General features: G+C 42.3%; 1 protein-coding gene across 4 annotated transcripts; it reads left to right on the plus strand.

The window, feature by feature from the left end:
* Positions 1 to 12,261: 12,261 nt before the first annotated feature.
* On the plus strand, positions 12,262 to 53,078 carry ccdc14 (coiled-coil domain containing 14). 4 transcript variants are annotated; one of them, XM_080199065.1, is made up of 13 exons: positions 12,262 to 12,618; positions 21,092 to 21,147; positions 21,811 to 21,886; positions 21,985 to 22,057; positions 22,681 to 22,821; positions 25,932 to 26,165; positions 26,340 to 26,434; positions 28,903 to 29,446; positions 34,570 to 34,711; positions 41,012 to 41,094; positions 43,766 to 43,984; positions 44,077 to 44,209; positions 51,863 to 53,078. In XM_080199065.1, exons 1-13 carry the CDS (start codon positions 12,562 to 12,564, stop codon positions 52,830 to 52,832), a joined length of 2,823 nt encoding a protein of 940 aa, XP_080055191.1. In that variant the 5' UTR covers positions 12,262 to 12,561; the 3' UTR covers positions 52,833 to 53,078. The 4 variants fall into 4 exon arrangements, with proteins under 4 accessions (XP_080055191.1, XP_080055192.1, XP_080055193.1 ...); XM_080199066.1 differs by having other exon boundaries at positions 28,906 to 29,446; XM_080199067.1 differs by lacking the exon at positions 21,811 to 21,886.
* The last annotated feature ends 17,708 nt before the right edge of the window (positions 53,079 to 70,786 follow it).

Genomic DNA, 70,786 nt, shown 5'->3' on the forward strand with positions numbered 1-70,786 from the left:
TCTTCAGAGGCAGTATGTAAAACATACTGTGGGGGCTCAGAAAATTCCACCTATCATCCGTATAAAATAGATCTCATGATTTTTTGCTTAACAAAATATGTCTCAAAAGTTTGACGATTGATTGTTTGCATAAATGATTCTTTAGATATGATTAGGTGGAAATAGGAGGTTTTTGCAGGGAAGGATGAATAAGGCTATTCACAGCTTAAGCAAGATTTATAAAGTGGTAGGTAGGTCTCATTAGAAGTATCTGAAAAGTCTGGGGGCGGAATTTTCCCAAAGAATGGCACTGTCAGATTCAGACAGAAAACTGGCGCAGAGAAACAGGCAGGTTTTCAAAAAACAAAGAAAATTAAAGCACAGGAACAGGCCCTTTGGCCTTCCAATCCTGCATCGACAATGCTGCTTAATGGAACTAAAACCCCCTACCCTACCGGGGACTGTGTTCCTCCATTCCCATCCTATTCATGTATTTGTCCAGATGGCCTTTAAAAGTCACTACTGTATCTGTTTCCACTACCTCCCCCAGCAAAGAGTTCCAAGCATCCACCACCCTCTGTGTAAAAAAACTTGCCTTGTACATCTTCTTTAAACTTTGCCCCTCGCATCTTAAAAACTTATACTCCCGGTTATTGACTCTTCCACCCTGAGAAAAACTTCCGACTATCCATTCTGCCCATGCCCCTCAATCTTGTAGCCTTCTATCAGGTTGCCACCTCAACCTCCGTCGTTCCAGTAAGAACAAACCAAGTTTCTCCAACCTATCCTCATAGCTAATGCCCTCCATGCCAGGCAACATTCTGGTAAATCTTTTCTGTACCCTCTCCAAAGCCTCCACATCCTTCTGGTAGTATGGTGACCAGAACTGAACACTATTCCAATTGTGGCCTAACTAAAGTTCTATAAAGCTGCAACATGACTTGCCGATTTTTAAACTTAATACCCCAGCCGATGAAGGCAAGCATGCCGTATACCTTGCTGACTACCTTTTCCACTTGCATTGCCACTTTCAGTGACCTGTGTATCTGTGCATCCAGCTCCCTCTGCCTATCAATACTCTTGAGGGTTCTGCCATTTACTGTATATATCCTATCTTTATTACACCTTCCAAAATGCATTACCTCACATTTATCTGGATTAAACTCCATCTGCCATCTTTCCACCCAAGTCTGCAACCAATCTATATCCTGCTGTACCCTTTGACGGTCCACATCGCTATCCGCAAATCCACCAATCCACCAATCCACCAACCTTTGTGTCGTCCGCAAACTTACTGATTAAACCAGTTACATTTTCCTCCAAATCATTTATTAAGCAAAGGTTCCAGCACTGATCCCTGAGGTACACCACTTGTCACAGCCCTCCATTCAGAAATGCACTCTTCCACTGCTACCTTCTGTCTTTTATGACCAAGCTAGTTCTGTATGCACCTTGCCAGCTCACTTCTGATCCCATATGACTTTACCTTCTGTATCAGTCTGCCATGAGGGACCTTGTCAAAGGCCTTAATGAAGTCCATGTAGAAAACATCCACTGGCCTACCTTCATTAATTATCTTCGTCACTTCCTCAAAAAACTCAATCAAGTTAGTGAAACATGACCTTCCCTTCACAAAACCATGTTGCCTTTCACTGATACATTCACTTATTTCCAGGAGTAAATCCTGACTCAAAGAATCCGCTCCAATCATTTCCCTACTATTGATGTAAGGCTTGCCAGCCTGTAATTACCTGGAATATCTTTGCTATCATTCTTAAACAAAGGAACAATAGTGGCTATTCTCCAATCCTCTGCGGCCTCCCCTGTAGCCGGTGAGGATACAAAGATATCTCTCAAGGCTCCAGCAATTTCCTCCTTTGCCTCTCTCAGTATTCTAGGATATATCCCATCAGTCCCTAGGGACTCGTCTGCCTTAATGTTTCTCAAAACCCCCAATATCTCCTTCTTTTAGATCTCAACATGACAAATTATCTGCACACCCTTCCCCAGACTCATCATCCACCAAGTCCTTCTCTTTGGTGAATACTGAAAGAAAGTACTCATTTAATACCTCACCCATTTCCACGCATAGATTCCCTCCCCCGTCCTTGAGTGGGCCAACCCTCTCCCTGGCTACCCTCTTGCTCTTTATATCTTATAAGAAGAAGATAAAAAGCCCTGGGGTTTTTCTTAATCCTGCTGGTCAATTACTTTTCATGACCTCTTTTAGCCCTCCTTACTCAAGGTTCTTTTTACTTCCCTTGTATTCCGCACTTGCTTCCTGTGTTCCCAACCTCCTAGCCATGACAAATGCTTCCTTTTGCTCTTTGATTAGGCTGACAATATCTCTTGTTATCCAAGATTCCTGAAACTTGCCATACTTACCCTTCATCCTTACAGGAATGTGCCAGTCCTGAATTCCTATCAATTTACACTTGAAACTCTCCTACATGCCAGATGTTGATATGCCCTCAAACATCTGCTCCCAATATACATTCTTCAGTTCCTGCCCAATATTGTTGTAATTAGCCTTCCACCAATTTAGACCTTCACTTGAGGATTACACTTATCTTTATCCATTAGTACCTTAAAGCTTACTGAGTTGTGATCACTGGTCCCGAACTGCTCCCCTAATGAAACATCGACCACCTGGCTGGGCTCATTCCCCAATACCTGGTCTAGTACAGCTGCTTCCCTAGTTGGACTATCCACATAGTTTCTAGAAGCCCTCCTGGATGCTCCTGACAAACTCTGCCCCATTCGTGCCCCCAGCACTAAGTGAGTCCCAGTCAATATAGGGGAAGTTAAAATCTCTTACCACAACAACCTTGTTACTTTTACATCTGGCCAAAATCTGCCCACCTACATATCTGTTCCTTTATCTCCTGCTGGCTCTTAGGCGGCTTATAGTAAACCCTCAACATTGTGGCTACACCCTTCCTATTCTTGAACTCTATCCATAATGCCTCACAGTATGAGCCCTCTGAAGTGCCTGCCCGCAGTATAGCTGTAATAGTCTCCTTAACCAGTAGTGCAACTCCCCCACCTCTTTTACATTCCGCTTCTCCCACCTGAAACATCTGTATTCCATCAAGATCTTCCCACACTTTGTCATTTCAAAGCAGGGAGCATGATTTGCCATTTCAAAGCAGGGAGCATGATTTAAAGGACAGGGCCTAAAGATGCCAGCAAGCCCAGCTCCAGAGGTCAGAGAGCACTTATTAAATGGCATCTCGGTTTCAAATCACCAAAGGGGAACTCCCCCTCCCTGACTATCCAGGAGCTACACTGCCCTCCCAGCCCCTAGAGTGGTCAATGTGTCTGGTCCCCATTTTAGGAGACCAGTAGTGATTCTTGCCGGTAGGTGGGAACATATGATATTCCCGGAGGATACGGCATTAAGCTGGTTTTGAATTTTTAAATACATTTAAGTGAATGGTAATCAGGGTCACACCCTCGCTGAACATGGACTTGATTATATTGCTAGCAGTGGATGGGGAAGATCTCATTCTAAGATCTCGCTGGCACAAATCACAATGTGGCCCTCCAGAGAGTTTCTGCCCATGATGGGAGTTCCACCTGCGTCAAATGGGGCCAGAAACAGTGCACCAGGGGCTTGAGGATGAGTACAGCAATTGCAGAGCAGCTCCACATAATAAGGGAGCTAACTAAGGCAGCTCTGACTGACTGGGAGGGGTGACCAGCCTTTGATATGCACAGGGGTGGTGGTGGGGGGGATCTGCTCTGATTGGGGTTGGCCAGCTTTTGACTAGGGCCGACGAGGCTCTGACTCAGGACTACCAGACTTTTTGACTTGGGCCAATGAGGCTCTGGCTCGAGGTGACCAGTCTTTGAAATGGGCGGTGCTGGTCCTGACTTAGGCAACCAGCGTTTGACTTGGGGGTATTGGCTCCGACTGGAGTGACCAGCCTTTGACTCAGGGTGTCAGGTCTGACTGGAGTTGACCAGCCTTTGAGTTGGCGTGACCAGGTACTAACTTGGGGCGACTAGCCTTTGATTTGGGCAACAGGACTTTGACTTGGAGGGCCTGCTCTTTCTGGAGCCGTCCAGCCTTTGATTCAGGGGTGCTGGCACTGACTGGGATGCAGACTTTGACTCGGGGGTGGAGACCGGAGAAGATGGGGGTGAGGTCAGGGCGGGGGGGGAAGATCCCCTAGTACTGGTGATCTAGTCAGGGAGACCAGGGATTGACTGCAGGGTACAGGGGGAAGACTTAGAGGAGAAGATTCTAGGTTACAGAGGCCTGGTTGGGGGAGACCGTGGTGAAGATTCAGGGGAGATCAGAGAGTTGGCTCAGGGGAATGATTCGGAGAGGTCTGGGGATGACTTGGGGAAGACCGGGGTGCTGAGGTGCATATTGACGAATGCCCCCCATATTGACCAGGTTGCTCCTTGGAGTGAGGCTTGCAACAATGCCTACGCCTGAGATGAGTGCTCAGGATGCAAAAGAGTGGTGAAAGCTGTGGCTACTTGGTCATATGGTGTAGAGTCTTATCTAACTGGCATCTGAATGAAGGATTGACATTTATGTGATGCCTAGGACATGAATCAGTGGGGTTTGACAGGCAGATTCAGATGAACGGGAAATATGTTTTTTTAGGACACAGAAGGCAACTGTCTAGTCTCTCTCTTTGAAACTTCAATAAAGAGACCTTACGAAACATAAAGCCTGGTGAACTCGCTGTCATTCTTCTCGCTCATTGACAGGGAAGAAGAAGACATCAACAGAGTGGCCTGGCTCACCAAAGGCAGGAGCAGAATTGTGAAGAGGAATGAGTGGCAGGAGCTGCTGTGCACACAGAGAATAAATCCCAGAGAGTTGCCACTCGGAGGCATCTCACTAGGCCCAGGGTATACAGATGACACCAAAATACCTGCAGATGTCTGAGAACTAGTGTCACTGAAGATATGCATGTCCACGGAAATGGTTGGTCACATCTGCTATCTTCTGCATGATTTGGTGCCATGAGGACTTGGAGGCATCCACTGCCAGTGTTGCTAAAAGTTAGTGACGCTTAAATTTTACACCAGTGGCTCCCTCCAGGGCTCCACAGTTGACCTCAAGTGCAGTGATTTGAAACATTAGTTCTGCGCTGTTGCTATCAGACCTGTTGAAATTTTCTAGCATTTTCTGTTTTTATTTCAGATTCCATATTATGGAGAATGCTTACTTATTTATATATTAATAGAACTATCAACAACTTCAAATGATAAAACCAAAATAAATATTTGCACTTTGCCATAGAGGGAATGCAGCATGCACCTCACTTTACTTGCCCTTGTTTTACATGCATATTGCTTCAATCATAGTGGTAGGAAAGAAAAAACTATGCAGATGGAAATCAGCAGAATGTGGCAACTTGTACGTGGGCAACAATCAATAAGATGTCTTATGGACTGCACTCAAGAGTCCAGATGGGGCTGGATTTGGCCCCTGGGCCACAAGTTGCCCGTCACCATAGTAAGAGCTGCTTATAGCAATCTATGATGCAGATTCAAGATCAGTGGGGCAAGGAAATGTGTTGCTGAGGGAAGAGGATAAACATTTCAGTTTGCAAGTCTGCACTGAAATTTTGGAGTTTCACTCAATTCACTTTTGGGATGAATCAGAAGTACCTACGGAATTTTGTCTTGTAAGATTAAGTTGATTAAGATTGACGATTATGGATAATATATTTTTGGGGTTTTTACAGTGAAAACATTTTATGGTCAGCAGCAACTCCAATAAGTGAATATCACTTCACTTATGAACTGAAGAGTATCTTTAGTTGCCAAATGTCTAGATAAGTGTTGTGATCTAGGATCAAGAAGATAGCCCTTCCCACCACCTTTCAGTTTTCTAGAATATGTCATGTGCTGCTGCTTGACCTCATCTTCATAGATGAATGAAAATATGCTATTTGACTGCAACTCAGACTATAAAATCAACATACATTTATTTCACATTAAACAAGTCCATGAACAGTTCTCAATCAAACAGTATATTTACAATAATTATAAACTATCCTTTTCAAAATGTCAAAATAACAGACACTTTCTTTACTGGATCTTAATATAAGATTGATCTTTGAAGCATAATCACTTACTTCTTGTTTCAAAATGCTAACAGAGAGCCTGATCTAATTTAGTCTGTCTGATGGCCTCAGACTCCCTGGCTGATATAAAATGAGACATAGACATATTCAAAGTCCCTTGAAGATTACAAAAACAAAGAGCATTAGAAATTTATTTCTCATGTAATTACCTTCGGGTAACAGCTTTTCATGAGCTGTCAGTTAGAGAATAGATGTCCTAATCCACTTTTTGTTTGCTGTCAAGAACAGTACTTGACAGATTGACACTAATCACTATATTCAACAGCCACATTTCTGTTTGAAAGGAATCAAACGTTAGATGTATATTAATATCTTTGGCTCAAAGCCATGTTATATGTAGGCCCAATGGCCTGATGGATAAGGCACCAGCCTCCTAAAACTAGGGATTGTGGGTTTGAGTCCCATCTGGGGTGAAGCTAATTTTAGAGGGGAATGGTAGCACAGTGGTTAACACTCGGTCTCACAACTCCAGGAACATGGGTTCGACTCTGGCCTTGGGTGACTTTGTAGAATTTGCATGTTCTCTCAGTGTCTGAATAGGTTTCCTCCCACAATCCAACAATGTGCAGATTAGGATGGTTGGCCATGCTAAATTGCCCCATAATGTCCCAAGATGTTTAGGTTAGGGGGATTAGCAGGGTAAATACGTGGGGATAGAGTCTGGGCGGGTTGTTCCATTAGAGAGTTGGTGTAGACCTGATGGGCCAAATGGCTGCTTCTGTACTGTAGGGTTTCTGTGATTCTATATTCTATACACACACACAGATAACAGACAGACACACACAGGTGGTGACTTAATACAGGTTTATAAGATGATGAGAGGGATTGATAGTGGACGTGCAGAGACTATTTCCTCGGGTGGATGTAGCTGTTACTAGGGGGCATAACTATAAGGTTCATGGTGGGAAATATAGGAGGGATGTCCAAGGCAAGCTCTTTATTCAGAGAGTGGTTGGGGTGTGGAATGCACTGCCTGCTGTGAGAGTGGAGTCGGATGCTTTAGGAACTTTCAAGCAGTTATTGGATAGGCACATGGAGCACACCAGAATTATAGGAAGTGGCATAGCTTGCTCTTGGGTTCAGACACAGCTCGGCACAACATTGAGGGCTGAAGGGCCTGTACTGTGGTCTAATGTTCTATGTTCTATAGCTTGCTGACAACAATATTAGCCGTGTGTGCTGTGACCATCAATAAAGAATCAAAAAACTGTTCTAGACAAATCAGCTAATTTGGTTTTACTATTAAATAATGCACATATTTCTGTAGAGACAAGCTGACTTGTGCCAAACATGAATTATATTACTGATTTAAAAATATGTTGCAGTTGTTTCCTTTTCATAAGTATCCTTTCAGAACAAGCACTTAAATAATATGGATAGATTTCTTGCACATGTTAGACAAAAAAAGCTGGATAAGATCATTGGTGTTCCCTCATGGCGCCTTATAATACATCCATTAAGGTTATTCTGTTTTGCAAGTTATGTCAATATTTCAAAACTTGATGCATTAATTGGTCATATTAACCCTAATGCAACTGGGATTTTTATAACATCGATATTGTCCATGTTTTGAAATATCAGTATACGTAGTATCTATATTAATTTGTTTCATCTTTGTAATGGGCACTGTTGATATTTTGATTTACTGTTAACTATTTACTGTTGTGTATAAGTTGTTTTTATTTTTATGAACTAAGATTTATAAGGTCCTCTTGCTCACATAAGGTTAAGTCTCTAGAACCTCACATAAGGTTCTACAGACTTAACCATGTGGCAAGAAAGAGCACCTAAAATGAATTCAGGAAGTTTATTAATCATTAAAAAGTTAACAAGTCAGAGAGATGAAAAGCAAAGTATCAATTAACAGCAATTAGCAGTAATTAACAGTAATAGGAGAAAGCTTATCTTTAACATTTTGAACAGACTTCTCACCACCCTTCTCAGACCAAGTTATGAAGTGAAACTCCAAAAAAAACAGCTCTCAGCACTCTGTTCCCAACTCTCTGTCTCTTGTAAACATCTGTCTCCTCCACATCTTTCCCTTCCCTCTCTCTGTGTATATCTGTCTGTTTCTGCCCTCTTTTCCTCTCTGCCCGTCCTTACCCAAAATGAGTTCTCAAGACCCCTTTTTTATACTTTAGAAATTGAAACCCACCTTAGCCAATTGGCCTATAACTTGTCAATAATAAAATAAGAATTAGCCCATTGGTTTTTAGTTAATTATGCACGTTGTCTCATTTTTAAGACTATGTTTCTTCTCAAACTATAACTCTCTTAGCTTGAGTTAGGCTTGAGTGTTGACCATTAATTGGTCAATATAGCTGTCTATCATTTGTTCACATCTGATCCAGAGTTGGATCGTTATGAAAATGAGTAGCTCATAATGAATTTGATGAATTCTTTGCATTTGATGTTGAAGACAATGGAAGCGATCTTCCGAAAAATTCTAAGGCAATCGTACAAAAAAAATGCAGAACAAGTGCGAAAATGGGATAGAATCATGGCTGTGTTTTTCAGTGAGCTGTGAGTTGCAATCTTATACCACTTAGGGCAAATAAAGTGCCAGGTTACCATTCTTGCCAGCAAAGGGAGTAGTGATGCTGGCTAGAGCTCTTGGGGTGCCATTGTGCAGGTGCCCTGATCTTTCACTGCACTGGGAAATCTCCTGCTGGTCTCCCACCCGAAAGAAAGGTCTCCCCACATACCCCTGATCACCCCCGTGCTGACACTCCCACCCACCAATGCCCCCTGTGCCAATCTAACCCCCTCACCACCAATCACCTGCTGTGCTGTTCTACCAACACCCTTGGGCGTTGCCATTCCCCCACAGATCACCACCCCTACAGAGATCCCCCTTTCTCCAATCATCATTCTGCAGACGATTCCCCTTCCCCAATCACCACCCCTGCAGAGTTCCCTCCCTTCATCAATTACCACCTCTGCAGAGTGCCCCCTTTCCAAATCACTTCCCCTGCAGAGTTCCCCCTTTCATCCTGCCGATCACTACCCCTGCAGAGTCCCCTCAATCATCACCCCTGCAGAGTCCCCTCCCTCCCTCCCTGATCACTACCCTAGCAGAGTTCTCTTCAATCCCCCCCCTCCCCGGTCACTACTACTGCAACCTTTCTTTTCCCGATCACACTGCTGCAGAGTTCCTTTTCCTTCCAGATCACCCACCCTTGTGGAGCTCCCTTTGCCTCCCCCTCCCCTCAGGCTGGTAATAGCTCCAATTCCAGCAAGACCCACCCCCTTGGCATTGTTCCTGGCACAATTATGGTGCCTGGCAGGTAGTGCCAGGGAGGCAATGCCAGGTGCATGGTGGGCAGTGACACAGTGTCTGTGCCAGGGTGCCAATTGGGTACGGTCAGGCTGGTACTGCTCCCTGGGCACTGCCAAGCCTTGCTCCCAGCCACTTGAGGGCTTCACTAGCCTCCGATCCCCCCAGCAAGGCCATCATATCTGCCAGTGAAGACCAGCTGTGATTCTGATCAGTGAGAACCTCGATTGGCAAGCAGCTAAATGCAAGTGAGAACAACATTAATAAGGAAATTAGCTTTGTGCCCTTTTTGGGCACCCCAAGTGCTGAATGAGCAGATGCATCTCTTCCAGTCCTGTTGTTGCTTGCCGCACAGTCTGTTTTAACCCTTATATAGTGGACAAATAACTTTGAATAGACGTCTTATTAGTATAACCAATATTTATTTAATTCCACACAATTAATAATCACCCACCCAACCAACAAAAAGTTATCTTATAGAAAATACTAGAATTCAAGTCCAATACAAGACCTTGACGTAACTCTGCGTGACTGGCAAGTACCCAAGCAGATATTGGCCTTTATTTGTGTGCTAGTCTTGGTAGTCGTCTGCGTAGTCTGGTCCTTTGGTCTGGTCTGGCATTCTGGCACTGGTCTTTCTTCCTTCCTTCTCGGGTGTGGTGGCTGTCCTCTTGCTGGCGATGTTCACCATTGTTGTAGCTTGCTCGTGGAGTCAGAGAGAGAGGGAGATTCCTGGTTGCGCAGCACCCTTTATACCCCATTTGGTTTCACGCCCCTTTTTGGCCATTGCCAATCAATTGATCAGAACTTGATCACCCTGATCGATAAGAGGCCAATCAGGTGCTACCACACCAATCTCTGGGTGTGTCCCCAGCGGCCATGTCTATAGGTGTTGGAGGCACATAGGTAACATACCTCCCTCCTAAATAAGGGTTCACACTGCCCCTATGTCTGGTACACAACCCAGTGTGATCATAAAAGTCTCTTTCATCCCGGAGATGAAACAAGCCAGTGTGACTGTAAAGTCCCTTTCATCCTGGAGATGACCCACATCCTGTGTATTCACTCGTCAGGGTTGCAGCCTGTCTGTCTCTGTCTTTAAACTGCAGCCTGTCGGTTTAGTTTCTTGCCCAATTGTCCCAGCGTGCTTTACTGAACGCCATTTTAGATGGCCCGTTTGGTTACACTGTGCCTTGTCAACTTTAAGTACTAACAGTCTGTTCAATACTTACTCCTTATCAATTTTATTAATCTTTTCTGGTAGTGTCATTTGAGGAATGGATGATCTTTACTTCTTTTGAGATGGTATTGAGAATTTAATCAAGATCAAAACAGGACTTCTCCTTAACATTATCATTGGAGTGAAAGGGTTGGGGCATAAGTGTTGATGACAATGGTATATTGGTTATGGCTGAGTTGTAGTTTGTGTCATGAGTCTTCCACTTAAGCAATTGGGGAGTTTTAGCAGCATGTCCACATTCCTATTCCAAATGGCAAAACAAGCTTCCTGGACATGACACCATTTTTCAAAAATGCACAACTTGAACAAACAAATTATATCGTACTCACAATGTGTAAAAAGCACTATAAGGGCAGGATTTTCCAGTTGCACTCACCCCAAGGCCAGAAATTCCCATCTGAGGTCAATGATTCCAGTGGCAGGCAGAACAGGAAAATTTCACCCCAAGTCTTTGAGAGACATCAAATTTTCCTATCATGTCAGATAAATAGATCATGGAAATACTAGAAAAACCTCAGCAGCATCTGTGGAGAGAGAATAGAGTCACACTTGAAACATTGCCTCGATTCTCTCTCCACAGTCGCTGTCAGACCTGCTGAGATTTTCCACAATAGTACAATGGTTAGCACTGCTGCTTCACAGCACCAGGGACCCAGGTTTGATTTCTGGCTTGGGTCACTGTTTGTGTGGAGTTTGCATGTTCTCCCTGTGTCTGCATGGCTTTCCTCCAGGTCCTCCGGTTCCCCTTCCCACACTCTGAAAGACATGCTGATTAGGTCCATTGACCTGAACAGGTGCCAGAGTGTGGTATGAGGGGAATTTCACAGTAACTTCATTGCAGTGTTAATGTAGTAAGCCTTACTTGTAACTAATAAATGAACTTTTAACATTTTTTTGGTATTGTTTCAGATTCCAGCATCCGGAGCATTTTGCTCTTAGAAATATATCAATGGACTTGGAGCGGTAGAGTTTACTTCAAGGATTGTTGTCATATTTGTAATCATTATTGACATATTTACAAAACAAGCCTTATCATGTCACAAAACACACGCTCAATGGGTTATTTCCAAGTGAATGCCAGTGCATACCCTTCATTTCCCTGGATTATTGCATGTTCAGTAAGAAGTCTTACAACACTGTTAAAGTCCAACAAGTTTATTTGGTAGCAAAAGTCACTAGCTTCCAGAGAGTGCTCCTTTCTCAGGTGAGTGGATCCCCATTGACCTGATGAAGGGGCACAGCCCCGAATGCGAGTGGCGTTTGCTACCAAATAAACCTGTTGGACTTTAACCTGGTGTTGTGAGACTTCTTACTGTGATTACCCCAGCCCAATGCCGGCATCTCCACATCATTATTGCATGTTGACAGTACCTTGGTGCGGGCTGGTTGCGAAGAGCGGGATTAGCGCCTCCTTCCCCCGCGAATCCGACTCGCCGGGCAGCGCCAGCTAACGGCCGGACTTGCGCCACCAACCGCCCTGCCTTCGAAATTCCCTCCCGCCTGATAGGGCGCCGAGACTCCGATTGACAGCACGGCTCGCCACTCACAGAGCAAAGCCTCCAAATGGGGGCGGGCCTATCCACCGCGGGGCCAATCAATCCTCTCCTCTAAGGCGGAAGTTCCGCTCAAGTGCCGCTGACAGTCGGAGCTGTTGATGGACGACCAAGCTGCCGTTGAAGCGAAGATCCAGGAGGCCGAATGTGGGGCTTTTATTTGGGAATTATGCTTGTTTGATCAGTTCATTCGCCACCAATACCATTTGGCTGGCGCTTTGTGGATTGAATTTGTTGCGTGCCTGTTTGTGCTCTTATGTTTCTTATGTGTAGGCGGGACGGTTTGATAAAATCGGGCGGCGTGTTTGAATCGTTTTGTTGTGAGATGTCGATCAGGAAAAACCTTATTAGCTTGATTGCATACCGTTCATCCCCGGCGTGTAAAGTGGCCTGAAAATGCCTGTCGGATGCAGTCGGGAAACAACAATGAGGAAAACAGCCAAGATTTCCAAGGTAAGAAGTGCTGAGAATCAATGCTGGTTAGTAGAGCTGTTTCTAAAATAGTGATTTTTTTTTGGATCTATTATACACGAGTTTTGCTATTTAAATTACGCGTAATTATTGCGAATGGCTGCTGAAAACATTATCTGGATCGTATTGAAAATTTTGAAGCTGGCTTTTTGTTTTGTTCCCTTCAAAATATCCACTTAACAAGAGTCCCTAATGTGGAAACTTTCGGACACCAGTTTCATGATTTGGACTCAGAAGCACTGTGCTTGCCATTCCACTTTTTCTCCCTACTGCCCTGTGAAACATTCATCTCTCAGTCAACGCGCCGAGGGTTAGCACTGTTGCCTCATAGCGGCAGGTACCTAGGTTGGATTCCTGGCTTGGGAAACTGCAAAGTTGGCACATTCTCCCTCTGTCTGTGTGGGTTTCCTTGGTTTCTTCCCACAATTCTAAAGATGTTCTGGTTAGTTGCGATGGCATTGCATTGCATTCTCACTGAGTGTGGCGAGTAGGGGCTTTTCGCAGTATTTTGATTTATTATCGTCACATATAGTATACTATAGTACATTAGTATACACTATTTCTTGCATGCTATACAGATCAAGCATACTGTTCATAGAGAAAGAAAGACGAGAGTGCAGAATGTAAAAGAGTTAGACTGAAGTTTTAGAAGCATAGGAAAAGGTAGAATTAGAAGGTATGTTGGACACAGCTCGCAAGAAGTTGCTTTGCTCTGGTGCCATCTTGAGAATAATTCATTGCAGTTTTAATATGTGTGACACAAATAAATAAACACTATCTTCTATGTTTTTCTGGTTGCTCATCATGTGTGCAAATTGCTGTCCTTTTTGCCTGTATAACAATATTAACCAAATTTTCAAAGTAATTTCTTAACTGAAATGCTTTGATGTTGTGAAAATTAATTTTCTTCCTATGTAATAGCTTGTGACTGATTTGTATCTCCCTCCTGACTCCCCAAAGCCTGTCCACCATGTACAAGACATAAGTGTAAATGGAATAATACTCTTCACTTGCTGGATGAGTGCAGCTCCAACAATACTCAAAGGTTGTCACATCCAGAAAAAAGCAGCCAACTTGATTGGTTCTCTTTCCAAAAACAGTCATTCCCTCCACCACCGGCAAACAGTGGCAGCCATGTGTATCATCTACAAGGGGCACTGCAGGAATTTACCAAGGTTTCTTAGTTCATACCTTCCAAACCCACACAATCTACCATCTAGGACAAGGGCAGCGCATAACTAGGAACCCACCACTTTGAAGTTCAGCTCCAAGTCACTCACCATCCTGATGTGGCAGTATATCACTATTCCTTCTCTATCACTGGATCAAAATCCTGGCATTCCCTCCCTCAGTATTGTCTGTATACTTACTGCAGAGGTTCAAGAAGGCAGCTTACACCACCTCGATGGAAACTAGGGTCGGACAATAAACACTTGTGATGGCCACATAGTGCAAAATTTAATTTAAAAATTTGGAAGTTTCCTTGTGTATTTGTGTGATTTTTTTTTTAATTTTAGGTTATTCATTGTAGTCAACAAACAGGTATTTCCAAATGTCTTTGAGATTAATTTTGAAATGAGTATGCAGTGTATGAACATACCAATTAGGAGAAGGGTATTTGGCCCCTTTAAAACTGCTCTGCTATTTACTAATATCTTGGCTAATCTAAATTGTCCCTTAACGTCAAGGGGACTAGCTAGGGTAAATGCAAGGGTTTATGGGATAGGGCCTGGGTGAGATTGAGTCTGCGCTGACCACAATGGGCTGAATGGCCTTCTGATCTGATTGTGACCTCAACTCCACTTTCCTTCATACCCTGGTGACTTTTGACTGCCTTGTTGGTCAAGAATTTATCTACCTCTGCCTTTAAAAATATTCAATTACCCTGCTTCCCATCTTCCCCTGAGAATAGAGCTCCAAAACCCTCGAAAGAAAAAAATTCTCAACTCTATCTTAGGTGGGTTTTTTCTAATTAATTTGTGGGAGGTGGGCGTTGCTGGCTGGCCAGCATTTATTGCCCATCCCTAGTTGCTCTTGAGAAAGTGGTGATGGTGAGCTGTCTTCTTGAATCGCTGCAGTCCATGTCCTGTGGGTTGACTCACAATGCCATTAGAGAGATAATTCCAGGATTTTGACCCAATGACTGTGAAGCAATGGTAATATATTTCCAAGTCAGGATAGTGGGTGGCTTGGAGGGGAACTTGCAGGTGGTGGTGTTCTCATTTATTTGCTGGGTGACTCCTTGTTTTTAAACTGCAATTCCCTAGTTCTAATGTCTCCCACAAAAGCATTCACTCTATCCCATCCAGATCTTGTGTGCTCCTGTTGATTCAAATTGGCCTATTAATCCAAAGAAAATTGATAATTCCCCATTTAATATAATACTGTAAATTAACCTTGACCAGTGAAATTTGCCACTTGTTGCAAATCAGGTTAGCCCAATTGAGTAAAATACTTAGAAATAGCATTTCATAATTGAGTGGTGATTGCAAGCAGTTTGAGAACACAAGATTGTCAGACATTCAAGACCTGCTTCATAGAAGAAAAAGCACGTTATTATAAAGTATTCTGAAAAGCCTTCTGGAAACTGGGGAGGAAATTGTTAACACATTTGATATCTTTCTCACCAAATATCAAATTAGTTAGCTCAGCTGGTCCAAGAAGATGAGACCAACTAATCTGAGGTCATTTGGCCTCATCTTGTCTGAAGAGAAATTCACAAAAATTGGAACTATCCCCATTTCTACATCATAGATGACCACTTCAGAATAATAATACAATCCAGTCCATTTCAAAATATGGGTCGTCAAGTGATTTTTCTCAGTGTTGACCATTAGATGTGTGAAATTTCTTAATTATTTATTCACTTACATGATCACATCTTGTAAGCTGGTACCTAGTGAGAGTGAAAAAGTAGGTAGTATAAGAAATGCTTTTTATTGAACAAAATTTAGATTTGAGCTTGTGCATCTTTTTGGGTTGATGAAGTGGTACAAATGTCACTAAGGCAAAAACCAGCAAAGAATTTAGTAAGTGTTTTCCCCCAAGACGTGGTTTCACAAATACAGGTGACACAACAAAACTAATTATAAAAACATAAGAAGTAGGTGCAGGAGTAGGCCATCTAGCCCTTCGAGCCTGCCCCGCCATTCAATAAGATCATGGCTGATCTGTCGTGGCTCAGTTCCACTTTCCCGCTTTCTCCCCATAACCCTTAATTCCCTTGTCTATCAAAAACCTATCTACCCGTGTCTTAAATATATTAAGCGAGGTAGCCTCCACCACTTCAATGGGCAGAGAATTCCAGAGATTCACCACCCTTTGAGTGAAGAAGTTCCTCCTCAACTCCGTTCTAAACTGCTTCCCCCCCCCGCCCTTATCTTGAGGCTGTGCCCTCTAGTCCTGCTGTCCTTTCTGAGCGGGAAGAATCTCTCTACTTCTACTCTATCCATCCCCTTCACTATCTTATACGTCTCTATAAGATCCCCCCTCATCCTGCTAAATTCCAACGAGTACGGACCCAGTCTATTTAGTCTCTCTTCATAGTCCAACCCCCTCATCTCCGGTATCAGCCTAGTGAACCTCCTTTGCACTCCCTCCAAGGCCAAAATATCCTTGCGCAAGTGTGGCGACCAAAACTGCACACAGTACTCCAGCTGCGGCCTCACCAGTGCCCTGTACAGTTGCAGCAAGACCTCCCTGCTTTTATATTCTATCCCCCTTGCTATAAAGGCCAGCATCCCATTCGCCTTCTTAATCTCCTACTGCACCTGCAGACTGGGTTTTTGTGACTCATGCACAAGGACCCCCAGGTCCCTCTGCACCGTAGCATGCTGCAGCTTTTCGCCCTTTAAATAGTAATCCGTCCTACCATTATTCCTGCCAAAGTGGATAACCTCACACTTGCTAACATTGTACTCCATCTGCCAGGTCCTCACCCACTCGCTCAGCCTATCTAGATACTTCTGCAGACTTTCCACACCCTCCGCACAATTTGCTTTTCCACTCATCTTTGTGTCATCAGCAAATTTCGACACCCTACACTCAGCCCCCTCCTCCAGATCATCTATATAAATGGTAAATAGCTGAGGTCCCAGCACCGATCCCTGCAGCACTCCACTAGTTACCAACCGCCAATTAGAATAGCACCCATTGATACCAACTCTCTGCTTTGTATTAGACAACCAATCCTCTATCCATGCTAACACCTTACCCCCAACTCCATGCCCCCAACCTTCTGAAGCAACCTTTTGTGCGGCACCTTATCAAACGCCTTTTGAAAATCGAGAAACACCACATCCACTGGTTCCCCTCTGTCTACCGCGCTAGTCACATCCTCTTAGAATTCCAATAAATTTGTCAAACACGACTTGCCCTTAACGAATCCGTGCTGCGTCTGCTGTATCAAACAATTCTTCTCTAGGTGTCTCGCTATTTCTTCTTTGACGGATTCCAGCATTTTTCCAAAAACAATACTTATGCATGCATAAGTATTAAAATACAAAATTTGATTTTATTTATACAAGGTATCATTTGTCTAAAGTAGAAATCATCAAGCAAACTGGAGAACATTGTGATCCTTACCAAAGTTATCTAAACTCGCACAAAGTCTTTGTAAAAGCAGGACAGACGGAGTTTTCTAAATATTGGGACTGGAAGTAATAAGTTTTTCCTGCCCAGCAGCAGACCCACCTTGGAGGTCTTCCAATCTCTTCATTTGTGAGCTGAGAGTAACGATGGAAAGTGTGGTGTAAAATGAAGGCCCATTTGAGTGCAGTAAGAACAGATTATTTGATATACAAGATAAACACGATCTTCCTCCTGTATTTTGGAGATCATGGACCATGCTGGCTGATGACCTTGTGTGCCTATCATGCAAACTGGGATTTTATTAAGAGACATTATGCCATTTTTCAAGGTTAACCAAAAAAGTGATTGATTTGGTAGCTTTTCTTCCCCATTATCTGGGGTCTGGTTTTTGAAGGGATGCTACATTAAATGCCCCACTGGAATACAGTTACGTTATTTAATAACGTCACACAAGAGGAGTGATGAAAAGACCTCTGCACCAGTTATGCAGTTAGTGTTGTAAATAATAAACCATGCTTGTCAGGCCACAATGGATCAAACCAGTAACTTTCAGTCAACAAGGCAAATCTATGCGGCTGTTGCAAGGAGGGGAAAAAGACGATCTAATGGAGCCAGGATTAGTTCGGACTGTGGAGGAGGAGGAAGTATCTTCACCCAAATAGGCAAATCTCCTGAATTCCACAGTTGTACTGTTGCAGGATCTTTGGCTAGGCTGTTCACTAGTCCTAGAGGAAAGGCTCTGTGGTGTTGCTTTCTATTCTTAATTCCTTATCATCTGTATAAACCTCCTTTGTTTTGGGCAACAGTGACAAACCAAACAGGGGTGGCATGCAGCACTGTGGTTAGCACTGCTGCCTCACATGCCTGGGACCCAGGTTCAATTCCAGCCTTGGTGACTGTGCAAACTCCACACAGACATAAGAATATAAGAAATAGGAGCAGGAGTAGGCCATCTAGCCCTTCGAGCCTGCCCCGCCATTCAATAAGATCATGGCTGATCTGTTGTGGCTCAGTTCCACTTTCCCGCCCTCTCCCCATAACCCTTAATCCCCTCTCTTATCAAGAACCCATCAACCCGCTTCTTAAAAATATTTAGCGAGGCAGCCTCCACCACTTCAACGGGCAGAGAATTCCAGAGATTCACCACCCTTTGAGTGAAGAAGTTCCTCCTCAACTCCGTTCTAAACCGCCTCCCCTTTATCTTGAGGCTGTGCCCCCTAGTCCTACTGTCTTTTTTGAGCGGGAAGAGTCTCTCCACCTCTATCCTATCCATCCCATTCATCATCTTATACGTCTCAATGAGATCTCCCCTCATTCTTCTAAACTCTAACGAGTACAAGCCTAGTTTATTCAGCCTCTCCTCATAGCTCAATCCCCTCAACTCCGGTATCAGCCTAGTAAACCTCCTCTGCACTCCCTCCAGGGCCAAAATATCCTTGCGCAGGCCATTCTCCCCATGTCTGCATGGGTTTCCTCCGGATGCTCCAGCTTCCTCCCACAGTCCAAAGATGTGCAAGTTAGATGGATTGGTGATAATAAATTGCCCCTTAGTGTTAAGATGATTGGCAGGGATAACGGGCATAGGACCTGGGTGGGATTGTCGTCAGTGCAGGCTCAATGGGCCAAATAGCTCCTGCACTATTGCAATTCTATTCCATGAACAGAAGTCTCTTAGTCAATCCTTTTTCTCCTCCTCTCCTTTCTGAAGCCTATTGCACTATAGCAGTTTGGATAATGAACAAAAACAAATTTGAGAGGCATCCACCATCTTTCTCTATTTCTCTTTTTTTGTTTTTCAATTTGCCTTTATTAGATTGAAAGACCAAACAATTCTTTGAATCTTTCTTCTCATGTTTGTTGTTACAATCCATTTTGGTTTAGAACTGGAGGCACAGATCTGGTGAAGAAGGATTGCAGTTAGTGGTGTAGGATCAAAGGGAATAGGAACAGAACAAGTGAAGAAATAAAAAAAAAGATATGTCCAGAAGAGATGTGAATGGCAGTAAGACTTGTATTTGTATAGCGGTTTTAATGACTTTGGCACATCCCAAAGCTCATAAGCTTTCTGGTCAATAAATACTTTAAATATATAGTCTCTGTTGCAATGTAGGAAATGTGACGGTTAATTTTGGTATAGCAAACTCCCAAAATGGAAATGTGATCATGACTAAATAATGTTTTTTGTGATATTGATTGAAGTATTAATATTGGCCAGGACGCAGAATAATTTCCCCACAAAATAGTGCCATGGAATTTTTTTACAGCCACCCAGGCAGGCAGATGGGAACTTCATTTAATGTCTCATCCGAAAGACATCACCTCTGCACTCATACTTCCAATCAAGCTCCATCTAAGCTTGAGGAATTTTTTTGATGGGATACAGTACAGCTTTCCAGGCTCTCATCATTGAGCTCAACAATTTCTTAATTTCTGTCCCCATTTTGTTTATTTTTTTTCCTTTGCAGTCTTCAATTTTAGCCTAATTTTTCCCTGGTGTGTGATTTTTCAGTCCTTGCAGTGTTGGCCTGGATGCCATGCAATTCTGGCACCATCTCCTGCAACTGAAGGCGGTGGGACTCTGTCAAACAGCCTTGCAGTTGCTGCAGTGTTGCTGACAACCACTCCTGCAATCCCTGGCTCTGCTGCAGCATCTCCAACAGCTTCGGGATAATAAGAACATAAGAACATAAGAAATAGGAGCAGGAGTAGGCCATCTGGCCCTTCGAGCCTGCCCCGCCATTCAATAAGATCATGGCTGATCTGTTGTGGCTCAGTTCCACTTTCCCGCCCTCTCCCCATAACCCTTAATCCCCTCTCTTATCAAGAACCCATCAACCCGCTTCTTAAAAATATTTAGCGAGGTAGCCTCCACCACTTCAACGGGCAGAGAATTCCAGAGATTCACCACCCTTTGAGTGAAGAAGTTCCTCCTCAACTCCGTTCTAAACCGCCTCCCCTTTATCTTGAGGCTGTGCCCCCTAGTCCTACTGTCTTTTTTGAGCGGGAAGAGTCTCTCCACCTCTATCCTATCCATCCCATTCATCATCTTATACGTCTCAATGAGATCTCCCCTCATTCTTCTAAACTCTAACGAGTACAAGCCTAGTTTATTCAGCCTCTCCTCATAGCTCAACCCCCTCAACTCCGGTATCAGCCTAGTAAACCTCCTCTGCACTCCCTCCAGGGCCAAAATATCCTTGCGCAGGTGCGGCGCCCAAAACTGCACACAGTACTCCAGCTGCGGCCTCACCAATGCCCTATACAGCTGCAGCAAGACCTCCCTACTTTTATATTCAATCCCCCTCGCTATGAAGGCCAGCATCCCATTCGCCTTCCTGACCACCTGCAGAGTCATCTGTTTCATCAGCTCAGGCAGACCTCTGCATGCCCGAGCCCTTGGATGTTCCTGTCCCCATGTGATGTGCATTAATAGCTGTGTGATGCTCATCAGAAAGTGTCCCAGAAGTCTTATCACTAACTTGTCCCACCATGGTGACCAGATCTGCACCAGTGGATGGTGCAGTAGATGCCTGTGCCAACTCGTGGATGCTTCCCTCAGAGTTATTGTCAGAGCGTTCCTCCAAGATGTTGGCTGGAGTCTCTGTCTGGGCAGGAGTGGGGGTGGTAGTGTTGGGGGTGATCATTGAGGTTGTCTACTGCAAAACATGGGTAAGTGCAAGGGTGGGGAAAGTATCTGGGCAGATTGCAATTTACTTGATATTATCGACAAATTGCTTGAAATGTCATGAGATCAGTGATTGGTGTCACTCTTTTAAAGGGGGATTGGTCCACATTCTAATATAGCTAGAAATTGTCCACCTATTTCTGGGTTTTTGTTTCATGCATGGTCTTATTTTCTTGCTAGGCATTGTCTTCAGGAAGGTTAGTAGGCTCTTCTAAGCAATGGAATGGAAAAAAGAGGTAGGATCTCCATTGTTCCTGCTATATTTTTGAGTTACTAACTTTCTATATGTATACTGAAAACTTCAATTATGATAAATTTCCCTTTGACATTTTATGTAACATGTAAAATGTATTGACATTTGGGGAAAAATTGCAACAGTTGTTGATATTTATAATACTGAGACTTGAGCTAAGGATGTATTGACCAAATTATTTATTGTTTAAGAAATTATATCTAATAACTGCAGTTTGAATAATTGGTGCAATTTTGGGTGTCCTTTTCGAGGCTGTTGATTATTTTCTGTTCTAAGCTTTCAGAAATACAACACTGGTTGAGATTAGTATTGAGGCTTGTATGCTTTTTCAAAATTGGAATTTATTTTTATTTTCATAATTGTGGAATTATGAAAGATTGAAAGCCATTTGTTTCTTGCTGTGTACTATTATATATTGTTCTTTTTAAAAAGACATTTCTTAGCATTCATATTTGGTATGTTTCTTTTCATAAAAAAATTAAAGGCTGCATTCTGCTGAATTTGCATCATCCTAAATGTCATCCTTTTTTATACTAATTGCTTTTTCTGTCAATTAGCTGCAGGATAATACAGGTAACACAGATCACTATAATTAACATGGAAAGCAAAGGTTTTATTGATTCCATTTTGTTGCTTTTCTTGCTAGGATTGCAGGTGGAAAAGCTTCTGTAAACTCTGTAGAGTCTGGTTACTCTCTGTATTCCACTGATTCTGAGGATCAGGTATAAGACACTGGTTGATGATTCTGGTTTTAGTTCTCGTACAGTTAATATTATTTTAACTGATAACATTCAACTTAAATTTCAATTTTTTTCCGAAGGTTACACATATTCATAAAGGCCTTGATCGTTGTGCAGCATTATTGCAGGATATTTTGAAAAATGAGACTACAGGTAAATGTTATAATTTAGTTCCTCTTTGTGTTTAAAACACGGTGCTATATCATTTGGAAATATGTCAACATTGATTGTAATGTGTTATTGTATTTGTACGAAAAACTTAATAGTGGTATTATAAATGCTAGATCCATCATCCGAGATGCCAAGTTAGCATTTTGGATAGCATCGAAAACAGATTTCTTATTGATGAAAAATGCTGGGTGATTAGGTTAAAGGTCATTTTTGACAGGTTGTAAAAATACATTAACTGACCAAAATAAGTAATAAAGGTAGGCAAAGTAGAATGTAAATGAAAGAAATCAGTAATAAAACAGAAAAGTGATGACATGATAATATCATGAGTCTATCCAGGAACAAAGTACACTGTTGCTGAAATTTTAATTGGAATAAGAACAAAACCCTAAAGGGAGAATTGAAGTGACAAACTACAGGGAGATTCAGCTCATGCTTGTTTTTATAAAAAAAAGGGTTCCCTCTGATTTCCTGCACGTCAGTTAATTTTCTAACTGTGATCTGAAGTCTTAAGTAATGCATCTTTTTTTCAATCAGACAATGCAATGGCAACATTTGCACTATTATAAAATGTACTAAAGCTGCTTTATTCATACCACTGTTAGATCTGAAGGTTGCCCCTCTGAAATCGAGAAAGACAAATATTATAAAAGCAAAAGGGACATCAAGAAAAGGAGAAAACACCAAAAAGGAAGTCAAGAAAAATGGTCCTGTTTCCTGTGCTGCGCAAGTGCAAAAAGAAACTTGTGAGTTATAAACAAAGAAATATAAATGTGAGACCCAAAAGAGAAAATGCTGGAAAAGCTCAGCAGGTCTGGAAGCATCTGTAAGGAGAGAAAAGAGCTGACGTTTCAAGTCCAGAAAGCCCTTTGTCAAAACTCAAAGGTTTTGACAAAGGGGTCGTCTGGACTTGAAACATCAGCTTTTTTCTGTCCTTACAGATGCTGCCAGACCTGCTAATTTTCCAACATTTTCTCTTTTGGTTTCAGATTCCAGCATCCGGAGTAACTTGCATTTATTAATATAAATGGGTGTGTGTTTATATATACATGTGATTTAGAGGTGCTGTTTAGTTGTACAATGTTGGACATAAGTAGAATTTTGTTGGTGGAAATGAATAATGTATATTTCTCCACCAATAATTTATGAATTATCTGTTGAAGTCACCACCACTCAACCTTTTTGCCTCTGGACTCCGTAATTGACATAGTCAACATTTCTTGCTCAACGCACAGATCACTGGGTTATTTGCCAGGGCTAACAACAATCATGGCAGCTTCATCTGTGAAAATGCCAGTCACAATGAATGGGTACTCTAATTTGAATCTTCAGCTGTTCTCCAGAAATGCAGGGTGTCATCAGTTGCACCTGTAGCAATGTGCATACCTTAAGATCAACCAAGAGTATGTGTTAACCAAAAGGACTTTTACTCTAATATACAGCTGGTACATCATCACCAATAAAGATTTTTTTCAACTGTATGCCATGATGCTTTCATCCTGTGATAATCTAAGTTTACTGACATCTTTGGATGTGAAAGCAGATTTGAGAGGTGAATTCTAAGAGATAAGGGATAATGCCCTTCAAATTTGGCTGCTGACACCCATGAGAAACTTGACCAATGAGGTCCGCCATTAATTGCCAGATGCATCATTAAGTGCAATTGGTATACTTATGTTTCTGTTCAGGGGCTGGACAGAACTGGAAGTGCCCTTTAGTACTCGCCAGCAAGGGGTCCAAAATGATTATGACTTGCTGCTTTCTATGCAACATTATGCAACTGGATATCATTTGCAGACTAATTAAGGAGGAGTAGGATAACATTACTGAGGTAGAACTGGCAGCTAACATTGCTGAGATTCACTTTATATTCTTGTTCAGTAAACCAATGAAAAACAAATTAACACCCCTGTTAAAGAGGCACAGCTTCATTATTTCAACTAAAACAGAAATTTTAACAGAAACTTATGTAAGTTAAAATAACATTTCCCATGCTAATGATGCATTCCAGACCTGCAGCAGTCACCGGTTGTGTAAGACCTTAAGTGTATTGGTGAACTCATTTTGCAGGGACATCCTGGTGCTGACGCAACCAGAAAAAAAGAGGCAGACAGTTGGGTCAGATGGCCCCCTCTACTGTCCACTGCCTGGACCTGATAATGGTCACCTTAGCCACGCCAGAAGCAGCCTAATGAGGAGGTCTTCAGATCTACCTGCTCTCCTCAGCACTGTGTGATTGAAGATCAGGGGCGAAGTGCAATCAAAATCTGAGGAACAACCCAATTAAATAATGAAAAAGGAACAGCAACCTCACATAACCTATATACATATAGAACATTGTTCAAGGCCGTGGAAATTACAGGTGGCCAGGGTGGCAGTTGCATGGAACTGCTGCATACAGCACTCTCCACACCACACCAAATATATATATCCACTAACATGAAGTGAGCCCACAAACAATCAAATGCAGATTGTATCCTCCCCTTACCCCCAGCATTGGCCCTATGTCAGTTTGTGACTTCCCATTTGTCAAGCCAGAGGTAGAGCAAAGATACCTCAATAGCTGTTATGAGTGCTGAGATGCAATCGCTAACAATCCTTTACAGCTTATGAGGGACTTGCTGGAAACTATTCCACCCACACCTGTGAAGGTGCAGACTCTGCTATTGGAGGGAGACAGCATATTGGGTATTGATTAGGACAGGGAGTAATTGGTGAGAAGTGTGCAAGTTTGGACCCCCACTTTTATTTTCCCATTTGCCATTGTTCCTCATGGGCCAGCCATATTATTCCTCCACGGCTACAACTGTGCCAAAAAGCAAAAGTCATCCTGTTTCAGCCTTTTGGCTAAGATCAAATGTAGTATCGACAATGCTGTGTTTGGTTGAAGTCATTAGATTACGTTTTAACTTCATTTGAAGCAATTTTTAAAAGCAGCATCTCGGCCTTTTGGCTAAGATGCAAATGAGATCAAGCCTTGGAGGAGGAGCTATGCCCACTGCAATCAGCTTGGATCATGTAGATCAAGCCCAAGACAGGAGGTGAGAGCCCTGTCTAGTCAGTTTGGATCGGGAATGTCTCCACGTGTTGAGACTCTGAATTGGACGTGATTTGATTGAATTGGGATTAAAAAAAGAAACTAAACATGTTAGCCTTCAGTATTTGCATGGTCATGGAATGCAAGGACTCATTTGAGGCTGCAACTAATATTCTAAGGGATTGGGTCCTTCAGTCAGGCAAAACAAATGCTCCGCAACATCAACCCGCTTATGCTTGAGCCAGATTCCTCCATTCCCATACAATGGTGGACAGTGTTTTAAAAGCCTTCAGTGTATTACAGATTTTCTGTTCCCACTCGAATAATTATTCTTTTCTTTGGTTCCTGGGTTGCAGCATCTTTGTGTAGCTGAGTAGAGCTTGGAGTGGCTGTAACCTCCAATACAGACTCTTTACTGCTGTTCCTGCCACCACTGTCTGCCCTTGTTCACTTGAGATGCAAATTCTGAAAAGCAAATTCTCTCAACTCAGTAAGTGGGAGGTTTTGATCTAGTCCATAATAAATAAGCATGAGCCTTGCGACTGCAACCTTCAGTGTTGTTCCTGCCCGTTTGAAGATTCATGTTAAAGATGGAAGAAATGAATTAGTGTTGGGAAGACAAGAATGTTGAAACTTATCAATATGACGTTGATAGTAGGATTTTGTATTCCCAAATCACTTCTGATTTTGAGATTTTAAAATGATTACATGATTTCTAAAATAAAATTTCAGATTCCTAATGTAGTTGGAACTATTTAATGTGAACAGATTATGTTGTAGCTTGTGCTAGAATTCAAATCTTATTTATTTTCTGCTTAGTTTCATCACCAAAGTTCAAGGTGACCCCTGATGCAGCAGAAGTAGGCATGAACAACACTGTTCATGTGTCAACAATGCCGCAGTTTACAATTCCATCAAGCCAGCATTCTCCTGTAATAAATCAGTGCCTCTCTGATCATATACAGACACAAATGGGTCTTCTGAATGGCCACGGTCCAGTTAGTGCCTCTAATGGGATACCTGTCCAATCTTACTACACAATTTTGGACTCAGGTAAGAATCCGCTTAATGACTTACAGTTATTTATTCTTACCTTGGAGTGTTTAGGATTTTTAGCAGGTGTCCAAACATGTTTGATATAATAAAGTTTGCCAATAAATAACACACCATTCTTTTTAGCTTATGAATCTAGACATTACTATAAACAAAATGTAATGTGTTTTTTAGGATCCCAAACTGTTCCAACATTTAATTGTCGACTCCCGACCTCTACACCAGCTATGTCTCCAAAGAATGCTGATCATCCATTAGTTACACAAGGCGTAAGTATATAAATGGCTTGTTTTGTTATAGATATTTTATTTATATTGTCTACAACAATTAACTGTTAAACTAGCAATCTCCCTAGACTAACCAGATCTGTACATTAATGTCACCTTTAGCTTTAAAAAGTCCAGTAACCATTAGGAAAATAGAATTATGTTTATTGCTATAAGCCTGTTCCATAAAAATATTTTGTTTTCATCCTTTTCGCTGCTGCCATCATTCACTTTCTTACTCGATACTTTCTTTTCTTTCTTTAACTTATTTTAGTTAAACACCTAGTTTGCACCTATTCCTGGACTTCCCTGGTGATCCCAGTCTTTTTTACAATTTGACCTTTTCCTCATTCTTCCCACTGACTATTTTGATGATAAAATAACTACCTATTGGTTCAAAAGTCTATTATTGTTGACCAATTGAGTAATTGGTTATTTGTTCTTCTCATTTTTAAAAATTCATTCCTATAATGGCATCCAATGGAAAGGTTTCCATCAGCCAATATATAGCTTCCAAGACGATATGGGTTAGATTCCTTGATAAATAGAAGCCGCTGCAGGGATGCAACAGCTCTGACCGAAACTAACCTGTCACTCACCATTTTGTAAGGCAATTCAGCTACACAAGAAACCTTCCTCTTTGATAAAGTCCCTTGCGTAAAGACTGGATTTAGTTGCTGAGTAGTAAGTCTAATACATGGCAGTAGCCATCACGGTAGATGGTGCATTGCAAGTTACCTTATATTGGTCTACCACCAAACCCAATACTTGTTGTACATCAGCTGAGGAGTTCATTAGGCTGTTTGAAGGCCTTACTTGGAAGCTGACTCCAATGTTTGGTTCCTGTAATGATTGGTTTGCAGAGAAGCATGAATCTGCTGCTGAAGGTCTGCACCACCAACTGGTGGAATCACTGTTCAATGGTGCATATTACGGTCACTTGTTTTCTGACCACTAATGTTGCTCATCATGCAAATTGAGATCCTGCTGGCTGTCTACTTTGAAAGGCATTCCATTTGCACTTCTCATTTTTCTAATGAACAGTGAGTGACTTTCCTTCTTGGAGGGGAGGCAAGCTGGGTCTTTGGATTAAGTTGGCTCCAAAATAAGTGAGATCTAGTGGCAGAAGATTAGAATCTTCCATGAATAATTAATTAATTAATCCAATGCCTGAGCAGAAATGTTCAGAATGCTGTAGAACTTAGCAGAATTTGTCCCGTTCTGTTTGCTATTTTTGTAAGCTTGTGCCCAAACAAGTAGTGGTCCTAATTGTTAAACTAGAAAGAAACCTAGCAGTGCTCTGTTAATAATCTTGTGTGGCTTTTGTAGTTAAGTACACTGCAACACTATCCCTATGAACACTGATGACACTCAGCCTTGGTTGTTGCCAATTCGTAGCTAAACTTCAAGCACTTTTAACTTAGGGTATCAATATGTGTATACTCTAGGTTCAGCAATCACAAATAAACTACTAGGTACATTTGGTATGGAAGCTTTAACACACGTTAATAGTGACAATCTAAGATCATTTTTAAAGAAACTTTACATTATTTGTCCAGAAGTGGTAAATTGTTATATTTGACAATTATTTTTAGTAGAAATTTATTTTTTAAAATGTTAGTAGAGCACAATCTTTTTAAAAACATAAGTAAAGGTAAGTTCATTGAAAATGTGAATAAAGTAGTTTGGCTGGAAGGGGCTAAATATAATTAGGTCCACAGGTCTTTAATTTCTTGGGGACCTTTATAGTTTCTGTATGGCACCACCCAGTGGCAAAACTTGAGTATCTCCGTAACTCCAGAGTTGACATTTCATTGTATCACTTGAAGGCAAATGCTTAATAATACTGCTACAACATTTTAATTTGCTTGTTTTTAATGTCAATGTGGAAAGGCTAGTGGTGAGGAGTTTGATCTATATATCACAATCTTTTTCCCTAGTATTCTATTTTTCATATTGTTCACATCCTGTTTTCACTTTGTGCATGCCAAATGCTTTTCTTTCTATGACTCTACCTGGTAGATAATTTTGAATGTAGTTTTTATATTAGCTTGGAAAAGAACGAGCCTGGATTTTCAATGGGTGGTGCTGGTGTCTCCATCAGAAACACCCTTCTAAATGTCAGGGATTGTCAGTGCTGTATGGCAATGTGTGTCCAAGCAGAGGTCCAACGCTGTCCCAAAATGCGGTCTCTACCCAAGTACTTTGGATGAACTGCTAGCACCAGTTGCACCTCCACAGACAGGTCTCCTTTCAGGAAGGTTGGAAGGAAGACGGTAGGTGCTTTGGTGTGGTTAATTGTGGTGATCGTGAATGCCGTGGAGACGGGCAAGACTTCACATTAAAATTGTAAGCAACCAAAGTTACTTAGTTAACTAAGGTTAAATTTAATCCCTTACAAGGAAACTGGTCACTGTTTTTGTCTTTATCTTGCCAAATGCTTATTCACATTAATCTTTCCATTATTTTAGCAGAATATGTCCACTGATGTTTATAATCAACCTGTTCACCATGGAGGATTGAACCTTTTACCTGCTGCTTCAGCTACGGCTCCCATTGTCCCTTCAGTACAACCTGTGATGACTTTTGCTCCATCTGCAGTCCCCCCTGCTGTGACTGCACATCCTTTAGCTCACTTGGTTCATGACAGTGGTGGAAGTCACAGCTTAATTAACCATGACCGGCAAGAACTGAAAGAACAAGAGCTACGAAAGTGTATTCGTTGTCACATAACCCAAATGCAGCAGCAAGGGGAAGAGGCCCAGCAAGTAGCTTGGAACACACAGATACAATCACAGGGTACTGACAAATCGGATACTGAGCAGAGTGATGAGACAACAAGCGAAGAGGATCATGTCAATTTAGTGGATATTACACCAGTGAGAGACACCAGCTGTCAAACCAGTTTTGACAAACATACAAGAGCTAAAAAGCAAAGTCCTGACAAAACAGCCAAGAAAGTGAAAACTATCCGATATCTTCTAAGTGAACTGAAGGCTCTGATTGCTGATCAAGGTAATTGCAAATATCTGTTAAGCACTCACTTCATACTTAAACTCCTGCTTGCACTCTAGCTTGGCAGTATTTTGTGAGATTGTGTAGCTACAAAGTTCATTTGTCAAATGGTGATCATTACATGTCTTTAATTACCAAAACAAAATATTACTTTTGTCCATTTTGAGTAACTATCCACAAAACGTGCATCTTTTGGCCTGTGGCGTATAAATCAAAATTGACCATAATTTTTCAAAATTCCTTGAATTTTGGAAAACTCGCAGCAAATTGGAAAACTGTAAATGCAACACTTCCCTTCAAGAAAAAGTGAGACAGAAAGCAAGAAGCTAAAAGCCAGTTAGCATAATGTACATAATTGAGAAAATGTTGGAAGTTATTCTTAAAGATGTAGTAACAGAACATTTAAAAAATCATAATACAATGAAATGGAATCAACATGGTTTCAAGAAAGGGAAATCATGTTTGACAAATTTATTAGAATTCTTTTGCAAATTTAACAAATAGTCTGGAAAAGGGGAGCCAGTTACAGTATGGATGAAATTCTCCCAAAAGAGATCTAAGTGCCAAATTTGTGTGAAAATGAGTAAATCCCTTTCGTTTTTTTCAGTTGGATTTTCGAAATGAATCTCCCACACTCTGATGCACAGAGTGTCTTAGCATGAATCGCACTGAAAAGGGGGCAAGGCCTATTCCCGTCGGAGAGACCAACAGCACAGCACTGAGCAAGCCTGTGTGCAGGCACCAATCGATCGGCGCAAGCACAGTAGTGAGCCAGGAGATTTCAGTCCCAGGCTTGCTAATGATAGGCAAATCCTTATTTAAATAATTCATTCAGCTCTGCACCAATTTCTGGCGTAGACCTGACAACAGCAGAAATCCAATGTCTGAAGACACGTGGAGGCCATGGCGCCCAGTGGGATGCCCACTAAACAGCCTCCACTAATGTTTCCCAGCTTGCTGTGCTGCTAGAGCAGTGCAGCAGGCTGGGAGAATCAAAGAACAAAGAAAAGTACAGCATAGGAACAGGCCCTCCGGCACTCCAAGCCTATGCCAATCATGATGCCCTAACTTAAAAAAAATCTTCTGCCCTGACTCAGTCTGTATCCCTCTATTCTTCCCTATTGATGTACCATCCAGATGCCTCTTCATTATTGCTAATGTGCCTTCCATCACCACCTCTGGCAGTGCATTCCAGGCACCCGCCACTCTTTGCACAGAAAAACTTCCACCGCACATTTCCCTTAAACTTTTCCCCATCTCACCTTGGACCTGTACCCCCTTGTAACTGACACTTCCACTACTAGCTACAGATCTCAGTTCTGAAAAACACCATTTCGCAACTACTCTATCTTCTATAACTAAGCCAATTCTGTCTCCATCTAGCCAGCCCACACCAAATCCCATGTGATTTTAGTTCTTGTGCCAGTCTGCCATGTGGGACTTTCAAACGTCTTATTAAAGTCCATAAAAACTACATCCACAGCCCTCTCATCAATTATCTTTTCACCTCTTCAAGAAACTCAATCAAGTTGGTAAGACATGACCTTCCCCATACAAAACCATGCTGCCTGTTACTATTTGTCCATTTTCCTCCAAATGTGCAGATATACTGTCACTCGGTATCTCCTCCAAAACCGTCCCCACCACTGATGTCAGGCTTACCAGCCTATAATTTGCTCGATTATCCCTGCTTCCTTTCTTAAACAAGGGAACAACATTGGCTATTCTCACAGTCCTCTGGAACCTTGCCCGTGGTCAAGAGGATGTGAAGATGTCTGTTAAGGCCCCAGCTGTTTCTCCTCTCACCTTCCTCAGTAACCAGGGATAGATCCCATCTGGCCCCTTAATGCCCCTTAACTTGTCTACCTTCATGCAATTTAGGATACTCAACATTTCCATCTTTTGATATATTGATGGTCTGAAGGAGTGTTCACACATCCATCCCTGACTTCAATATACGTCATGTCCTTCTCCTTGATGAATACCGATAGAGTACTCATTAAGGATTTCACCCACTTAAGACCATAAGACACAGGAGCAGAATTAAGCCACTCAGCCCATCGAGTCTGCTCCGCTATTCAATCATGGTTGATATTTTTCTCATGCTTTTTCCCCGTTAGCTCTGATCCCCTTATTAATCAAGAACCTATCTATCTCTGTCTTAAAGACACTCAATGACCTGGCCTCCACAGGCAAAGAGTTATCAGATTCACCACTCTCTGGCTGAAGAAATTCCTCCTCATTTCTGTTTTTAAAGGATCGTCTCTTTAGCTGAGGTTGTGCTCTCTGGTTCTAGTTTTTCCTACTAGTGAAAACATCCTCTCCACGTCCACTCTATCCAGGCCTTGCAGTATCTTGTACAGATCCACAGTCCTCAACTGTTCCTCATATGACCAGCTTTTCATTCCAGGGATCATTCTTGTCAACCCCCTCTGGACTCTTTCCAAGGCTAGCATATCCTTCCTTAGGGATGGGGCCCAAAACTGCTCACAATACTCCAAACTGGGTTTAACCAGAGCCTTATACAGTGTCAGAAGTACACCCCTGCTCTTGTCATTCATGTCAGAGGGCGAGAATACAACATTGCATTTGCCTTCCTAACTGCCAACTGAATCTGCGCGTTAACCTTAAGAGAATGTTGAACAAGGACTCTCAAGTCCCTTTATACTTCTGATTTCCTAGGCACTTCCCCATTTAGATGCCTCCATTCCTCCTCCTAAATTGCATAATCTCCCACTTTTCCACATTGTATTCCATCTGCCACTTCTTTTCCCATTCCCCTAACCTGTCCAAGTTCTTCTGCAATCTCCCTTGCTTCCTCAATACTACCTGTCCCTCTACATACCTTTGTAGTTAAAATCACCCATCATAATTACCCTGTTTTATTTTCATATCTTTTTCAGTATCTGCCTACACAACTGCTGCTCTCTGTCATGTGGGTTGTTGGGAGGTCTATAGTACACTCCCAATATTGTGATTTCGCCCTTACCCCTGAGCTCCATCCATAATGCCTCATTACAAGATCCCTCCAATGTGTCCACCCTCAACACAGTTGTGATCTGCTTCTTAATTAACAATGCAAAATCCTCCACCTCTTTTGTTTTCCCCTTCTGTCATGTCTAAAAGAATATATTCCGGAATGTTGAGCTGCCAGTCCTGTCCCCCCTTTTACCCATGTCTCTGCAATTGAGGTTGCATTGTAATTCCATGCAGTAATCCAAGCTCTCACTTCATCTGTTTTACCTATTATACTTTAATTGAAGCATACACACCAGACCTACAGTCCCGCTGAGCCCTATGGCTTCCATCTACCCACTCTTACTCTGTGCTATATTTATTTCGGTCTCAATTTTTTTCCCCAGTCCCGACACTTACTGGCCTGCTGTTCCGGTTCCCACCATCCTGTCACACTAGTTTAGTTGCCCCCTATATTTGGATTTTTAAATGGCATTCAAAAAGGTGTCACATAGAAGGTAAGCTAAAAGCCAGACAAGAACTCATGGTGTTGGGTACATTATATAAGCATGGAAGACAATTGGCAAACAGTGTCAGGAATAATAGATAACTTCCAGGTTGGCAAACTATCTTGTGGGATGCCACAGGGATCAGTGCTGGGATCTCCACTATATGCAATCTATATGAATAATTTGGATGAAAGAACAAAGTGTACTATAGCCAAATTTGCTAAATATACAAAGATAAACAGGAAAGCAAGTTGGAGAGGATACAGAGAGTCTGAAAAGATATAGATAAGTTAAGTGAGTGGACAAAACATTGGCATATATGTGCAATTTCTATCTCCTTTAAAGAAGGATATTCTTGCATTGGAGTCAGTTCAGAGAACCAGTAGATGATTCCTGGGATGAAGGGTTTGCCTTATAAGGAAGGTTGAGCAGGGTGTGGCTATATTCCTTGGAGTTTAGAAAAATGGAAGGTAGCTACTTGAAACATACAATATTTTGAGGGGCTTGACAGGGTAGATGCTGACAGGATATTTTACCTCATGGGGGAGTCTAGAACTAGGAAGCAAAATTTCATGGATGTGGTTATCACTTGCAAGGCCAGCATTTGTTGCCCATCCTTAGTTTCCCTAGAACTGAGTGGTTTACAAGGCAGTTAAGAGTCAACCACATTGCTGTGGGTCTGAAGTAGCAGGTGAGGGCTATAGATTCTTCAGCTATATAACATTAGTGAATGGGCCAACTCTCCAATCGCAGTAGCAGGACTGGAGATTTCCAACCATCAAAAGGAATTTTAAGGGAGATTCATCCTGGCATGGCTGGGGGGAGGAAGAAAACTTATCAGAGCTTTACTGCTGGTGGTGGATTTGGGGAAACTCTGCAAACTGAGAGAATTGCCTGGAGGCAGTCACGCAAAAGTTATTACTCGGTAAAACATGGATCCATTGGAAGCTGGAAGAGACTGTGAACTATTTGTTAAAAGGACTATAATTCTGTAGAGTGCAACGTGTGCCAAGTATAAAAGGGGAATATTCCTTTCTGCAATTTACGTTGCCTACAGGAATATTGTTTAGTTAATAGTATTCTAATGATTTGTTAGAGTTGGCATGTGGCTATAAATGGCCATTGGATTGGTAGCATCGGTTGGCATAAGGTGGTTTGGATGGGGAGTGAATGAGGAGATATGTGAAGTGAGGGGTAGAGGGCCTAATATTTAGCCAAAAACTGAAACTGACATTGCAAAGGTGAACCTTTTTAAGTGGCTTGCCTTGGTACTTGGCAGCCTCTGTGACTGTCTCCAATCTGCATTTGAGGTGGCAGGCCTGACTCCATTCTGCACCGCCCTCTATCAGAGCAAAGATCTCACCATTTAGGTGAGTGGGTGCAGCCAGCCAGGAAATTTCATGACTTCCCCCTACCTGATGGGGTAGCAGAAATCTAAAATACTCACCAATTTTAATAACAGTATATATACATAACTTTGCCTTTAATAGAGCTTGAGGAATCCATTCGTTCTTGAGCTAAACAGCTATATCTGATTCATGTTGGATAATATTTTACATTGAAGTCATGATCTATTGCATTGCAGGTAGGTGTGCATTAAATACTTATGTGCAATAGTTTGACAGGATTTGTTAAACATTAATATTTTTCTGTTGACAGATGACTCTGAGGCTCACAGATTGATAATGGAACTAGAGGATAGTATCTCACTCCTACCAACTGTGATTGGAAGCACTAATGTACAAGCAGAGATAGCTATGAGTCTCCAACCTTTACGCAGTGAGAATGCACAGCTGCGCAGGTCAATAGTATTTAATTCCTAATGTTTGCTTTGTACTTTACTTTGCTCCCTTGACAGTCTAGCCAAGATGCGAGGTCATAGTGAAGAATCCCAAGCAGAGGCAACAAATTCTTACTATTTCAGTTTCATACCTCAACATGTTGCTACAGCTAAGGTCTTTCAAAATAGGCAACTACGGGACAAAGTTCATACTGGTTTTGGACTTTGTCAGTTTTTGGTTTGGGGAAGTGACATCACATAGGTTTGGCCAGATCAAGGTTCACTCTTAGCAAGGGAAAAAAAAACAGGCAAATAACTAGTGTCAGCGCAGCATCTTGTCCAACACCCAGTAAATTACTTTTCTAATAATAAAAATTATGCACTGCATCTTAAAGCATATCCAGTTTTTAGACATTGTTCATTTTTGGATATGATGTGGAGATGCCAGTGTTGGACTGGGATAAGCACAGTAAGAAGTCTCACAACACCAGGTTAAAGTCCAACAGGTTTATTTGTTAGCACAAGCTTACGGAGTCTCGCTCCTTCTTCAGGTGAGTGAGGAGTTGTGTTCACAAACAGGGCATATGCAGACACAAACTCAATTTACAAGAAAATGGTTGGAATACAAGTCTTACAGGTAATCAAGTCTTAAAGGAACAAACAAATGTGAGTGGAGAGAGGGTTAAGCACAGGTTAAAGAGGTGCATGTTGTCTCCAGCCAGGACAGTTAATGAGATTTTGCAAGCTCAGGCAAATCGTGGGGGTTACAGATAGTGTGACAAGAACGCCAAGATCCCGGTTGAGGCTGTCCTTGTGTGCAGAACTTAGCTATCAGTTTCTGCTCAGCAATTCTGCGTTATGTGTCGCAAAGATTGCTTTGGAAAACACTTACCCAAAGATCAGAGGCTGAATGCCCATGACTGTTGAAGTGTTCCCCGACAGGAAGAAAACACACTTGCCTGGTGACTGTCGAGCGGTGTTCATTCATCTGTTGTCGTAGTGTCTGCATGGTCTCCCCAATGTACCATGCCAGAGTACCCTTCGTTGTCCAGTACTTCCCCGGAGGGGAGAAGCTACAACATCTTCTCTGGAGCCTTCAACATGTCATTGTGGAAGATGCACACCTCGCCAAGGCTGTCCCCACACCCCTTCTTCTTGCTTTCAAACAACCGCAGAACCTCAAATAGTCCATTGTCGGCAGCATACTACCCAGCCTTCAGGAGAACAGTGACCATGACACCACACAACCCTGCCACACCTACCTCTGCAAGACATGCCAGATCATTGACACGGATGCCATCATCTCACACCAGGTACATGCTCTTGCGACTCGGAAAACATCCTGATATGCTGCAGGAAAGGATGTGCCGAGGCATGGTACACTGGGGAGACCATGCAGACACTGACAATGGATGAATGAACGCCGCTCGACAGTCACCAGGCAGGGATGTTCTTTTCCTGTCAGGGAACACTTCAACAGTCATGGGCATTCAGCCTCTGATCTTCGGGTAAGTGTTCTCCAAAGCAATCTTCGCGACACGACAATGCAGAATCGCTGAGCAGAAACTGATAGCCAAGTTCTGCACACGTGAGGATGGCCTGAACTGGGATCTTGGGTTCATGTCACACTGTAACCCCCACGACTCGCCTAGGCTTGCAAAATCTAACTAACTGTCCTAGCTGGAGACAATACACATCTCTTTTTTTTAACCTGTGCTTAACCCTCTCTCATTGTCTGCACCTTTAAGACTTGATTACCTGTAAAGACGCACATTCCAATCATTATCTTGTAAATTGAGTTTGTGTCTATATATGCCTTGTTTGTAAATACAACTCCTTATTCACCTGAAGAAGGAGCGAGACTCTGAAAGCTTGTGCTACCAAATAAAACCGTTGGACTTTAACCTGGTGTTGTGAGACTTCTTACTACTTTTGGATAACCAGATTTGAGACACTGTACCTGTATATAAATGGGATATGCTAACTGCTGGGATTTCCTCTCGGCCCAGTTTTCTCTAACGCTTTTGTTGGTTACCAAAAGAAATGCAATTTTGATGGAAAATGATCCCTAACCTCCTACCCCTTGATATTTCTGATCCTTAGATTTGCTATAATTGAATCTGCAGCATATTCTTCCGTGCACACCTTTTTAATGCTATGTTCAAATTCCCCTTTAAATTGGAGTAGCCTGACAAATTCACTTAGTTGAAAAACCTGCTAACATCTACTACAAACCTACCTTCAATTTATGCTTTGGGATTCCCACAACTCAACATGCTATAAAATTGGCTGTTTTGCCAACCCTCTCCATAGGATCTGGACCATTTGCTCACTATAATCTTGACACCAAAAGAAGGTATGTTAAAGCTATCTTTTGGGAAAATGGCTACCCCACTCAGATCATCATATATACTCATGACGAGTTTAAGGCCACCACTTTCAGATCTGAAAAGAGTCTGATCTACCTCAAATCCCGAAAGGGTAACACATCTCAAATTTGAACAAGAGGTGAAACTAGCCATTCACTTTGTTCCCATTCAGTAGCAATACAAGTGATATTTTCCTTGAACAGTGAAAAAAAACTTTCTGCTATTGCACAAATGAGTAAACTGGTATGAATTGCCATGCTAGTGCAATGCCAGGTCCATAAGCCAAACATCTCAACATCTAATGTTGAATGTGATTCACAATTGGATAGCAGTTGCTGAACAATGCTGAGTGTGCTAAGAATTACACTAAGAACTAATTTAAGATTATCAGTTTGGCTTGCACTTTCCTGAAGATACATATATTAAAATGCAGGGACCTACGGTCTGAATGCAAAAGAAACATATCTAGGCATTGTCTGTTTTGAATGGAACAAAAATGTGAGCAACATTAGCTCCCTGTTACATTCTCCATGGCAATGCCTTGACCAACCAGTGTCAGCTTACTAACCAGCGGCTTTTTTTCATGTGAAATAGTTACTCCCTTTGAAATTTATAAATTGTTACTCTCCTTGAAATTTAGCATTCTTACGTCTGTCTTGATGAGTGCAAGATGCGAAGATTCAACAGCATGCATTTTTTCAGCAATGCTGAACAGCATTCTAATTTAAATACATTCTTGTATTGTTCTTGTTCACTTAAAAAGTGAAATGTTTGGACCAAGTACCACACAATAACATGTTTAAAACATTTTGACTTTACCATTGAATCTTCCATCAACAGCCTGGGAATCATTATTGACCAGAAATTTAACTGGACAAGCCACATACATACAATGGTTACAGAGCTAGTTAAAAGTTGGGAATTCTGCACTAGTGACTTGCATCCTGACTACCCAAAGCCTTTCCACCATCCATAAGGTACAAATCAAGATTGGCATGTTCTTCACTTGTTTGGATGAGTGCTGCTCTAACAACACTGAAGAAACTTGACACCATCCAAGACAAATTGGCCTTCTTGATTGCCATCCCAATCATTACCTTAAACATTCAGTTCCCCCACCACTGGTGCACTAGGGCTGTAATATGTACCATCTGCAAGGTGCACTGCAACTAATTGCCAAGGCTTCTTTGATTGCACCTCCCAAACCCATGACCTCCACCGTCTAGAAGAACAGGGGCAGCAGGCACATGGGAACATAACCACCTACAAGTTATCCACGTGATTCGGAAATATGTCACCATTCCTTCATCATTGTTGGTTCAGAATCCTCGAACTCCCTCCCAAGCAACACTTTGGGAGTAGCTTAACCACTCTGCAGTGGTTCAAGAAACATTGAAAATAGGAGCAGAAGGAGGCCGTTTAGATCTTCAAGCCTACTCCGTTATTCACTATGATCGTAGCTGATCAATACTCAATAGCCTGATCTTGCCTGTTCCCCATATTCTTTGATCTCCTTTGGGTCAAGTGCTATATCTAACTGCTTCTTGAGAACATACAATGCTTCACCTCAACAGTTTTCTGTGGTAGCGAATTCCACAGGCTGACCGCTTCCTGAGTGAAGAAAGTTCTCAACTTGTCTGTATCTTCAGACTGTGCCCCTGGTCGTGGGACACCCCCACCATCCTTCTTGCATCTGCTCTGTCTAGTCCTGTTGGAACTTTATAGATTTCAATTACTTTTTTTTTCCCTCTCATTCTTCTGAATTCTAATGAATACAATCCTAACCAACTTGATCTCTCCTTGTTTCTCTGTTTTGCCATCCCCAGTAATCAGTCTGGTAAACCTTCTGTGCACTCCCTCTAGAGCAAGAACATCTTCCTAGCTTCTTAGTGTCCAAAGTCGTGTCTGACAAATTTACTGGAGTTCTATGAGGATGTGTCTAGGGCGGTGGATAGAGGAGAGCCGGTGGATGTGGTCTTTCTAGATTTTCAGAAGGCGTTTGACAAAGTGCCTCACAAGAGGTTATTGCAGAAGGTCGAGGGACATGGAGTTGGGGGTAGGGTGTTAGCGTGGATAGAGGATTGGTTGTCAAATAGGAGGCAGAGAGTGGGGGTCAACGGGTGCTATTCGGATTGGCGGATGGTGACTAGTGGAGTGCACCAGGGGTCGGTGCTGGGGCCTCAGCTTTTTACCATTTTATATAGATGATCTGGAGGAGGGAACCGAGTGTAGAGTGTCGAAATTTGCTGATGACACCAAGATTGGGGGAACGGCAAATTGTGCGGAGGGTGTGGAGAGTCTGCAGAAGGATCTAGATAGGCTGGGCGAATGGGCCAGGAAATGGCAAATGGAATTTAATGTTGGCAAGTGTGAGGTGGTCCACTTTGGTAGGAAGAATGGTAGGAAGAACTATTACTTACGGGGAGAAAAACTGCAGCAGGCGACGGTGCAGAGGGACCTCGGGGTCCTTGTGCATGAATCGCAAAAACCCAGCTTGCAGGTGCAGCAGGTGGTCAGGAAGGCGAATGGGATGCTGGAATTCATAGCGAAGGGGATTGAATATAAAAGTAGGGAGGTCTTGCTGCAGCTGTATAGGGCATTGGTGAGGCCGCAACTGGAGTACTGTGTGCATTTTTGGGCGCCGCACCTGCGCAAAGATATTTTGGCCTTGGAGGGAGTGCAGAGGAGGTTTACTAGGCTGATACCGGAGTTGAGGGGGTTGAGCTATGAGGAGAGGCTGAATAAACTGGGCTTGTACTCGTTAGAGTTTAGAAGAATGAGAGGAGATCTCATTGAGACGTATAAGATGATGAATGGGATGGATAGGATAGAGGTGGAAAGACTCTTCCCGCTCAAAAAAGACAATAGGACTAGGGGGCACAGCCTCAAGATAAAAGGGGGGCGGTTTAGAACGGAGTTGAGGAGGAACTTCTTCACTCAAAGGGTGGTGAATCTCTGGAATTCTCTGCCCGTTGAAGTGGTGGAGTCTGCCTCGCTAAATATTTTTAAGACGCGGGTTGATGGGTTTTTGATAAGAGAGGGGATTAAGGGTTATGGGGAGAGGGCGGGAAAGTGGAACTGAGCAGCGACAGATCAGCCATGATCTTATTGAATGGCGGGGCAGGCTCGAAGGGCTGGATGGCCTACTCCTGCTCCTATTTCTTATGTTCTTATGTTCAAAGATAGGTAATTTAGCATGGTAAATCCACCATTCCACACCCCCCCCCCAAAAAAAATTAATGTTATTGCAATCAAATGTAATGTGATATAACATTGGCAGAAAGAATGAGTGGCGTTACATATTTGACTCCTTTAAATGAATCCAGCTGAAAATGGTATTTAAGGGAAAACACTTGTTTATTTGACTTTTTCAAGAACAGTATTTTCAGTTCTGTTTTTGTAAATTTGTAACAGGCGTTATCTGTGCACTGCTCAATTTTCAGTCATGCTCTTCTCTCTCAAAAATATAGAATTGTTCTGCAGCAAAGTTAGGTGGAAATATTTCAAGTCAGTGAAAGAACTTAGTAACTATTATACTCAATAATATCTAACCCTTAACACCTAAATTATCCCATGGTGCTTAACAGGGCAAGTGTGAAAGAGAGAGGGAGTTCGCTGCTAGTAATTGCAACTGGGAGAGCAAATTACTTCCCCAGAAAAGTTAACTTTAGCTGCGGACTGCGCAGAAGAAACCAATGCTGCAGCTTTATCTCATGGTGAAAATCTGGGCCCTATTTCTTTTTACAGATAATGCCAGAGATGCTCATTTTCTGTTTTTCTTTCAGACTCCCAGCACATGCAGTATTATGTTTTAGAGTTAACTAATGGCTACATTTTGAATTTCTCTTGCCAATTAAAATATTAGCTTTTATTTAGGATACCTTAACTTTGGTAAACATTCAAAGCAGATCTGATTTTAGTTCTAAAATTTGTTTCTTTTACTTTTTTTTAGACGGTTAAGGATAGTAAACCAGCAACTTCGAGAGCGAGAAAGAGCTGAAAAAGACTCCAGATCAGTAGACTGCAATTTTGAAGGTATCCAGCTTTTTTAAAAAAATGTAACCTAAAGCTCATTCCTGAATACATGAAAATATATCGCCTGAAAAGGAAATACATTTGGTTAACGTTTTGTGGAAAAGCAATCAGAAATGAGCTAGCCTCAAGGCCCCAAAATGTGTAGGTTAGATGGGATTAGTGACAATGAATGTGTGGGATTAGAGAGATAGGGAGGATTGAAGGGCTGGATAAAATGCTCTGTCAGAGAGTCATTGTAGATTCGACAGGCTGAATGTCCTTTTCTGCACTGTATATATTCTATGATATTGTTTCATATGCTGAGTTCTTTTAGAAATCAATATAAAACAGAAACAACACTAACGTCTCTCCCTGTAATTATATCTGTTACCACGTAGTTTAAAATTTAGATTCTCTGCAATTTTGTTGGATCAAAGTGTCATTCTTTATGTTGGCTGATCATTTAGTCAAGCAAAAGTGCAGCTTTCTCTGAGACCAAGAGCTTGACTCTGGGGGAATTTTGTAAGTGAAGAAGATTTAAGGTTAAAAGCAAATTACTATAAATGCAAGAATCTGAAACCAAAAGAGAAAATGCTGGTAAATCTCAGCGAGTCTGGCAGCATCTGTGTGAGGAGAGAAAATAGCTAAGGTTTTGAGTCTAGCTGATCCTTTGTCAAAATCTTGACAAAGTGTTATCTGGACTCAACGTCAGCTCTTTTCTCCACTCACAGATGCTGCCAGACCTGCTGAGATTTAGTAGCATTTTCTCTCTGGGTTCAGGAAGCTTTAAGGATTGCTTTTCTCCTAAAATCTAATCAAGTTCGCTTTCAACATTCAACCTAACTGTAAACAGCAAGTTGTAATTTATTTCAACCTTGATCAGTGATCCACCAGCTGAATACTAGAAGCAGCTGCAGTTAGTTAATTAGGCAAATAGTTAGGACTAGTTCCCCAGCCAACACTGGCCAACTCAGTTGACTTGAATTTGAGCTTGTATAAATATAAAAGGTTTAGCAGACGCACAAAGTTCACGCCTTGTCTGAGTGCACGGCTGACTACTGAACTCTGGGAACTTGGTAAGGGAGGGAATTGTATGTAGGGAGAGAAAAAGTACAGCTCTGGCATTTATGAAATTGAATGGCCCAAGAAGGGAGGCTGGAGCTGGAGACCTGAAGCCGAAGGCATTAATTCGGTGAACAAATAGGTGGTTGATCAGTTTGTTTTGTTTTTCCTCTCTCACTTCCTCCCCACCCCCACTCTAAACTGGACCAATATTTTTAATCTGATACAAGGAGGTATAAGTTTATGAAATTTATGGTGTGACTAGTTAAATTGCATAACATAACTACATCTGAGTGATATTTCTAAATTTTAAAGCTAATTAGTCAAATAAAACACAATAGATGACAGGACAGTTGTAGCATGTGGGTGATGGACAGCTGTGTGACCCACGACAACTATTTCCAAAGGAGTGCATGCAATTTGCAGAACCTGGGATCAGAGTTGATGCATCGGGGAGAGGAAAATTTACCTGGACACTTTGATTTAGGAGACCCTCACCCTAGGATTTTTTTTCTGGTGTCAGACAGCAGGGTGTGACTGTAGTCTAGAAGATCAATTCGTTGTGTTCAGGACAGTCCATTCTGGAATCACTAGACTATTTTAGAACTGGTAATGTGTAATGAGACGAGATTTATTAATGACGAATGGGATTTATTAATTATCTCATAATAAAGGATTCTCCCGGAGTGATTGCAATATGATTATAAGTTCACATTCATAGAATCCCCCAATGCAGAAGGAGGCCATTTGGTCTATTGAATCTGCACTGACCACAATCTCACCCAGGATCTATCTTCATAACCCCGTGCATTTACCCTTGCTAGTCTCCTGACACTAAGGGGCAAGTTAGCATGGCCAATCCACCCAACTAGCATGTTTTTTGGACTGTGGGAGGAAACCCATGCAGACACAGTAAGAACATGCAGACTCCGCACAGACAGTGACCCAAGCCGGGAGTCAAACTTGAGTCCCTAGTACTGACAGCAGTGTTAACCACTGTGCCATCATGTTCAAACCAATTTAATATTCTCTATCAATTATTCACTTATTTAGCTATTATGAAACCTGCTTCCACTACTGTTTCTGGGGTATGCTATACTATGATATAGTTTGTATGAAATAAATTTCTGAACCAATTCCATTCATTTAATTTTCCTATAGGCATACCTCCTGAGTATAATGTACACCAAGGACTCTTGTGATTCTGTATGGTTTACATATTGTAGGCAAGAATGATGTACTAATGGACCACCTCAGGCTTATGCTGCTGTATAAACAGGTGGTTAATTTAGAACATCAGCACAAAGGGGGCTGGATGTGTTTCCACTTGTAAAAAAAAAACTGATGTTGAAATAAGAGGACAATAAATGGGATCAATACAACATACATGCTGGGGTACAACATGTCAGGAGATTATTTTTAATTTTGTTGAATCTATTGCATGTTCCATTACTTGGATCTTGTATGTACCAAAGTTCTTTGAACGTGAAAATACTCAGTTGCATTCGGTGGAAAAGAAATTCGGACAGGAGTGTAAAACAGCTGCTGATTCTCAGCTGCCCATTTTGCTGTCCTGCCCAAGTTCAATTTCACTCCTTTTTATTTTCGGATTTGCTCATACTTCTTGCAGTGATCTCCTTGCAGTCCATGAATGCAGCATTACAGGCCCAGTTGAGGGAATCTCTGAAAGGACTCGAGTCTTTGCAAAAGAAAAATGAAGAGCTGCTGAATGTGGTAGATAAACAGAGAGAGGAGAACAAGCAGCTACTCAGATTGGTGCAGGGAAAAGAACAAGATCTGTTCCAGAAGAGCCAGCAGTGTGAGATAGACGCAACTCGAGTCAAAATGGGTAGGTCAGAAATATTTTCTTAATTTTGTTCTAAAGAGTTCTGTGGCTGTTACCAAAAGTGAGACATCTAGCTAATTCTGCTACTCCCACAGAAATAGGTGAAGCCTTGACTAAAATGAGAAACATTCAGTTGAAATTGGAGGGATCTGAAAAGGAGAATCAAATTTTGGAGATAACACTCCGACAACGTGATGCAGAAGTGAACAGATTACGAGAACTAACCAGGTAATAAAGAGGACTTTGGACATTGGGAGACTGTTAACTTTCCACTTATTCCTTAACACAATTTGAATTTGAGATTTCTATTTTCAGTCTTCACCTTCTTTGTTGAAAAATATAAAGGCTGGAAATAATTAGTGAATCACACCTTTGTGTCTTTCGTGGGGGCATTTGGTTTTGAATCTAGTAAGCTAATGAAATTATAACTTTTATTTATCAGTTGTTAAAGGTTCTAAATGAAATTTTGGGTAATGTCATCACAATTCCTTATAGATGTTGAGTTTGTTACACAGCTGTCTATAAATAGTAATTGACATCAAATATGCAATCTTGGGTAGTCTGGTCGTTAAGATAGCTCATATAAAATGTAGAAATATTCCATGTGGTCAGGGATATTTTCTCAACTAGTACTCTTGAGAATAATATGGAGTGCATGTATGTTACATCCAGAAGGGTTATTTTTATTACAAAAAGCCTGCTTACCATTTTTAAATGGCAACAGTACCATTTGCTTCTTAGCAACTGTTCCTAAGTACAACTCTTACTGCCAGTAAACAAGAAATTTAAACATGATGATAAAGTCATACTGTAACAACCCCAGATTTTTGTGTTGTGCCCTTGATGTGATGACAGGATGAAACAATTTGATTGGTGAAGTGTTTGCCTCAGTTTGATTTTTTTACCTCAATATTTTTAAGTTCTATTTTATATTTTTCATTTCCATATAAATTTATGAATATATTGCATCTTTTGATTTCATGGTGTTTGTGGGACAAATGCATTGGTTCATTAATCTATTTTGGCTTGGTTTTGTCTGGTTTCAGTAATTTGATCTCCATCTCTGGGGTGCTGTCTTTCTTGGGATTAAGGGCGAAGGTGAATTCAGCCCGGCAGTAGTAGTTAGGTTGGGATTGTTGTCCTTACTGCATTGAATGTGTTACATTTGTGATTTGCATTTTCCCATGAGTTGATTTGGATGTTTGAGTCCCAAAAATAAACCCAGTCTATTTGCCCTTTCTTTGGTTCCACACAGATCATTCTTACACTCTCTGTCTCTGTCTGTCTGTCTCTCTCTCTCTGTTGCTCTCGCACTCACTGTCTGCCTCGCCCTGTCTCCCTCCCTTATTCAGATAAACTAGATTGGTCTTGTATAAACCTTCCACAATGTCCATGCATCAACAGAGACACAGATTTTGCAACCAAAGGGCATGACCTTACTTTCAGAGAAAGAGGGTGAAAAGTGAGTTCAGAGCAAATTATATGCAGAAGATATTTTAAAGATTATATCAGACTCTCCTAACCTGTAATTAGTGCCTGGAGGTGTCTCAGTCACTTTGTATTGGGTGGTGTGTGTGTGTGATTCAACAGTTGCCAACAAGTTTGGGTTAAGAGGATAAAGATGTTTATGTGCATCATTGGTGGAACCCTAACTGGTATTGTAACTAATGTTGTAGGCTGTATGAATTGGCTATGTATGTCACTCTGGTACTTCTTTCTTGTAGGTTATTTGACAAAATAAAATCTGGGTTCTGCATTTGAGAATGTATTTTGACTACACACTAGAAATATACCAAAAAGGAAAATTCATTAATCTTTTTGGATGATGGATGCAAAAATCCAAACCAAATTCTAATGATGTGTAACTTTGATGCTGGCTTATTACATTTCTAATCTTAACAAATCCTATTCCTTTTCCAATTTGCAACAAGACAAGAACATTTTAATGAAAACCTATTACTGTCCCTTTTTCAGTCTCACCTGGCATAAAACATTTCATAACTTCAAACTCACCTCCAGAAGGGAGTAAATCTTTAGTGCTTATTGCTGCTTATTCCATGAGATTGATATAAGAACATAAGAAGTAGGAGTAGGCCATCTAGCCCCTTGAGCCTGTCCTGCCATTCAATAAGATCATGGCTGATCTGAAGTGGCTCAGTTCCACTTGCCCGCTTTCTCCCCATAACCCTTAATTCCCTTGCCTACCAAAAACCTATCTACCCGTGTCTTAAATATATTTAGCGAGGTAGCCTCCACCACTTCAACAGGCAGAGAATTCCAGAGATTCACCACCCTTTGAGTGAAGAAGTTCCTCCTCAACTCCATTCTAAACTGCTTCCCCCTCCCCCGCCCCTTTATCTTGAGGCTGTGCCCTCTAGTCCTGTTCTTTCTGAACAGGAAGAATCTCTCTACCTCTACCCTATCCATCCCCTTCATTATCTTATACATATCTTGGATTTCTAATTCCTCTTTCTTCATATTAACTTACTGTTACTTATTTGCTCCTTTTTAAATGAAGTAATTTCATACAGAGTAATATAGCTGGCTTAAATCTGACCCGTTATATCTAATTGACTATCAGCTGGAGTGGGGATCCTTCTTGGGGAAATAGGTTCATATCTGTCTCTAGCATAATTTTGACCACTAGATGGCCCTCACAGACATCTGATTGCTTGAGAAATGCATTTGGATGGGATCATTACAGAAAAGGAATATCTAAGTTATATTGTATGCCAATGTAAGAATTAACTCAAAGCTCCTGTACAAAATAAAAATTTACTAAAATGTAATCTCAGTGGTGTAAAGTCAAGAGTTACTGTTTTAGTTAAGAACATAAGAAATAGGAGCAGGAGTAGGCCATCTAGCCCCTTGAGCCTGCCCCACCATTCAATAAGATCATGGCTGATCTGAAGTGGCTCAGTTCCACTTTCCCGCTTTCTCCCCATAACCCTTAATTCCCTTGCCTACCAAAAACCTATCTACCCACGTCTTAAATATATTTAGCGAGGTAGCCTCTACCACTTCAACGGGCAGAGAATTCCAGAGATTCACCACCCTTTGAGTGAAGAAGTTCCTCCTCAACTCTCTTCTAAACTGACCCCCGCCCCCCCACTTATCTTGAGGCTGTGCCCTCTAGTCTTGCTGTCCTTTCTGAGCGGGAAGAACCTCTCCACCTCTACCCTATCCATCCTCTTCATCATCTTATACGTCTCTATAAGATCCCCCCCTCATCCTTCTAAACTCCAATGAGTACAGACCCAGTCTATTCAGCCTCTCTTCATAGTCCAACCCCCTCATCTCCGGTATCAACCTAGTGAACCTCCTCTGCACTTCCTCCAAGGCCAAAATATCCTTGCGCAAGTGCGGTGACCAAAACTGCACACAGTACTCCAGCTGCTGCCTCACCAGTGCCCTGTACAGTTGCAGCAAGTTTGCCAGTCTTGAACTGAGCCGTGCTCAGAACCTGAAGTGGAGATTCAGCACTGCAGACTGGGTTACAGAGTTGTAGCTCCATATCCAACCCAAATTCCCTTCAAACACATTTCAGAATTGTAAATCTACTGCAACCTTTGAGAAAATCTGCAGGGTTTATTTTTCTGGGCAAAACTTAGCATAAAGTATTTCAAGACATTTCTTGGTTAATGAAGAATTTTATTCATTCTGTAGATTTAGGATAACTGATTCTCTAAAGGCTCATGAAAAGTATTTTGCCCTGCAGAATTGTTCCCTATTCAATTCTCTCAGCTCTGGAACATCGCTGCAGGGAGTAACAGCTACCTTGAACAGCCTAGTCAATTACCTTCCCTCTAGAAAGTCAGAAGGAATCTCTTTTCACCAACAATTGCAGTATTCAGCTTTATTCATAATTCTTCAAAATAATGAACTCTTCCATACACATACTGATAAACTTCCATGCTTGGGCTGATAAGTAGCAAGTAACATTCATGCCGCCCAACTGGGTCTGGCAAAGAACACTTCCAAACTTAATTACTTGACCCTGATATTCAATAGAATTAGCATCATCATTTTTTCCCCACCATAAACCTCAGGGTTCACTATTGATCTGACCTTCAACTGGATCAATCCATGACTACTAGAACAGGTCAGTGACTGGGTATTCTGCAGCAAGTGGCTTGCCTCCTGACTGCCCAAAGCTTCTTTACTCACTTCAGTATTCTCCACCTGCCTGGAAGGATGCAATTTACAAAACTCTCTAGCAGGTCAATTCTATTCAGTGTGATGAACAATCATCCACTCGCTGTGAACAAGTTACTGCTGAGCAAGTGCCACTTGATAGCACCCTTCCATCACTTTCCCCTTGTATCACTTTGCTGATGATCAAGAGTAGATTGATAGGGTATTAATGGACAGATTGGATTTGTCATGCTTTTTTGTGGATAGGATATAGCTGGACACTTCTCCACATTGCCAGTAGATGCTAGTGTTGTAGCTGTAGTGAAACAGCTTGGCTAGGGGTGCAGTTAGATCTGGTGCCCAAATCTTTAGTACTATTGCTGACAAGTTGTCAGGGCCCATAGTATTTACAGTATTCAGTGCCTTCAACATTTTTAACGTGGCGTGAACCAAAGTGGCTGAAGATATGCTTCTGATTCTGGGGAATTCTGGAGGAGGCCAAGATGGATCATCCACTTGACAGTTATGGCTGAAAATTGCAAATGCTTCAGCCTTTTGCTTTTGCACTGTGGTGAGCTCCCCCATCACTGAAGATCGGAATATTAGTGGAGCTTCCTCCGATTAGCTATTTAGTTATTCACGACCATATGTGGCAGGACTGCAGAGTTAAGATCTGATCCATTGGTTGTGGGATTGTTTAGCTGTCAGCTGCAAGCTGCTTTTGCTGGTGACATACAAGTAGTCTTGTGCTGTAGCTTCACCAGTTGATATCTCATTTCTAGGTATACCTGGTGATGCTCCTGGCTTATCCTCCCGCACTTTTCTTTAAACCAGAGTTGATCCCTGGCTTGATAGTAGTGGTACACAAGATGATATGCTGGGCCAAGCGATTACAGGTTATGGTTGTATACTGTTCTGCTGCTGCTGATGGCCTTCATGAATGTCCAATATTGAGTTGCCAGGTCTGTTCAAATTTTGTCCTTATTTAATATGATGGTAGTGCCACACACAAAATGGAGGGTATCCTCAATGGATACAAGGACTGTGTGGTTGTCAATCCTACCAATAAAGTCATGGATTGATGCATCTATGGCTGGTAGATTAGTGAAAATGAGATTGAACACCTGCTACAGAATCATCTAGCAGTAATGCCTTTTAGGGTTTGGTCAGAAGTGGTGCTAGCCAGCCACTCTTGGGATGGACTTTGGAGTCCCTTCCCAGAGTGCATTCTGTGCCTTGCCATGCTGAGTGTTTTCTCCAAGTGGTGCTCAACATCTGAGGAGTATGGATTCATTAGCTGCGTGTGAGGGTGGGTGGTGAATGTGGTAATAAGCAGGAAGTTTCTGTGCCCATGTTTGACTTGATGCCATAAGACTTCATGGGGTCTAGAGTCAATTTTGAGAACTCCCAGGGCAACTTCCTCATGCCTGTATACCACTACCACTCATCTTTGGCAGTTTGGTCTTGTCGGTGGAACAGGCTATTCCAAGGGATGGTGGTGTTTGAGACATTGTCAGAAAGGTATTATTCCATGAGTATGCCTACATCAGGCCATTGTGTGACTAGTCTGTTGGACAGCACTCCTAATTTTGGCACAAGCTCCCAGATGTTAGTAGGGAGGACCTTGCAGGGTCGACAAGGCTGGGTTTACTGTTGTCATTTTCAGTGCCTGGATCTATGCCAGGTGATATGACTGGTTTTGTTTCTTTTTGTAGACTTCATTTGTGGTTTGATACAACTGTGTGGCTTGCTAGGCCGTTTCTGAGTTAACCTCATTTTTGTAGGTCTGGAGTCAAATGCAGGACAGTAGATTTCCTTTTCTAAAGGACAGCAGTGAACCAGATACATTTTTATGACAAACAATGGTTTCATGGTCACTACTACTGAGTCTAGCTTTTTGAATTCTAGGTTTTTTGATTGAATGTAAATTCCACCAGTTGCAATGGTGGGATTCAAACTAATGTCCCTAGAGAATTAAGCTGGTGCTTTGGATTACTAATCCAATGACATTACCACTATGCCACTGCCTTTTTATCAGGAGGAAAACTTTCCAAGTTGGAGTCATACCTACAAAGGAAAATGATTGTGGTTGTTGGAGGTCAATCATCTCAGTCCTGGGACATTGCTGCAGGAGTTTCTCAGCTGCTCTATCAATGACCTTCCCTTTCATAATAAGGTCAGAAGTAGGTAACAGCAATCGCAACTCCTCAAATACTGAAGCAGTCCATGCCCAACTGCAGTAAGACCTAGAGAACATTCAGTCTTGGGCTAATACATGGCAAGTAACATTCGTGCCACTCTGTCATTCAATGACCATCTCCAACAAGTGAGAATCTTGCCATTGCTGATTCCTCCATTGTCCAGGATTTTCATAGTGACTTCATTGCAGTGTTAATGTAAGCCTACTTGTGACATTAGTAAATAAACTAAAACTGTCCACATCCTTCAGGTTACCATAAACCAGCCAAAAATAACACTAGCTATAAGATCAACTTCGAGCCTGGGAATTCTGCTGTGAGTAACTCACCTCCTTACTCCTCAAAGCCTGTCCACTATTGACAAGGCAGAAGTCAGAAGTATGATGGAATGCTCCACTTGCTTGAATTAGTGCAGCTTCAGAAATTCGACACCATCCAAGACCAAGCAGCCTCTCTAATTGACATGCTGTTCACCACCTTCACTATCTGATGCCTTAATCACCAATGCACAGTGGCAGCGCTGCAGCAACTCATGAAAGCTCCTTCAACAGCACCTTGCAAACCCATAACCTCTACCTCCTGGAAGGACAAGGGTAGAAGATGCATGGGAACTTCACCACATTGAAATTCCCCTCCCAAGCCACACACCATCCTAACTTTGAATTATTTCGCTGTGGCTAAACAAAAATCCTGGAACTCCCTTCCTAACAGCACTAAATGCACCTATACCACATAGGTAGCAGCAGTTCAAGAAGGCGGCTTGCTACCATCTTCAGTTAGGTGTGGGCAGTAAAAATACTGGCCTAACCAGTGGCATCCACATCCTGTTAAAAGATCTTTTAAAAACCCATCACTGTGCAATGTACCATGGCTGCAATGTGTACCATTTACAGGATGCACTGAAGCAATTTGCCAAAGATTCTTTGGCAAGACTGCCCAACTGCCCCACCTTAGCCTGACAAGGCAGCAGGTGCATGGGAACATCATTACCTACATTCTTATCCAAGTCATACGCCATGACATTGGTATATATTGCTGTTTTTTCATGGTCATTGGATCAGAATACTGAAAATTCCTACCTAGCAAGTTCCTGACATGCAGTACATTTCAAGAAAGCCCACTATCACCTTTTTTGTGGCAATAAATGCCAGCTTAGCCAAGTTTTTTTTTAAAGCATTTCCACAACAAGAATACTGTGGTCCAACTTCATGATCGTGGTTCAAGCTGCAACATGATTCCCAACATAAATTTATCTGCTGCTTCTTCTTTCTCCAAAAACCTAATCAACCGCTGATCACAATATAAAGCCAAAAACCAGGCATTATTTATTTCATCATCATTATCTTTCATTCTACACCATGAACTTGAAGGGTATTCCTGTTCTTGAACACATCTGTTTCATTTTGAAAGGTGATCACATTGAAATTGCAGTCTTGATTTTTTTTTTTGGTTAACTGTTCTACTGATGTAGTATCAGTCACTTCTGTAATTGGTAGGAAATATTAACTGTTGTCATCAACTGACTATATATGCTTGGTTGTTTTAACAGAAACCTGCAAAGCAGCATGGCAAGACTGCTTTCTGACCTTAGTATAGATTGCAAGAAAGCCAAACCCTCATCTAGACTTACTAGAAATCTCCTACAAGAATATGAGGAACAGCTACAGGATGATCCAAGTTTAAGCTCTGTGACAGTTTATCTGAAAAATTTGGATACAAATTCTGAATATAACGTACAAGCTGCATCATCATCATGTAAAATACCTGAATCTGAACCTTTGACCATTCCGGTTCAACCTTATTTAACATCTGCAAACACAGAAACCTACCAAAGTAATGGCTTGTCCACAAAGTCTTCACCCACACACTTTTCCAAGTACAGTGCACAGTCTGAAAATCATTCTGTTAGAGGATATGAGGACTCTAACCTGGATGAAACCACATACATTCCGTTAGTTGGCAATGCCTCCAAGCAAGAAAATGAATCCACTGAAAGGAAGAAATGTATACCACTACAGTTGAACACTGGATCAAAAAAGTTGCACTATAACGATGAAAGTTCATATAATGGAACGGTAGCAATGCCATGTATCCCAGATGGATTAGGAAAAGCAGAAAAAGCTTTCCCTGGAGAAATACCCAATACTCACAAGTCAAAAGAGAAGGCAGTGGCAGAAAATAACCAGATTCATTCAAGATCTTTAGACATAACTGGTATTGATTTTCCAGACAATATTACAGGCCTTCTGAAATCTAATTTAAATGAATGTACCTCTCTCCCGCACCAAATAAACAGGACACAATTACATAAAGACAAGGTTTCAACAGTAGATTCAAGCTTCTCAAGTATTGATTATAAATCTATAAAATCTGGCTGGAGTATGTCATCTATTTCTTCTTTTAATTCCCATGATGAGCAAGACTTCAGGAATAGTTTAGCAGCCTTGGATGCTAACATTGCAAGACTACAAAAGAGCTTACAAGCGGACCTTGAGATAAATCGCTCTCAAAATATTTAATGTTAAATTGATGTTGGGAAGGCATGTGCTTTTGGAGTCAGTTTTTAACATTATATAATGTGATATAATAGAATTTTATTTTTAATACTATGTGCACTGAACTGCCCCATGCTTTTATTTTCTTTTTAGGTGTTTTACAATCATGGATGTTGCTTTTCTTGTAATTAGATTTTAATTTCAGAAAACAGATTTTGCTAGTTTTTTTCAATCCAGAAACTTACTGCAGGTGAAATCCTTAATTTTATACATGGATAATTACTGATTATAAAAATTGAGCTCTAAGTGCATATTGCCTTTTTAAGGATTTGTTTGTGTTTCCTCATTTGTACAAGCCATGGTCATTTCCTTTTGAAGATGCAGGTAGCTAACCAATCTCTAGGCACTTTAAGATACATCAGGATATAACTCCAAGAAAACAACAATTTTCCTTCCCAGTATCTGATCCCTCCAAAGTACTGTCCCATCCACCAAGGGAATTGTAGCAGATGGGACAGGAAATTTGGCAGACTGTTCAAAGGTCACTTGACCTTGCAAGGAATTTTCAATCTTGGGGCAAGCATGGCCAGAAAATCTCTCTCTCTCTCTCTCTCTCTCACTCCCCCTGTGCATTGTTTGCAAAATAATCCAATTGGAAAGCAGGCTTACCTTGCCTGACTTGGATGCTTCCAGCAAAATGCAACACCTCAATCTAATTACCTCCTTTTTGAATTCTGATACATTTTTGCATTTATTAATGCTTTATAAATTAAACTACAGCCATGAGTTGCACATTCGCTCCTCACCTTTTTTGAGGTCTAGGTTCAAATCCAGCTGAAATCAACAAGATGATGATCATAACTTCCTCGGACTGGCAATCAGCAGCAGATTGCCACTCTGTACTGACTCACCAGTGCTAAGATGCTTAAGCACTCGTTTCACTCACCCTTCGTTTAACTCTGGTTAGGTGAGGTTCAAGCAGCACAGTGCATTGTCAGCTCTAGCGCTTTGAATGTAAAAGAAGTGGAGTGAAAGAGAATATGGCCCTTTTTCTCATATAGCAGTAGCTTCCGCAAAGCAGGTGAATATAAATGTCCAATTGAAAATAACAGGCCAGGAAGAAAAGTGCATGAGATGTAGGGGGTTGGGTATGGGTGGAAGGGGTGTCCTGTCTGGTGGCTTGTTCTGGGTATTTAAAATAGTTATGCTGAAGTTAGAAGTGCTTTTACAACTTCTAACTCTTTCAGAGTAACTATAGACATTACTCTGGCAGAACTATCCAAAGTTAGTGATTTAAATTCCTTTATTGGATGCTCCCAGTGCAGTACAGTTTTTCAAAGTTAGCACCTCTGTACAATTGCAGGATAAACCCTAATCTGAGAAGTTCCAAGAAGGATTCCCCAGCATATTTTTAGGGCAACTGCTCAAATCTGGGAAGCCAGAAAGTTGTGGACTGACATTTTTTCTGAACCCTGCACGCAACAAGTCTGCAAAGCCTTAATCCAGTTCCTAGTGGCAATGCACACACCCAGAGCTGAAACAGCCCCTAGTTTTTGCACTTGAATGAGAAATGGAAAAACTGAGGCAGCAGTGTCTCGGAGCTGAGGCACGTTGTTTGAGAAGAGTGCATCTAACCATTGCCATGTTTCACCTTTCAAACACTTGATGATAATGATGAAACTGTCACACACAAGAGCCACACGTGTTAAATTATAGATTTATGAAGAAATAGAACAGCATGATAATCCCAAAAGATGGGACAATCTGAGAATAAATAATTCAGTCACTGTAAATAGGTAACTCAAAATTGAGGAAAGATGAGAGATGCTTGTGTTATTCATCCTTTTAAAGACAGTGGCTGTTAGTTTCCTGCACAACATATGATTATTTAAGTTCCTTGACCTAGTATAAATAGATGAGTCTTATCTATATTTTTATTCATTTATAAGAGGCGGGTGTTTGATAACAAGGCCAGGATTTGGTGCTCATCCCTAATTGCCCGCAAGAAGGTGATGGTGAGCCACCTTCCTGAATCATTTGTCATGTTGTATAGGTGCTCCTTCGCTTCACTTCTTTTACACTCAAGACGCTGGAGCTGGGGATGCACTGTGCTGCTTGAACCTCACTTGGCCAGAGTCTGAATGGTGGGTGAAACAGTTGCTTAAGAACTTTAGCACTGGTGAGTCAGTACAGAGTGGCAATTTGCCGCTGGTTGCCAGTCCGAGGGAGTTATAAGCATGAGCATCATCTTGTCGATTTCAACTGGATTTGAACCTAGGCCTCAAAAAGGTGCTACAGGTGGAGTCCTAGGATTTTTACCCAGCAATGATACAGGAACAGTGATTATATTTCAGTTCCAATGACAGTGCATTAAGCATGGAGGGAGTGAATGTTTGAGGTGGTGGATGGGTTGCCAATCAAATGGGCTGCTTTATCCTGAATGATACTGAGCTTCTGATGACATTGGAGCTGCACTCAACTTGGCAAGTATACTGCGAACCTAACGTATTAACTACGGTTGAGATTTTCCAGCCCTGTTAGGATGGGACCCACAGTGGGAGATTCAGTGACCTAGCTAAAAGTTCATTGTCTTTCAGCAGGACTAATGATCCTGGTGATGGGTCTGGCTAGAAAATCCCACCCAACATACCAGTTAGGTAGTTCGCTGGTCCTTTACATCACCCAGCATGTGAAAGGGCCAAAACCTGACAGGGTTCTGGATGAAGACAAACTTAGGTCTTCCACAAGGATGCTGCAATCCTTTTTTTTTTGTTTTTACACTAGATTATTCTATCAAAATATTTTAAGCTAAAGATTCATGGCACTTGTTGTGAATCTTGAGACTTTTGCATTACAGCACTTGCCTTTAAGTATGATGTACATATTCCTGACAACAGAATCATACAGTGCAGAAGAAGCCTATCGAGTCTGTACCAACACATTAGAAACACTTGAACTTCTATATAACCCCATCCGCAAATGCTTGATTCATAGCCCTGAATGTTTTGATGCACCAAGTGCTCATCTAGGTACTTTTTGAAGGATGTGTGGCAACCCACCACTAACACCTTTCCAGGCAGTCCACCCTCTGGGTTTTTCCTCACATCCCCCTAAATCCCCTGCCCCTAACCTTGAACCTATGCCCCCTTCACCAACTGACCCTTCAACTAAGGGGAATAGCTGCCCCTTATCCACTCTGTCTGTCTCAATCTTGTATACCTTCATTAGGTCACTCCTCTTCTCTGCAACGATGAAAACAACCCAAGCCTCTCCATCCTCTCTTCATAACCTAATGTTCCATCCCAGGCAGCGTACTGGTAAATCTCCTTTGCACTCCTTCCAGTGCAATCACTTCCTTCCAGTAATGTGATTGACAAAGGCATATGTCCCATATGCCTTTTTCACCACTCTACTAACATGCCCTTCTGCTTTCAAAGATCTGTAGACAAACACGCCAAGGTCCTTTTGTTCCACAGAACTTCCTAATGTCATACCATTCTTTGGAAGGAGTAATTTAATGAGAAAGTATTCAAAGTGTATCACCTCACACCTTTCAGGGTTAAATTCTATCTGCCCATTTGACCATTCTGTTTATACCTTGTGGCCCAAGACACTCTGCCTCATTGACTCCTACAACCGAGCCAATTTTGAATCTGCTTAATCAAATTAGCCTGTATCCCATGTGAATTTACCTTCTTTACAAGACACCTATGTGGAACCTTGTCAAAGGCTTTGCTGAAATCCACATAAACGACATGTATGGCTTTATTTAGATATGTTTGGAGTCTTGCATTCACATCTAAAAATATAACATTATTAATGGTTGTCATTATTGAACCTACAGACAGTTTACTGACATGCTGACATGAATAATGAAGTGTAATAGATGTCACACTGATCCATGAAGGACCCTACTTTTCACTAGTCTTCCTGCAGAGTAACTACCATCAAGAATTACCTTCTGCCTACTAGAATGCAGCTAATCATTTATTCAATCTAGAATCAGTACTGCTACACTACAGGACTCTAACCTCTCACACTACAGGATGATCTTATCAAGAAATATATTATGTGGCACCTTGTCAAAGTCTTCTATAATATCCAAGTATACTTTTTTTTAATGCATAAAGGAGCCTGCCTCAAAAAGTTTTTAAAAATCCAACCAGGTTGCTGGGACAGGACCATTTTTTCCAGAAGCCATGTTGAGAGTTCTAATGACCCAGTCTCTTTCAAGTGGAGATGCCAGCATTGAACTGGCAGGGCGGGGGGGCCCAATAAGAAATCTCACAACACAAGGTTTATTTAGAATCACAAGCTTTTGGAGCATTATTCCTTCAGGTGAATGGATGTAAGTTCACAAACACGGCATATATAGGCAAAGACACAATTGCAAGATGATTATGAATTGGAACGGAGAATGGTTGGAATGCAAGTCTTTTCAGGTATGAACAGTGTGTGTAGAAAGAGATAATCACATATTAAAGAGGTGTGAATTGTGTCACGCCAGGACAGTTAATAAGATTTTGCAAACCCAGGCAGTATGGTATGGGATTACAAGCAGTGTGACGTAAACCCAAGATCCCGATTGAGGCTGACCTTATGCATGCAGAACTTGGCTATTAGTTTCTGCTCGGTGACTCTGCATTGTTATGTATCTTGAAGGCCGCCTTGGAGGATGCTTGCCTGAAGATTGGAGGCTGAATTCCCTTGACTGCTGAAGTGCCCCCCGCTTCCCCCCCAGCTGGAAGGGAATGCTCCTGCCGTGTGATTGTTGCGTGGTGTCCGTTCATCCGTTGTTTCTTTCAAGGTGATCGTACAGAGTATCACTGATCCCTTTAACAACTAGCCTATTTTAAAACAATCTGTAATTTCTAGCTTCGGTTTGTTTCTCTGTTTGAATATTCATACACTATTAGTTCTCTTCAAGTTTCTGGGAACAATCCTCAGCAAGGTATTAAATACACTCAAGGGGCTCATCTAGCAGTAGCCGAATTTGAATATTCTTTCCTGGATTACCTCTTCATACGTTGTACAGATGACACTACACTTGTAAATGACAATGTATTAATGGTAACCGAGTATCATTTCCTGGAAACAAAATGGATACAAATTAGCCATTAAAAAACCTTTTGTGGGGCCTGGAAGGTCACCTGAGGAATTCTTAACAGTAGAATAATGGAACGGACCTCTGATTTAGGTAATGGAAAGTGAAACGCTGGAATCCTGAATCATTTAAGAAACAGCTGGATGCTATGAATAGGGGACGAAGTGGGATTTCTAAATGGAATATATAGACTGAATGCCCTTACTAGTTTTTATCTACTTTGTGAAAATCATTGGCAAGACTGAACTAGCTAAATAGCACTGATAGTAACACTTCAAACTACATTTATATTGTTGCCAGAAAGCTATCACAGAGCATTTTTTTTTGTGGAGGGGGAGGGGGCAACAAAAGGGCACCAAGCCAAGGGAAAAAAGGTGCGGGATGTTTTTTTAAAAAATTTGTGGGAAATTTTAAAGGAAGCAGGCAGGAAGATTGGGATTTAAGGTGAAAGTTCCACAGAGAAATATTGACTGAAAAAGAATCATAGAATCCCTTACAGTACAGAACAATGCTGTTTGGCCAGTGAAGTCTGCATTGACCTCAATTCTATCCAAGCCCTATCACATAATGCCATGTATTTACCTGGCTGATCCCCCTGATACTAGGGGCAATTTAGCATAGCCAAACTATGTAACCTGTATATCTTTGGACTAAGAGGAAACTGGTGCACCCGGAGGAGTCTCACGCAAACACAGGGATTATGTCTATGTGGAGTTTGCACAGTAACCCAACTCAAATTGAACCCTGATCCTTGGCGCTGAGGCACCAGTGCTTGCCACTGCTGCCACTGAAGTTGAAATATAAAGAATGTTGCTGGTGGCACAGTGGTTAGCACTGGTGCCTCACAGCACCAGGGAGCTGGGTTTGATTCCTGGCTTGGGTCACTGTCTGTGTGGAGTTTGCACATTTTCCCCATGTGTGTGTGGGTTTCCTCCCACAGTCCAAACGTGTGAACTTGGTGGATTAGCCATGCTAAATTGCCCCTTAGTGTCAGGGGAACAAGCTAGGGTTAATGCAGGGGGTTATGGGGATAGGGCCTGAGTAGGATTGTGGTCAATACAGACTTGATGGGCCGAATGCACTGTAGGATTCTAAGATGTAAAAGAGCAGACTATAGTCAACAGACTAAAGAACATGCAAATGAACCTTAGTGTTAGCTAGTCTGTGCTGAAGGTAGCAACAAAGACCCTAGAAAAAACTGGGGTGATGCAAGTGTGGAGCTTTAAGCTGACAAAGATGTAGTCAGCAGCATTTGTAATATATTGGAATTTATGGAGGGGAAGAAGCAGGAAGGGCACTGAGAAGAACATTAGAGAAATAGCAGAAAGACATGAACTTAAGTCTTTGTGACAGAATAAATGCAGGGAAACAAGTATGTTCCAGATGAAACAATACCCAAAGGCTCCAAAGTACTGAACTTTGTCCAACACAGCTGGGAAGTTGAAATAATTAAAAGAGGCACGTAGGAGCTGATGGAAGCCAGAAGGTATGGCTTGAGGTTTGTCTATATTAATTTGAAGGAATTTTTGATTCATCTGAGACTTACAGATTTGAGCAAAAGCCTTATAAAGTGAGGTGAAAGGTAAAGCTGTGTGACAGCAACACACATCTGGAATGCAATCCCATGCCTTTAAATATCACCAAGAGGGGATAGCTGGGATCTGCTGACTATCCTCTGCAGAGGATGAACAATTGGCAGGGGATTGATGAACCTTCTAACATTGTCATGGTTTCAATTCTAAAAACCCTCAATGAAAACATTTCTTCTCAGTTCCTCCCTTATACCTCTAGCACTAATCCTAAACATCCCTCTTCAAATTACTCAACAATGGAAATAATATTTCAATATATACCTTCAGCAACCTTTTAAAAACTCTGAAATCTTAAATTTGAATCCACCATTTAATGTCTGAGGCAGTCAATCCAGCATCCAAAGATGTGCAGGTTAGGTGGATCAGCCATGCTAAATTGCCCCTTAATGTCAAAAGGTGTGTAGGTTAGGTGGATTGCCCATGGTAAATACTCAGAACTGTGGGAACAGAGTATGGGAAGGGTCTAGGTGGGATGCTGTTTCCGAGGGTTGGTGCAGACTTGATTGACAGAATGGCCTCTTTCAGAACTAATTTTTCAAATCAGCTGCATTCTGTTGGTATAAATACAGTGGATCTACATGATGAATTTTGTAGCTCACCGCCAGCATATTTGAAGCTGGTGGGTGCTACCCATTGTCTTCGTGCTTATCCCCAATCTTCCATATTGCATGAGTTAAGAACATAAGAACGTAAGAAATAGGAGCAGGAGTAGGCCCTCTAGTGCTTCGAGCCTGCCCCGCCATTCAATAAGATCATGGCTGATCTGTCATGGCTCAGTTCCACATTTCCGCCCTCTCCCCATAACCCTTAATCCCTTCACTTATCAAAAACCCATCAACCCGCGTCTTAAAAATATTTAGCGAGGCAGCCTCCACCACTTCAACGGGCAGAGAATTCCAGAGATTCACCACCCTTTGAGTGAAGAAGTTCCTCCTCAACTCTGTTCTAAACCGCCCCCTCTTTATCTTGAGGCTGTGCCCCCTAGTCCTACTGTCCTTTCTGAGCGGGAAGAGTCTCTCCACCTCTATCCTATCCATCCCATTCATCATCTTATATGTCTCAATGAGATCTCCCCTCATTCTTCTAAACTCTGACGAGTACAAGCCTAGTTTATTCAGCCTCTCCTCATAGCTCAACCCCCTCAACTCCGGTATCAGCCTAGTAAACCTCCTCTGCACTCCCTCCAAGGCCAAAACATCCTTGCGTAAGTGCGGTGCCCAAAACTGCACACAGTACTCCAGCTGCGGCCTCACCAATGCCCTATACAGCTGCAGCAAGACCTCCCTACTTTTATATTCAATCCCCCTCGCTATGAAGGCCAGCATCCCATCAGCCTTCCTGACTACCTGCTGCACCTGCAGGCTGGGTTTTTGCGACTCATGCACAAGGACCCCCAGGTCCCTCTGCACCGTCACCTGCTGCAGTTTTTCGCCACGTAAGTAATAGTCCTTCCTACCATTATTCCTACCAAAGTGGACCACCTCGCACTTGCCAACATTAAATTCCATTTGCCAGTTCCTGGCCCATTCGCCCAGCCTATCTAGATCCTTCTGCAGACTCTCCACACCCTCCGCACAATTTGCCGTTCCACCAATCTTGGTGTCATCAGCAAATTTCGACACCATACACTCGGTTCCCTCCTCCAGATCATCTATATAAATGGTAAATAGCTGAGGCCCCAGCACCGACGCCTGGGGCACTCCGCTAGTCACCAACCGCCAATCCAAACAGCACCCATTAACCCCCACTCTCTGCCTCCTATTTGACAACCAATCCTCTATCCACGCTAACACCCTACCCCCAACTCCATGTCCCTCGACCTTCTACAATAACCTCTTGTGAGGTACCTTGTCAAACGCCTTCTGAAAATCAAGGAAGACCACATCCACCAGCTCTCCTCTATCCACCGCCCTAGACACATCCTCATAGAACTCCAATAAATTTGTCAGACACGACTTCCCCTTAACGAAACCGTGCTGCGTCTGCTCTATCAAGCAATTCCCCTCAAGATGCCTCGCTATTTCCTCCTTGATCACGGATTCTAACATTTTACCTACAACAGACGTTAAACTAACCGGCCTATAATTCCCTGCCTTTTGCCTGCCACCCTTCTTAAACAACGGTGTAACATTAGCCGCTTTCCAATCTTCCGGCACTTCCCCGGAATCTAGCGACGTTTGGAAAATAACCAAGGCATCCACTATCACCTCCGCCATTTCTTTCAGAACCCTCGGATGCATTCCATCCGGTCCTGGGGACTTGTCCACAATCGGTCCCTCCAGTCTGTCGAGCACCGCCTCTCTAGTAACAATAATGTCATTGAGACCCTCCAGTCCTACCGCCTTTCCATCGCTAACACCCGGCAAATTATTCACGTCCTCCTCCGTGAAGACCGAAACAAAAAAGTTATTCAAGACCTCAGCCATTTCCCCATCCCCTACCACTAAGTCCCCCCTCTCATCCTCTAAGGGTCCAACGTTCACCCTAGCCAGCCTCTTCCTTTTTATATATTTATAAAAACTCTTGCTATCCTTTTTTATATTAAGCGCTAGCCCAGCTTCATAGTTTCTCCTACCCTTCTTTATCAACTTCTTTGTCAATCTTTGTTGACATTTAAACCTCTCCCATTCCTCTTCTCGCCCACTACTCTTAGCTACTCTAAACGCCTCTGCTTTTAATTTAACACTTTCCTTCACCCCCTTCGTTATCCATGGCTTATTACCTCTCCTCCTACGGTCCTTTTTAACCATCGGAATAAATTTCTGCTGAGCACCAAGAAAGATCTCCTTAAAGATCCTCCACTGCTCCTCAGCAGACCTACCTTCCAACGCGCTCCCCCAGTCAACATTCGCCAATTCTTCTCTCATCCTACCATACTCCCCTCTGTTCAAACAAAGGACACGTGTCCGGGAACCCACTTTCTCCTCCTCCATCTGCACCAGAAACTCCACGATACAATGATCACTCTCCCCAAGAGGATCCTTCACCACAAGGTCCCTAATTCTGCCCGCCTCATTACATAACACCAGATCTAAGATAGCTCGCTCCCTCGTCGGCTCCAACACACACTGTTCAAGGAAACTATCCCGGCAGCATTCCAAGAACTCCTCCTCGAGCCCACCGCGTCCAACATGGGTCGACCAATCAGTATGTAGATTGAAATCCCCATAATTATCGCCGTTCCATTCCTGCACACTGCACTTATTTGTGCGTTAACAGCCCGCCCCTCCTCCAGATCATTATTCGGGGGCCTATAGACGCCACCCACCAGCGTCTTCCTCCCCTTGCTGTTCCTAATCTCCGCCCACAACGATTCCACTTTCTGCTCGGGTTCCTATGTCATCCCTTGCTACCACCCTGATGCTATCCTTAATCACAGTAAAAAGTCTGACAACACCAGAATCAGCAGAGCTACGCCCCCCCCTTTTTCCTCCCCCCTATCCTTCCTAAACACTTGATACCCCTGGACATTCAGCTCCCAGTCCCTGTCACCTTGCAGCCATGTCTCTGTAATGGCCACCAGATCATATCCATTTGTGCCGATCTGCGCCACCAGCTCATCCACCTTATTCCGAATGCTTCGTGCATTCAGATAAAGTGCCTTCATCCCAGCCTTCACCTGGACCCTATTTGCCAGAACGCCACCAACCATACTCACGCCCCCTACTCCCTTTATTATTGGGACATCCTCGGCCTCTTCCCTTACCTGTACCCTCTCCTTAACTTTAGACCCCGTAATGTCACCTACCCTCGCACCCTTCCCCCCCCCCCCCCAATTAGTTTAAAGCCCTGTCTACAGTCTATTTACACGATTCGCCAGGACTCTGGTCCCAGCACGGTTCAGACCAACCCCATCCCACCTGAACAGGTCCCACCTACCCCAATACTGATGCCAATGCCCCATAAATTCAAACCCATTCCTCCCACACCAATCCCTGAGCCACCCATTCACTTCCTTAATCTTATCAACCTTACGCCCGTCTGCACTCGGTTCAGGCAGTAGCCCAGAGATAACCACCTTGTCGGTTCTACTTTTTAATTCCATTCCCAGCTTTTCATACTCCCTCCCCAGATCCTCAGTTCGCATTTTGCCTACGTCGTTGGCACCCACATGTACCACAACGACTGGATTCTCACCCTCCCATTCCAGGTTCCTCTGCAGCCCAGATGCGACATCCCGGACCTGAGCACCAGGCAGACAACGCACCCTTCTGTGCACTTTGTCATTGTGACAAAGGACAGTGTCAATACCCTTAACCCCACTATCCCCAATTACTGCTACGTTCCTTTTCACCTTCTCTTTGCCTATGTCCTGCGTCTGCATCACTGTACTGTGTGCAGTTTGCTCACCAACCTCACCTCCCTCGTTCTCGTCCAGACTGGAAGCAAGAACCTCAAACCTGTTATGCAGCTTGAGAGGCTGAGGCATCCGCTCCCCACCCTCCTTCCTCCGCTCCCCACCCTCCTTCCTCCGCTCCCCACCCTCCTTCCTCCGCTCCCCACCCTCCTTCCTCCTCTCAGCAGCCCCCTCTTGTTTCTGACCCTTAGAGTTAGCCAGTCTAGGGGGGGGTGGATGTCACTTGCACCCCATTGACAATGGCATCCTCTCTCCCCCTGATGAGCCTCAGGGTCTGTAGCTCAGAGGCCAGCTCATCTACCTTGAGCTGGAGCTCCTCCAGCAACCTGCACTTACTGCAGACATGGTCACTGGGAAGGACCCTGGGGTCCACCAGCTCCCACATCATACAGAAACAACACATCACATGCCCCTCCATTATTCACTGTAGTCGTATTGAAACTTACCTGGCCTTTTTCTCCCCAGCCCTTTTGCTCCTAAGCCCTAATAGCTCACTCTGCTTCCCACACACCCCGCTGCCCGCTCTGACGCTGCCCGCTGTCTACACCAGGCCTCCTTTTAAACCTGGCGCTGTTTTAAAGCCTGCTCCCCCACAACTCCCTGCTATCCACTCCCTTAGAATTCTTAAAGCGGTAGATACAAAAAGCCCACAAAAATGCTTTTAAATGATTTAAACAGTTCTACAAGGTAAGTTCTTACTACGAAAGTGCTTTAAACTTATTTAAACAGGTTTTTAACAGGTAATTTCTTATCTGTCTCTCTGCTCCTTCACTCGTCTGCTCCAGCAAACAATAAGGTGACAGATGGCTCACCCATTCTTAGACCATTTGAGGCTTTTAACTGACCCCTTAAGCGTCTCATTCCATTTCTACCACCAATATATGTGTTGCATAGGAAGACGGAAGCAAAGCGAGCAGTCCAGCAGCTTTCACAGCGGGGCTACTGTTGGACAGGATTGGGGTCTGCCTTGCCCAAGATTTTACTCCCCCACCCCCAACCCCAACCCCCCAATAATTCAAACCCATTTAAGCCAACCTCACCATACTGGCGTCTGCCAGACAGTCCCATCTAATATCCCTGGAGTTTACAATCCATGACATTTCTCCCATCTGTGGCCACACTTGATTTTGACCTGCTGGAACCACAGAGCTGCTGGCCAATCAAATTGGCCAGCAGCATTCTAGGGCAAGGGCAAGACTGCCCCCAGTTGGGGAAGGAAGTCCCATTTTGACTTGATTTAAAGCTGTCCTAGCATTTTATTGATGATTTTGGGTACTCCCCCACCCTTCCCATAGGTCACACCATTTTCATGGCCCCAATATATTATTCCTGTTACGTGAACCCAAAATTGCACAGTACTCGAACTGTAACCAAACCATTGCTTTATATTGATTCATCATTGCCTTCTTACTTTTGGAATCCGCCAAGCATAATAAAAGGCTATTATTCCTCTTAGTGGCTTTTCTATCTGCAATTCCATTCCTAAAGATCTATGTACTTGCACATGTGGAATTTTCTGTTCCTCCGCTCTGTTGATATTGTTATCATTTAAGGTATATTTGTATTTTCTTAAAACAAACTACTTATTTATGTTGAACCGCACTTGCCACATTCTTATTGCATTAATCTGTCATGCCAGGCATACCCACAGGCATCCCATATCCCAAATTTACTATAGTCAGACAAATATGATATTCCCCTTAGCTCCATGGAACAACAGAGCTCCTGACAGAGATCCTTGGGATTCACCGCTAATTACATCCTATCAATCTGAATAACACCAATTTCTGTAGGACTATAAACCTTGCACTTCTGCAATCAAATCTGGCACCTTTTATATCTGTGGTTCTTAACTCACTAAGACATGGGAAAGCATTTTTGAATCTTGGATCGTAGAATTTCTACAGTGCAGCAGGAGGCCATTTGACCCATTGAGTTTGTACCAACCACAATCCCACCCAAGCCCTATTCCCATAACCCCATACATTTATCCTGCTAATCCCCCTGGCACTAGGGTCAATTTAGCATAGCCAATCAACAATAGCACTTGGAGGAAACTCACACAGACACAAAAAGAATGTGCAAACTCCACACAGACAGTGACCCGAGGTTGGAATTAAACCTGGGTCCCCGGCGCTGTGAGGCAGCAGTGCTAACCATGCTGCCCTTTGATTCTTGTTTTATGATGTATAAAGGTTGCCTTCACATTTCTTTGTCAATAATTAATTACTCATAATTCCAGTAGTGTAACTTACCCATTAATGTATAAGTAAAATAAATCTACATCTTAAACTGCAGTTGGAAAGTATCCTGTTGAAATTCACCATTGTAAATTTTCCGCTAGTGATTTTATACCGCCAACAATATATTTTTGTTGCCATATCCACAATCAAAAATTTTACATCTGCTTCACAAAACATTTCTCTCTATTACCATTTTATCACATTTATGCCCATCTTTTTCCATTTCTAAATTCTTTAAATTGTTTTAGTAAACTTATCACTGTAATTACACTTTCTGACCAGGGATTGGCAATATATCATCACATTTGTGTCACTGAATTCTTCAGTTTGTACAGCACAGAAACTCCTGGGCTTTAGTCAACTTCTGCTCTGATTTGGTATTTTAAGTATAAATTTATTATAGCTCTTGACATCAACTGCACCTCTCTCATTGGCAACTGGCTAAGGTTGAACCAGACTGGTGTTATATTTGACCCCAAGATTCACATCATTACTAAGATTGAATTTCACCACTGTAGCATTATTCAACTCTGCTCTTGCCTCAGCTGATCTGATGCTGAAACCCTCAGTCATGCGTTGATTAGCTCTTGACTATTCCAACGCACTTCTCATCGTTCAACCTGATTCCACCAGGCACACATTTGAAGTTATTCAATGATATGTTAGTGAGGGACCACGTTGGGACCAATGACCATAATTCCATTTATTTTAAGAAAGCTGTGGAGAACAATAGGTCTAGCCCAAAAGTTAAAATTCTAAATTGGGGCAAAGCCAATTTTGATGGTATTGGACAGGAACTTTCAAAAGTTAATTGGGGGAATCTGTTGCAGGCAAAGGGATGTCTGGTAAATGGGAGGCTTTTAAAAATGTGTTATGCAGGCTTCAGAGTAAGCACATTCCTCTTCGAGTGAAGGGCAAGGCTGGTAGAAGTAGGGAACCCTGGATAATCAGGATATTAAGGCCCTGGTCAAGGAGAAGAAGGAAGCACACGACATGCATAAGCAGCTGGGATCCCTTGAAGGGTATAGTTAAGAGACAAATTAGGAGGGCAAAAAGGGGCCCGAGATTGCTTTGGCAGATAAAGCAAAGGAGAATCCAAAGAGGTCCTACAAATACATAAAAGCCAAAAGAGTAGCTAGGGAGAGGGCCCCTTCAGGATCAAAAGGTCATCTGTGTGTGATTCCACAAGAGATGAGTGACATCCTAAGTGAATATTTTTTATCAGTTTTTACTGTTGAGAAAGGCATGAATGTTGGGGAACTTGAGGAAATAAATAGTGATGTCTTGAGGAGTGTACATATAACAGAGAAGGAGATGCTGGAAGTCTTAAGGTGCATTAAGGTGGATGAATCCCCGGTACTGGATGGAGTGTATCCCAGGACGTTGTGAGAGGCTAGAGAGGAAATTGCGGGTCCCCTAGCAGAGATATTTGAATTATCAATAGTCACAGATGAGGGACCTGAAGATTGGAGGGTGGCAAATGTTGTGTCTTTATTTAAAAAGAGCTGCATGAAAGCCTGGGAACTACAGGCTGGTGAGCCTCACATCTGTAGTGGGTAAGTTGTTAGAAGGTATTCTGAGAGACAGGATCTACAGGCATTTAGAGAGGCAAGAACTGATTAGGGACAGTCAGCATGGCTGTGTGAAGGAAAAATCATGTCTCACACATTTGATTGAATCTTTTGAAGGGGTGACCAAGAAAGTAGATGAGGGCAGTGCAGTTGATGTTGCCTACATGGACTTTAACAAGGCCTTTGACAAGGTACTTCATGGTAGGTTGTTGCATAAGGTTAAATCTCACGGGATCCAGGGTGAGGTAGCGAAATGGATACAAAATTGGCTTGATGACAAAAGAGGGTTGTTTTTCAATCTGGAGGCCTGTGACCAGCTGATGAATGGCAGATGGAGTTTAATTTAGATAAATGTGAGGAGATGCATTTTGGTAGATCAAACCAAGGCAGAACTTACTCAGTTAATGGTCGGGCATTGGGGCGAGTTATTGAACAAAGAGATCTAGGAGTACAGATTCATAGCTCCTTGAAAGTGGAGCCACAGGTTGACTGAATGGTGAAAAAGGCATTTCACATGCTTGATTTCATTGGCCAGAACATTGAATACAGGAATTGGATGTCTTGTTGAAGTTGTACAACATATTGGTAAGGCCACACTTGATGTTTTTGAGTTATAAGGAGAAGCTGGATAGACTTTTTTCGCAGGTGTGTGGGAGGCTTGGGGGTTATCTTATAGAGGTCTATAAAATAATGAGGGGCATAGATAGTCAATATCTTTTCCCAAAGGTAGAGATAGGGGAGAGATACAAAAGGGTCAGAGAGACAGTTTTTTCACAGAGGGTGGTGAGTGGCTGGAACAAGCTGCCAGTGATAGCAGTAGAATTTTGTCTTTTAAAAAACGTTTACACAGTTACATGGGTAAGATGGCTTTCAAGGGATATGGCCAAACACGGGCATTTGGGACTAGCTTGGTGATTTTAAAAAAAGGAGCAGCATGGACAAATTGGACCAAAGGACCTGTTTCCATTATGTAAACCTCTATGTCTCTATGATGTATTGCCTAGGTCCTAAGTCACATCTAGCCCCATTTGCCCACCTCCCTTACATTTGCATCCAGTTAAGCAATGCCTCCATTTTAAAATTCTCAGCCTTGTTCTCAATTCTCTTCATGACCTTGCCTCACCCTATTTTTTGTGATTTCTTTCAAACTTGCAGCCCCACTTAGATCTCTGCACTCTGCCAATCCTGGCCTCTTGAGTTTTCCCAATAGCATTTCCATCTTCAGTTGCCAAGGTCCTAAGCTCTGGAATTCCCTCTCTCTCCACCACTCTATTTTCCTCCTTTAAAATGCTTCTTCAAACATACCTCATTGACTTAGAATTTGGCCATCTAATCTCCTTATATGATTTGCTGTCAAATTTTGTTTGATAACACTTGTAAAGCAGCTTGAGAGATTTTTAGTCCATCAAAAGTGTTTTGTAAATGCAGTTATTATGTAATTAATATATCTGAATAAGTTTCAAGATGCATTTACAAAATAGAGTAAAAATGTTAGACATAGTGTGGTAACATGGCCCTTTAAGGGATAATCCTGTGCAGGTCATATGTTTGGGCCTGGAGGCATGGAAAGCCGGACCAATCAGGAATAAATCTTGGGACCAGGACACCTTACGTTGGAGACATGGAGAAGAGTAGACCTGTGTGTATGTTCTGTCAGGGCCTCAGTGTGTAAATAGTTATCATTTTAAAAACATCAATTGTTGGAACCATATTCAGTTGACTCCAATTGCTTACACTGGTGACCAGGAAAAACTATATCAGTCAGTAGGAGACCTCAACACCCAGTTAGAGAGGGAGGAAAGTGATCATTGAAACCACAAAGAGGAAGGTGTAGATGTGCTCAAGATGCTTTTAATCAGGAAGGTAGAGTTGTTTGACTCAGAAGCTATGGTCAATATAATCGAAAGGTTGTGTTTCTTTGTGGTTAATAAATTCGCGACAGAGAGAAAATAAAACATGATACTGCTCACAGTCTGTGATCCATAAACTTACAGCCTGATGAGAAGTTTAACATCATCTGAAGCTCCGGATATGAAGTCTTTTGATCAAATTGTGGAATTGGTCAAAGACTATTTTAACCCCCAACTTTCAACCATCAATGTCTGCGCTCATGGCCAGACTGCGAAGCTTAATAGAGCACTGTGATTTCAGCCCAGCTTTGGGGGAGACCGGTTGTTCTGTCGGATCAACAGCCTCAACATACAAAAAAAAGCTGCTGACTAGGACTAAAATCTCTTTGAAAAACATTGTAAAGATAGCCCAGGAATGGTTTGTGCTAAGCAAGTTATGAATGAAATACAAGACATGCCCAACAAGATGAACCATTTGAGATGGGAATACACTGCTGCGAAGGACAGCCCAAGTGAGGGTACAGCAGAGCCCGAGAAGGGTAGTACAGCATCAGGGATGGAAGCATGTTTGCAATGTGGGAAAAGTACTCCCAGGAGATGTGCCAATGCAAAAATTATGTATGTTTTGCTGCTAGAAAAAGGGTCATTTGCAGGCTTTGTGCAGAGCAAAACGGGTAGGACAGAATGCACAATAGAAATGATGGTTAAGGCAACATTTATTAACCCAACTGGCTAAGTAAACCAACAAGGTATCCAAACCTTGTATGTTAAATCAGATACAGCTCAACAAGATACCACCTATCGAGATAGTCAATGACAGATTCCCTGAAGTTGGAAGTCGATACTGGAGCTGCAGCCATCGTCCTAAGTGAACAAACATTTAGATATCTCCAGAAAGGGCTGCAACCCTTCTGAGACCATTTTATCAACCTGTACAAGAGAGATACTGAAGCCAAAGTTCTACTATCGATATTTTACAAGAACCAAAAAGTTCTGTTACCAGTTGTAGCAATTGAGGGTCACAGACCTTGTCTAAGGGTCATGACTGGTTGAAACAGATGAAATTGGACTGGCTGGAGATATTGAATGTCAAGGATGGAGGTTTTTAAGAGCACCTGTGCAGGTACTCCAAAGTTTTCCAAAAGGAATTGGGCCAAATAAAAGCCAAACTTTTGGCAGAAGTCAAAATTTACTTGAACCCTGATGCCACAAGAAATAGTGTTGGCATTGCACATTGCCACTCTCAGCTGCCAATATAAAG

This window comes from Carcharhinus amblyrhynchos, chromosome 11 (assembly GCF_965287045.1).
Source record: "Carcharhinus amblyrhynchos chromosome 11, sCarAmb.v2.hapA, whole genome shotgun sequence".
Taxonomy (NCBI): Eukaryota; Metazoa; Chordata; class Chondrichthyes; order Carcharhiniformes; family Carcharhinidae; genus Carcharhinus; species Carcharhinus amblyrhynchos.

Excerpts from the sequence above, each read along its gene's own strand:
- ccdc14 (XM_080199065.1), top strand. The coding sequence starts at position 12,562 with ATGCCTGTCGGATGCAGTCGGGAAACAACAATGAGGAAAACAGCCAAG. Across the intron at positions 12,619-21,091 it reads AAACAGCCAAGATTTCCAAG|GCATTGTCTTCAGGAAGGTT; the intron begins GTAAGAAGTGCT and ends TTTTCTTGCTAG. Across the intron at positions 26,166-26,339 it reads CTACACAATTTTGGACTCAG|GATCCCAAACTGTTCCAACA; the intron begins GTAAGAATCCGC and ends TGTGTTTTTTAG.